General features: G+C 46.4%; 1 protein-coding gene across 2 annotated transcripts; it reads left to right on the top strand.

The window, feature by feature from the left end:
• Positions 1-1,015: 1,015 nt before the first annotated feature.
• Positions 1,016-41,479, top strand: adamts18 (ADAM metallopeptidase with thrombospondin type 1 motif, 18). 2 transcript variants are annotated; one of them, XM_048969602.1, is made up of 23 exons: positions 1,016-1,306; positions 1,426-1,489; positions 2,006-2,325; positions 13,988-14,219; positions 14,920-15,119; positions 15,376-15,459; positions 15,964-16,123; positions 16,681-16,786; positions 17,442-17,579; positions 18,164-18,317; positions 20,152-20,247; positions 20,620-20,768; positions 24,784-24,956; positions 26,954-27,084; positions 28,076-28,199; positions 28,377-28,621; positions 32,069-32,189; positions 32,802-32,928; positions 36,400-36,604; positions 37,858-38,052; positions 39,141-39,371; positions 39,503-39,656; positions 40,270-41,479. In XM_048969602.1, exons 1-23 carry the CDS (start codon positions 1,148-1,150, stop codon positions 40,386-40,388), a joined length of 3,687 nt encoding a protein of 1,228 aa, XP_048825559.1. In that variant the 5' UTR covers positions 1,016-1,147; the 3' UTR covers positions 40,389-41,479. The 2 variants fall into 2 exon arrangements, with proteins under 2 accessions (XP_048825559.1, XP_048825560.1); XM_048969603.1 differs by lacking the exons at positions 1,016-1,306; positions 1,426-1,489 and having other exon boundaries at positions 2,223-2,325; positions 13,988-14,223.
• The last annotated feature ends 19,469 nt before the right edge of the window (positions 41,480-60,948 follow it).

The following is a 60,948-nucleotide window of genomic DNA, read 5'->3' as shown; positions in this document are numbered from 1 at the left end:
GTACAGCGGCGTTTGGTTTTTGAGACGTGATTTACTGCTCAATAATACACACATTAGTGTTTGTGTTTTGCTGCCTGATTGAGTGTAATGATTTAGCTCAATGTTTTGGCCTTGAGATTCTCTCTGTGTGTGGATCAGGCTTTAATGCTTCCAGAGTGAGATGTCATTTCAGGGGTGTTATTATTTGCAAACATAAACACTGAATCTAATCTGGAAAAAAGAAAAAAGAGAGTCTGAAAGTTTGTTATGTAAATCAACATCTTTGATTTCCACATGCTGCCCTGTCATATGACATGACTGGCAGACAGATGAGCTGGGGGGCCGGTGACTCAGAAATTGGGGGGTGATCTTGATTAGGTTAGGTTTGCTCCTGGGTAATGCTTACAGGATCGCAGTTTAACTTTATGTCAGGACTGCAGAAATGAGTCACTTCTGCTCTAAGGGTGTAGAGTCTGCTTTTCCCCATCCTTACGTGCCTTTCTTTCAGGAAGTCAGGTATCAGCCTTTCTCATCAAGCTATCTCTGTGCCCTTTTATGGATCACCATCCTGTCCAGGGTGTCTCTTGCCCCGTTCCCAGTGCTGCCAGTCCCCCCACCCCAAAGACCCTGTACTGGATAAGCAGATCGAGGATGGTTGAATGGATGGATGGATGCATGCATAGATGAATGGATGTTCCAAGACAAATTGGAAAATCATGTCTTTCCACTGTTCAAAATTCACTTGACCAAAACATTGAACTTTTCTTGGAACAGGCAAATCTTAATAGTCCCTGCTCTGCTTTAACTAAAAGCGCATGCATGCGTTTGCATTTCAAGCTAAGCCAGGCACGCGCACGCAATATATGAATATATGAATGTAACCGGAATAAAGCGGAGCTTCCCAAGGCGTCAGGCGCTCTCCGCTTTGATCCCCCTGACAGCGCTGCGCGGGGCTGAGCGCTGATTGGCCGATACCCCCCTCCCGTCGGGACCCACAGCCGCCGTCGCCGCACGGTGTCTCACACGGGCACGGTGGCCGAGCCGACTCAGCAGTTCAGCCTACCTGTCCCGGCATGCGCGTAACCGAGATGGGATCGATGGACTTCACGTAAGAGGACGGGCAGGGGATACAGCGCACAGCCGCGCTTGACAATGTTATTGCGATCCGATGCGGCTTATTTCTGCGCTTTTCATCGCGGCAACACGGAGGAGCTTCACGCATGTCAGCATGGATGGTCTTTCTTTCTTGATATGGACTTTTTCCGTCCCCTTGTTCAGCCACAGTTCAGTGAAGTTATCCACGCTGTGGTTTGGGAATATTATGAAGGCAGGTGACAAATGTGTTTTTCCCCCTCCTTTCTTACCTTTGTTTATGGTTGTGCATGTGCTTTTTTACTTACATCAAAGTCTTATTCGACTTTACCTGCGTTTTGTTAAACTTGGCAGGTCTGCTTCTCCCTGTCTTCTGTCACCGGGACGCTTATGAGTGACACCAGCGGGCTCAGTCATGGTCAGTGCTTCCACGTTATTTTACAGGAAAAAGTTTGCGTTCGGTGATGCGCGGGTGCCAGGCTTTTTTTTTTTTTTTTTTTGCAAAAAGCGTGATGCAAGCCATTGTGGACGATGCAGTTGCTTCTGTAGTGTGAGGTATAATTAGTGATTGTGTTCGTGTGTCATACTTATAATGTACGCACAACCCGGGGTGAAAAGTGGTGCGCTACACATCTGTGTACTGTAAACAACTCATCTTATTAATTTGACAGATAGATTGCACCCATATGTGCACCAGAGTGAGGCTGACTGTACAAGATAATTCTACTGCAGTCCATGCTGTACTCCATTCAAGCGTTGTTATACCAACTTAATGAAAATGTACGAGTATTTTGTGTAGGATTTCTAAAGAAGGACATAAATAATAGGACTTTTGAGTGTTATTTTGCTGCTGGCGATTTAGGATCTCTGTGTTGTAGTGGGAGCCCCTTCATCGCCCCCTCTGACCTGTATGCATTGTCTGATTCTTCACCAGATTACGTGTTTGTGACTCCGGTTGAGGTCGACTCCTTGGGCGGCTACATCTCTCACGATGTTGTGGCTCGCAGCCGGCGGCGCCGGTCGCTGGAGCCGGACTCAGGTCCACTTCACTATAGGCTGTCGGCCTTCGGGCGGGACCTGCACTTGGACCTTAGGCCGTCTGCGGTGCTGGCGGATGGTTTTGCTGTTCACACAGTCGGCCAGGGGGGCGTCATGACCGGCCGGGCAGCTCTGAACATTCGCGGCTGCTTCTATCAGGGATTTATACGTAACCACTCCGCATCCTCCATAGCCGTGTCCACCTGCACGGGCCTGGTAAGACCCCTCCTCCCACCCTATCTTTTCTCTCACACCCCCCCCCCCCCCCCCATTCTTGTTTGTGCTTCTGCCTCCCAGTTCACCACGACATCTGAACAGGGGGGATAGTAGAATTGTGGGGTGGGGGAGTATATAAAGGATCATAATTGATACAGTTGGGCCGACCTTATCGTTAGCAAACTGAATTGGTGACTGACACGAGAGGGGTCAATCAGCTTCCTGCTGTGGCCCTGCCTCTGCTTGTGGACTCTGAGAAACTCAGACATTCTGGGGAACCCCAATACAGGCTCCATGTGTGGAGCTGGGAAACCCCACTACAGGCTCCATGTGTGGAGCTGGGAAACCCCACTACAGGCTCCATGTGTGGAGCTGGGAAACCCCACTACAGGCTCCATGTGTGGAGCTGGGAATTCTCCATGGGGTCTGAATAACGTTCCTGATAATTTGGCTCCCGAGTCCTTACACATTACTGGATAACGGATCACAGTCCGCAGGGATCATCCGGCATCACTTGGCGTTCCTGGTACTGCACTATCAAACCATTTGTTGTCACGCAGACGCACGTGCGGCATTTATGTGACGCCATGCACTGTGGCTGGGGCTAATTTACCTGTGATGGGTCCCGCCATGTGGGCGAACGTCGACTTTAGCCTGTAAGTAGTCCCATGCAGGTTGCGTTAGCACTACGTCACAAAAAACCACACTCCCATGTGAATGGGGCTCTTCCTGAGCATCAAGATGGATGTGAAATCATAAAAGTGCGCCGTGGTGTGGTGGCGCCTCTGTGGGAACGGTACTGTTCAACAGGAAGCGGTCCACTTGAAAGGGTTTTGGGTTTTAGCCCCTTGGTCATGTGATCCTGCTGGACGTCATGGTCTGATAAAAACGTAGCTCTGTCTCTCTTTTTGTGCATCATTTGTTCCTCGTTTGCCCCACTTTGCCGCCCCACTCTTCGCCTGTAATTAAACCCAGGGCAAGGTTTCCTGCTGCTTGGCTGGTGCTGCTGATCTCCACATTGTCTCTTTCATGACTGGTAGCTCCTCCACAACAGAACAGCAGTGGTCCGCCCTCCCAAACCACGCTGGCACACAATGCTGTTTGAGCAGCACTCGCATCTGAATAGGTTGGAAGGACACTTTGATCTACCCACCCCCTCCCCGTTATTTGCTTTTTTTTTTTTGAAGGATGACCCCCTCCCCCCCCAGGCATCAGTGATAATTGCCTGCTGCCCATTTCATTTGCACATGCCTAGATTTCCAAACGAAAGCAGAGCTTCCACTGAAATGTCTCCTTCTTACATTTGTGTGTGCATCCGTGTAGCAGAGAGGAGTCCAACCCCAGATTGCTGTTCCCGAGCAGCTTTGGGTTAAGTACAAATGAGGGCTCATCTATCCCCCCCCCCCCCCCCTGACCCATTTGCCTGGAAACACAGGGGATAACTGGCAGTCTCTTTTGGCTGGAGGAATGTGAATTCGCAGTTCGAAGTGTCGAGAGTTCGTGTTCAGAGACTGACGAGTGCGTTCACAGCGCCCCCCCGCCACCCCCCCCGTGAGACTGAGAGACATCCCAGGGGCTGCCTGCTCCACACTTCCTTTTGATGCTGGAAGATAAGTCCCGAGAGGAATCCCATGCGTTAGGTAGAAGAAATGTTCCTTTGCTTCATGAGAAACATGAATGCTGACCATGGTGGGAAAAAACATCTGTCTTACTGCCATAAAGGAAGGTGTGTTTTTGGTGAGAGGGAATGTGAGGCTTAGCAGGTTAGGATGCTGTGCTTGTGATTGGAAGGTTGCTGGTTCAAATCCTTGACTCAGCAAAGTGATGTCACCTTTGGGTCCTTCAGCATGGCCCTTAATCCACAATAACTCCAAGGAATGTCTGACCCTGCTTTCTCCCTAAAAGGTTTGTCACTTTGGATAAAAGAGTCTGCAAAATAAAGGAAATGGAAATAAGAGAGTATTTTGGTGGGGTTACACTGTCAGCCATCATTGTTGGCACTCCAAGAGAGGAGGTATTGGAGGTATTGGGTGTCGGTTTATTTCTTGGGGGCTGTGGGTGGGGTGATGACCATCTAGTGGTCTTCCCTCAGGTGTTTATGGAGGTGTCCACATGGGACAGAGCGTGTTTAGGTTGTGCCCATGGTTGGATGGCTGCTGGCAAAAATGTGTTTCATTGGATGAAGAACATCTAAATGTGATCCTGTTGTGATCCTCAGTAGGCCCCTTCGTAGAGACCGGCACGTCAGCTTGTGAAGATCGCGAACATGAGCACTTTCCATCACCTCGCCACCCTCAGCTTGCTCCCACAGCACTGCGGTTGAGCCTCTGGGGTCTGTTTGCCATTGACGCTTGGTGGGCATCCCTGTATGCGCCTGCCCCCCGCTTGCCTTTTGTCTAGATGCAGTCCGCAAACCCTGGTTCCAATTAAAGGTCTCTTTAATGTTTATATGAATATCCTCTGTTGAATCAGAGAGATACCATGTGAGATGTGCTCTATAAGGACTCTGTGCACTTAGCCAGGTTATAAAACCCCCCAAAACTAGATTGAGCATTTCCTTCACTGAATGATGTGGACTAATTATGAGCGTTATAAAAGTGTTAAGGGTTCATGGCTCCAGTTAGTCATCTTGAGCAGAAATCGTAAACATTGTACATGGTGTTCTCTTATTTACCATATTAAAAAAAGTATCCTTTTGGAATGTAGAAACTTCAATAGCTTACCATTTAATGGGTGGTGTGTGACTCAGCAAATTAGGATGCTGTTCCTATGGACAGAAGGTCGTTGGTTCATATTCCATGGTCGGCAGTGTGATGGCGCTGTTGAGCCCCATGGGCCAGGTCCTTAACCCGCAGTTGCTCTATGGACTGTCTGATGCTACATTCTCAAATTTATGTTTATTTGGGTAAAACTGTCTGCTAAATAAATAAATGTAATTCAATTGAGATTTATGGTTAAGAATTGAATTGCGCATTCGGCAGTCTGGACCTTCAGCAGGCAGGTAGAGAATTTGTCCTGAAATCCTCCCTGCTCTCCTGGATAGGAGCTAACAGTCTGCTAATGGCTTTTGTCTCAGTGCTGCCTGCGTGGGATGTGTTTATTCAGCCCGAGGGGGCTGTTTGTTACTGCCGCCGCTCCCCCCACCCCCCCTCCCAATGTATGGTACCCTACCGGGGGACAGTTGCGATTCCCATTTACCCAGGATTGATGAGCTCAAACCTTTTGCCAGGAGTTCACCCTTTTTGATCACCAGCAATTATCCCAGCATTTGAAAGGAAAAACAAGCCATTCTTTCCTCTGGGGTATTTATAACCCATCGCCAGTAAACTCATCTCTCTGGCTCAGATGACACAGGGAAGGTCGTTATTTTGTCCTTTGGGATAATGAGGCATTTCTCAGCACTCAGAATTCTACCAAAACGTTGGAGTGCATTTCTACTATTTATACTGTGTGATTCTCTCTTCAAAGAAGACCTAAAAATATGTAGGTGAGAGCTTATAGATTTGCTGCTCTTTGAGTGTTTGGCTCTGAGGAAATGAGGATGTCTCTCCATCCAGGTTGCTTACAGCCATGATGCTGTCCATCTGAGGGGTACATGAGGGTTGTGGGCATTTTTCTGTATATCAAAAGAAGCTCTATTTTACTGAAGTGTTGGGGGGAAAAGGGACTTTTTAGCTTCAATCAATACAGAGCGGGGCAAGGCTATCGAGGAAAACCAACTTCCAGACGCCGCTCTGGGAGTTCAGTCCCAGCACTTGCGTGTCACAAGCATCTGGCCTCCCACTTAAGACCCTCGAACCCTGATCTGGTATCTCTGGGACTCCATTGGCAGCAGGATACGGCGTGAGAGCTACCTGCTGGCAACTGGTACAGCTCTGTGTCAGTGTCAACGCTGACAAACAGAAACCAGAATTGGTCTCCTTGGCCTTGTCGCGGTAACAAAATCCCACTCCCCTGTCCCATAATTCACAGCTCGCCGCATCCGCGACAGCTTTACTGGTTACGTTGCGTGCATAGCTGGTGGTTCCTCTCAGGGGCACGCACCCTGACAGTGATATAGTGCTTGGTGTGAGAATCTAACGAAAGCTTCGGGTGGTTTTGCATTCGTGTCCCGCCGGCGGTGTTGCGGTCGTGGTCTCACCCCAGCTCTAGTGATGGAGCTGAGCTCCGATTCCACCCCGTAGAGATGCGGGTGGATGCCAAGGCTTGAGAACGTGGCCTAGTTCCATTTACCCATATTCTGCTGCAGAAATACAGGAATTCACAGATCTTATACATCATTACTCAGATCCGCAACTCTAAGCCAATTAGTAATGACCTTTGGACCATGTACATTTCAGTACAATTAATCTTATATGTTTGAATAGCTATCCATGGGCTAAATATATTCTTTAAAATATCTTGGCATTTTCAAACAGTTTTGAAATTTACTTAATACTTCTCTTTAGCACGTACGTACTGAAGTATTTTCTGTCCTGCAGAAATATCCTGCAGTTCCTAATTTGAAAAATATTAGTCAAATAAACTCTTCATTATTTAGTATCTGTACTTTTATCACTGTATCAAATTAAGAAGCATGATTTGTGATACTGGATGCAGTTGGGTAACACCTTCCACCATCAAGAAATCATGTATGAAAAATGTCTAGTTGACATTTGCATGGAGGAATCACCAGGCGTTGTTTGCTTGCTGACCACAGAGGGCGATATAGAACATAGGTCCTCATGAGTGACCCCATGATGGCAGGTGCTGTTCCATTAACAGCTTGGAAAGCCAGCGCCAAGGACCTGAGCAACACTGGGGAGCTGAAGGAGTGAGACGAGGAGGGATGTAAGACGAGAACGTTCCGGCTGAATGAATAGCAAACGTGCTGCTGCATATCGAATCAGCCACACGTTTCACAGCACATGCTGGCAGCCCTTTCACAACTGCGCTACGGTGATCTAGGGCCTGGGTAAGGAGTTCCATATTCTGATAAAGAAGGTCTGATCTTCCTGGTCTTATGCAAAGTATACCTACAAGATTGAGAGCTACATTCAACATGGTCATCTATCCTCACACAGAAGTCTGGTACATTTTAAGATGAGTGCAGGACTGAGCATACTCTCTTCAGCTTCACACCCTACGATCCAAGAAGTTTGGACCAACTCACCATTTTCTGTTTGCGAATCTGGAAAGCAGTTACTTCTGTTATTTCTGAAAAATGGGCACTAGTAAGACTAATGCACTGCAGTTATTTTCCAATCTAAGCAATTTTATAATACTGGTCCCACAACGGATGAGTGATAGTATTTGATGTTTTACATTTGCCACTGATGGCAATGAAATGATTCAGTAGTATGGATATTTTCCACAACTCCCTCTATCCCTGCCCCAAAATATCCCCAATTCCTGCATCGGAGAATGTCTCCAAGTGCTGGAAATAGTTTACTTCCTGTGCTCTTCGGCTATGGGGCATTTATCTACCAGGGTGTTCCACCATCCCACCTACGGCAGGAAAGTCAACTACTGACTCTTTTTATGGTTATGCCTATACCATTAACAGACAAGGGCCCTAAAACTCTGTTAGAATTTACAGGCTTACCTCCCTGACGTGGTTATATCATGGTCCAATATACCATTTTCTCAGTGATTGTGTTTGATTCTGCTGTATTTTAGGGTTTACTGTGCTAAGGTATCTCAAGAGAATAAGTGACAGGATAAAAAATAAGCAAGGCTTTAGTGAGTATTAACGAAACCAATAGTTTGCAGCAGTATTAAAAGAATGAAATGGACTTATGTAGCGATGAATAAGTCATTATGTAGAAGTGAGATGCAGAAGCAGTAGCAGGATTAGACAGCGTAGGTGTTCATCGCACACACCTGATCCGCCCCAGGCGCGTTGCGGCGAGTCCCCCAAATTACTTCCTCTCCAAGCATATCCACGCTTCTTTGCAGATCAGGCCGTAGTATTAAATGCGCAGTCGCACGGGCCCCCCCTCGAGGCATGGCGGACATGCAGATGTGATTTGGCACTTAGAAATAACCAGCCTTAAGGTTTTTCACAGCTCGTAACTGGTCAGTAAGTCGGAATGTAACACAGTCGGCTGTTTTCAAAGGCAATCGGTTTACACAGCTAAGAATGAAAGGTGTTCTTTACGGGCTGAGCCCCTGACAATTTCTCATGCTTACTGTAGCTGTACACTTTGGTGGAACTTGAAAATGTTCAGCAGGTCACAGAGAAACACAGAAACAGTGAGTTTTGTTTTTCAACATATGGAAGATGGCGTAAAACTGAGTGAAGAATTGGCTGATATTGAACATTCGAGATTCAGGAGTTTATTACCATATGCACAGTAAACAGTCCACCACACTGCAATTAAAGTCTGAGTCTGCAATGTCTGTCTGGCTGGCAGTGAACCAAATGAAACACAAAACACAAATACAAATGAAGGTGCTTACAGTAAGACAGTAAATATGCAATAAACAATATGCAAAGTTAGGTTATTTTAAAAACCTTAGCAAAATGCTGCACGGAACATAATGCTGCTCTCCTTCTTTAATCACAGGTAAGAAGAACACACACTGTAACCTTCATGTGACTGAATTAAGAGCCTTGCATTGGAACGCCCGTGATACTTAGTTGGCTCTAAAATTAAAATGCATCGTCCTTCTGACTCATAACTACATAACATGATATTTTAGAGCATATGGATGAACGGGGGGCGGGGGGGGGGGGGGGCGGGGGGGGGGGCGGGGGGTGGGGGGGGGGGGTGAAAGAGCCAGTCGCCTTATGAACTCTGTAATTCGCACGACCCTTACAAGTGTAAATTTTAAAAGGATAACTATGGGTTTGGCACGTAGGTGTAAAGTTGTAAGACTTTCCTCAAAAGGTAGTGATGGGACTAGGGTTTTAATTCCTTGTGGTCTGTCCTTGTGAAATTCCTTGACATACAAGTCTTCTTTTTGGAACCAGTCCATAAAGAGGTGAATGTTGAATGCTTCTGTTTATTACATGCATTTAATACCTGTGGGAAGTGTCTGGCACAAAACTTTAAAGAAAGCAAACAAATATATAAATCTTACTACAATCTTACTTAAGCCGCTGTGCATTTTTGTTAGGCTAATGGTGGAACCGCCGCGAGTGGAATCGTCAGACATCCCATAATATGTCATCACACTTGATAAACCGATCTGTTGCAGAGTGCTTAATGAGAAAACTCATTGACGTCGCAGGGACGAAGCGCTCTTTTGTGTGGTTTGCGGCGCCTGATTACTTGATTACACGATACACATTATGTTTTTAGGATACTTGCCGGATTGGATTTTTCTTCTCCTTTTTGTTGCTCTCGTCACTTTTGGCTGAAGTCTGTGCCTCTGAGACACATAGATGGAGCCTTGTCATGACAGATGGGACCCATTTCCTGCCGGTACCATAGGTGTAGGCGCATAGATCAGCTAGGAGCTGGGAGAATGTCAGATATTTACGGTAAAACGTGGTTTGTCTGTCAGGCAAATGAAAGGCATGTGAGATAACCAAATGTGGTCATGGGGGGTAGCCAATAGGATGTGCTAATGGTGGAGTTCCTCTAGGTTGTCTAACCGACATTCGGAAGCAGGGTGGGGGGGGGGTGCCGGGGGGGGGGGGGGGGGGGGCATGGAAGTGTGGTTTTGGGCTGATGCTAATGAGATCCTTAGCTAGCAGGGTGGGTGAGTTACCCAGCAGAGATGCAGTGGTATCCTGCAGGTTTTTTGTGTTTCTTGGCTGCGTTCTCTACCGCTCATGTCACGTAAAAAAGCGTGAATGGTTTCCCCCCTGCCTGATTTATTTGTACCGGAGAATTTGATCCAGGGTGTGATGCTTGTGACAATGTCGGATAGGTGATGTAATGTTGAAGATCCCTTGCCAGGGACGAGGGAACAACCTGTCTTTGGTGATTTTGTTTTAAGGTAAAATCAGGACAGAGAAGGCTGAGACAAATGAGGTGGAAAGAGTTGGTTGAAGTTGTAAACATTACAAAACAATTGATTTACGAGCAATTAAAAGCAACTCAGTCAGCTTGCCCTTGTGAGTTTCAAACGTGTTCTGGGATGAATTTCATCGTAAAAATGCTTAGCCGCGGAATTAGACAAGCTAAGCTTTCGTCTGTAATTTTATTATGATAATGATAGGTTATGTAAAATTTTTTTAAGCAAAAAGCAAATTCCTTGTGATCTGCCTCGAAAGAAATGTTTTGAGTAAGCTGAGATGAGTATTTATCCATCAAAATATTACTCCTTTCTTGGTCAACAGGCAGTTCAAAGACCCTTAGATAAACCTGCTCTTTACACTGGGGACTGATGAAATGATTGATAAGGTCTTGCAGACGAGAAGGCACAGTACATAGGTTAGCTCATAAAGTCAGTAATTGACATGTTCAGCATGTGGTACCTCACTTTGTGATGGCTCTTTGGAACCTCTTTCTGGAAGCATTGAGGGGCTTGATGGCCTGGTAATTGTGACTCCACAGCGGCTCAGTAGGGGTGGATATCAGTGTATATTGAGGGTATGAGTTGCTGGGGAGATGTTGTGGACACAGTCTCTACAATTCATCAGGAGCATCGTTACAGAGAGCCTGCACTGAGAGCAGGGCTGTGATATGGTAGTTATGTGGAATGGAAGGTAGTATCAATATTATATTTACATATTTAGCAAAGATGTTTATCCAACATAACATACGTTTTTGAGAGAAAGCACAGTTAGACAGTCCCTAGAGCTATGGGGGTTAAGGGTTTGGATTCAACATTGAAACTGCTCTGCCAAGTCTGGGAATGGAACTAGTGACCTTCCAATTACAAACACAGCATCCTAACCTGCTGAGCCACACACCAGCCCCAAAAGGAATAAAAGGTGAAATAGGAAACTGGAAGAGTTTGTTGAGTTGCGTAGAAGGCATCAAGGAATAATTATCAGGAATACCAGGCTGTGGTGAATTAAGATGTGAGTTGGAAGGAGCCAGCAGTGTTGGTCGCTGATCAGCTGGGGAGTTGGAGTAAGTGTGAAAAGGGTCAAAGGGTATGCTCTGCAGCTTTCCCTCGCTTTGATGGACTGGGGGGGCTCGGGGTGCCAGTCGGGTTGCTGTTTTCACAGCAGGCTATCCAGCTTGGCTCTTTGTCCTCACACTTGTTTGCTTTGTCACCCGGGAGAGTGAGCAACGACGACAGAGGTAGGGGTAGACGCGGTGTGGTGCAAGCTGCCCCCGGGGGGGAGAAACCACATAGACAGGGACTAATGAATGACTGCATGCACAGATATTCGGGCTGGGGGGTGTGGATTGGGGTGAATTCAACCCTTGGGAATCTGGAAACATCAGCACACTTTGAGTCGGACTAGATATGACTGCAAGCGGGTTTTGGATACTGGCAGACCAGGGAAGGGAAGGAAATAGCACAAAAAACATTTGAAATCTGATTGGTTGATGGGAATAATTTCATACTGTCAGCAAGATAACGTTTGGACGCTGCAAGTTGTTTTCTAAAACGAGGCTGTCCATTTGACAAATTGAAGGAAGCCAAACATCTGTAGCAATTTCATTCCTTGCTCAGCCATTGTCTTTCTTTTGTGCCGCAACAGCTGTGCTGCTTGTCAATCGGTGGGCGGCTGAAAATACACAAAAATTAGCACCCGTGTATTTAGCTGCCATTGTTCTCGTGGACGACGACTAAGTGATGGATGTGAGCAGGTCTCAGGCTTCCAGTTTCTGTCGGTCACTTGACGGGAGCTGTTTGCTTTTATGAGGATCGGTCCAAAAGCAACAGCTCCGATTCTGGTGGCCTGGGGGGGGAGTGCGGACCGTCACTGTCTCGTTAAACTTGGATCACTCACGCGAGACATTACCAGATATAAAAATATTGAAATACAACGAACATGGTCTGTCCCGGCCTGGACATTTATCACGCAATGTGACAGATACGGTGGTGAGGCCAAGCTAAACACACCCTTGTCACTTGCTAACTGCGCTAACTTGACGCGTTTCACAGACAAACCGAAACGCCCCTACATTGCTTCCAGATCTCCAGCTGCCCTGCCAGACTTCTTTCTAAGCATTTTGAAAAAAATTCAGTCAGCTTGTACTTAATTAGCGTTTCCCAATGACTGGAAGCCTTTGTTGCACAGCGGCAGCGTTATGCAGTATTTACAGCTGCGTTTGTGCCCTGGTGTTACTCTACCTTAGCTCGTAGTTACAATAAAATATTGCTTGGTTGTGTTATTTTAAAGTTAAATTTTTATCAGTTATATAAAAAAGAATATCGCATGACATCTGCCGAATTTCCAGGACTTGAGGAAATACCGGATAGGATAGAATGGAGTCGCACATCGGAGACAAGTGCATCCGATTGATGGGGCTGATGCTTGTGCCAAAAGTGTGAGGAAGCTGGTAGACCTTTGGGTGGGTATCTGAAGGTTCAGGCTGTGGGAAGACTAGGTATTTGTGGGTGGGGGACTGTCTGTATGTGTGTTTCCTGAACAGCTGTCCTGGAGTAATTGAGGAAAGGATAGAGCTCTTCAGTCAGGGCTCGATGCGAATCATATCGATGGGCTACAGGTGGGTGGCGGTTGACTCGAATGGCACGTCTCATTGCCAAATAGATGTGGAAAGGCTCCGGGACCCTTAATGTCACTTGCCTGCCATCGGCTGCAAGCATTCCACCCAACTTAACTCATCATATCATCATATTAGTCATAAATATAGATTTGGCCAGGGAAGGCCTGGCGTGTCGTCAAGACAGCTTACCAAACCAACTGGTTTCTCTTAGTCAGCTTGCTGAGACTTCCTGCTGATGGTGTTCCCCCCAAAGGTCCCCCCAGATGCCAAAACCCTTTGCTAGGGTGCAGTGCTAAGTGGATTCATATGCGGCTATGTGCCGTTTACTATCAGATCACTGCCGGCCTTTTTCACCAGATTACCTGATAGCCAAGCTGCAGCAGCAAATAATTAATTACCCTCCAGAAATGTGTTTTTACTGGAATGAGTGTATCAGCTTCCCTGTTTTTTTGTAACTTTTCTCAGTCTGTCTGGGACTCCAGAAGGTGGCCCGTTTAATTAAAGCCTACTGCCTCGGATTGGGTTGTCTTAAATGAGTTTTCTCTCTGTATGCTTTTATTTGCCCTTTCAGAGAAACTTCTCCTGTCATCTTAAGCCTTGCCTGTAGTATATAATTAAGAACACAGAAATATCATAATTATGAGTTAAAAACACGCGACGTTCATGATTCCATCCCATCTTTGTGATTGTTGCTGGATAGCCAAATTGCTTTGTGATTGTGCTGTGATGCTGATGGACTTGGGTTCCTGCCTTGGGTTTAGCGAAACGTTTCTTTAGGAGAGTTATGGGGTTATGAGGCTGTTCCTGTGGCTGGACGGTCACTGAGTCCCGTAGTTGTCATGGTGATTTCATCATTTGCCCTTTGAGCAAGGTCCGTAACCCGAATTGCGCCTGGGACTGGCTTGCTCTTCTCCCTCAGTTGTACATTGCTTTGTATAAAAGCAACTGCTAAATAATCTGCTACCATGCTTGCCGTTGTGTGATAATTTTTCGTCATATTTCTGGAATTTACCATAACTGCTAATTAGTTAATACTAATGTTTCTCAGCTTAGCCATTCAATAGGACTAACTCTGTTTGTTTCTGTATCTTTGCCAGTCAGGGTTGATCCGGACATCGGATGAGGAATTCTTCATTGCCCCTCTGCCCCAGCATCTGGCGGCAGAACACAACTACAGCGTCCCCAGAGGGCACCACCCACATGTGCTCTACAAGCGCTCCGCAGAACACCGCATTCATGCGAGGTCCCCCCTGCAGCCTGACCACGGGCTCCCGTGGGGGCGGGACGGACAGTCCAGGAGGCAGCATTTCTGTGGACGACGCAAGAAATGTATGTAAGGGAACTTCCTTCCTTTTCTGGTGTGACCTCTGACCTCGTGTAATTTGTACAATATTTAGCAAAACTTACTACTAATACTGGGTAGCTCGCCTAGACATCAAACCAAACAGGAAATAGATGTCAGCGGAGTGGGAGGGGATAGGAATTGTGGTGAAACTGGAATTAAGGGGATGTCAGAAAATCTGAGATTAAAAATACGTTTTCTTTTTAATCAGGGAAATAATTGGAGGATCTCTTCTTCATGTTTTTTTCTGCCCTGTAATCTAAAGGACCAGAAATGGCCACATTTTTTTGCTGTGGATACTTACAGTCTGTTTTGCAGAGATGATACAGTGGCTCTTAAGAGGTGTTTTGAGTTTACGGTCTGTTCTATCATGCTTTATCATGTTGGGTCACAGTGAGCATGGGCCCTGCAGGATGTACGCTTGCGGAATGTGTGTGTACGTCTTTGTTAAGCTTTATGAAGCTCCAATGACCTTGTTGCATCAGTCGGATTATCCGGCATTTGGCAATGAATGTGTGGAAAGTGTTCTTTAACTGAATATACGAGAGCATATCCTGATCTCTCAACACCTTGCAGCGTGTTCCTGTCTAGGATGGGCCCGGAAAAGAATATCCCTGATCCGTTTCTCTTTTCCAAAGCATCTCTCTCATTTTTCTTTCCCCGTGCCCTATCCCCCACGGACCACAGATGCCCCTAAGCCCCCCGCTGAGGGTCAGCTTGCCGCGGATGATGAGTTCGGAGGGCAAGGCAGGTCCAAACGGTCGCCCATCCCCCCCAGCAAGGCAGGAGCGCTGAATGTGGAAACGCTGGTGGTGGCCGACCGGAAGATGGTGGAGAAGCATGGCAGGGAGAATGTCACCACCTACGTCCTGACCGTCATGAACATGGTGATGCGGTGTGGGGGGGGGGGGGGGGTTCACCGGGAACAGTGGGGGAGGGGCGGGTGGAGGCATCACAGAGATGAAAGATACTTTCCGTTGCCTTAAAAATTAGGGTGTTTCACACAGCATAAGGTGCCACTCTGGGGAATCAGTGCTGATCCTCTATAACAGACTCCTTTATATACAAGCTAATATTAATAAAGATGACATTTTGCTGAGTAATTCTGTCTGATGTGATGTAATTGTTGGCTTTTTTCCATAGGTCTCAAGCCTTTTCAAAGATGGCACAATTGGCACTGATATCAACATTGTTGTTGTCAGCCTAATCCTTCTTGAGGAAGATCCAGTAAGTGCAATAAGCCATGTGCTAGTGAATGAAATGTGATAGATGGATGGATGAATTAAAAATATGATGGATAACAGAGTATGTTTGCTGGAAGATAAAATGGATTCAATTTTTTTCAGTTCATATATGGCTGCTTCAGTTGTTGACTGTACCCAAGCTAATGCTAATGCTGCACTTGGCACAACTGCACCCCTGCTAATGCTACATCTGGCATGACTACACTCATGCTAATGCTAATGCTGTGTTTCACATGACTGCACCCATGCTAATGCTAATGCCGCCCGTGGTGTGACTACACCCAAGCTAATGCCAATACTGCACTTGGCGTGACTGTACCTACGCTAATGCTAATTATGCCTTAGCATGACTATGCCCAAGCTAATGCTAATGCTACACCGGGGCACGATTGCACCCATACCAATGCTAATGCTGCCCTTGTTGTGAAAGCACCGACACACTTGGCGTAAGTGCTGTCCTGTTCTCTCCCTATACATTTTGCTGCAGCTGGGCCTGTCCATAAACCACCATGCAGACCAGTCCCTCAATAGCTTCTGCCAGTGGCAGTCGGGCCTGATAGGGAACAATGGGAAGAGGCATGACCATGCTGTACTCCTCACTGGACTGGACATTTGCTCCTGGAAAAATGAGCCTTGTGACACCCTGGGTGAGGTGCCTATGGGGACTGGACTGGGCTGGGGTCCAAGACAGAGATCTTGTTCAGGTCCCTGTCCAACCACAATGCAGAAAGTTAACGGTGATTTTCAGCATTAGACACAATTTGTTTTTACTCCATGCATGCTGCTAGATGTTCTAATTTAGCATTAAATTCAGCATTGCAGGCCTCTGATACTCATATTGTAGGTTATGTACTTCTCATCTGTGCTCAGAATTGCATGCAGTGATAATGTTGGACAACAGGTGGCATCGCGGTTAAAGACTTCCATCATGCTGTTGTATTTTAGTGGAATTACACTAGTACAGTGTTTCTCAACCCAGTCCTCAGGATCCCTTAGACAGTCCACATTTTTGCTCCATCCCAGTTCCCTGTACACCTGTACCAGGTATTTGATGTTCTTGGTATGTTTGTTTCAGGTGTACATAAGTGTGGTCTGAGGGTGCCTAAGGACTGGACCGCTGTGCGTGTTTGTGTGTGTGCTTACTGTATATATTTGTTGCATTTCAGTGATACATTTTCCTGTGTTCCCTCCTTTCTTCGTGCAGGATTTGCCCCCATAAGTGGGATGTGCTCTAGGCATCGGAGCTGCACCATAAACGAAGACACTGGGTTAGGCCTGGCCTTCACAATAGCTCATGAATCCGGCCATAAGTATGTGTGAAGGCATCGGCGCGTAATGTTTGTCTGCGTGCGGAGTCTCTTAGCGTGTTTGTGCGGCGTTTTTGCCTGGCAAGGGCACAGTGAACTTTATGTGTAGCATTTTGATTATTTTATGGAGGCAAAATAGGCCGAGCGATTTCTGCCATGGCCCCCTGTGACATTATGTTTTTTATGTCACAGGCAAAATTAATGGAAAAATGAATTAATTGAAACCATAGATGAAGTTCTAGATGGTACATGTTGCTTCATGTAATCCTAGACAGTGTTAAAACAAGAAAGTTGCATTTTGTTTTTGCGTTACCAATGAGATGAAGGGGCATTGCTATTTTACACTTGAGATTCTGTTCCGAAGATTATGATCTACGAGTATATATAAATACATACATAGAGATTTAGTAAGCAGACTGGAGGTAGCTAGGTCTGAAATTAGTCACATGCCGAACTGTCAGAACTTGTATAATGTTCAGTAACTTTGCTCAGCTTGAGGTGACGCTTCATGGCATCAGGCTGCAGTTTTGAAGGTTGTGTCCGAGTCAGAGATCAGATATCGGGGCCAGTGAGGGGCATTGTGTTCGGCATGCGGGAGCGATGACCTCAACGAGACTCCACCCTCTCCGATTTCCCCGCTCTGGTGTCTGTCCTCAAGTTTCGGGATGATTCACGACGGCGAGGGGAACCCCTGCAGGAAGGCGGAGGGGAATATCATGTCTCCGACACTGGCTGGGAATAACGGCGTCTTCTCCTGGTCTGCGTGCAGCCGTCAGTACCTCCGGCGCTTCCTGAGGTACTCACGGCCCCTGACACCTGCACAATGCACCATCGCAGCATTTGCCGCTACAAACACACCCACCCGTATCATCCGTCTAATTTACCTGGTGTCATTATTCTTCGGGTCCTTCTGTCAACGACGATATCCTGGAGTTTCCGACATGGGCGCCATCCGTCCGCCCTCTCGCCCATTCGGTCCCCCCAGTTCCCACCCAGAATCACCTGTGTGGCAGAGTCTAGCGCCACTAGGAGCACCAACGAGACTCAACTTACAGGCGTCTGACAGCCTCACCAAAACTGTAGATACCCATGTTATAGATGACTCCTGTTTTGGTCCTGATGGTTCTGTTATGGCGGCGGTGGGGGGGGGGGGGGGGGGGGTAAATATACTCAGGAATCATACACAATGCATTATAATTGAGCGATTATGTCTGTGGGGTAATGCTTCCCATCGTGAGCCTGTCTGAGATACTTCCTCCCAGGAAGCGGTTTTTATTTATCCGGTTTTTTCGTTCGCCTGGAAGACGCAGGGATCCCTGGATTCTGCAGGGTATTTGGGGCTCATAGCTCCGCGGTGACGGGTGGCCTGTTTTCCCACAGTACGCCTCAGGCCTCCTGCTTGGCGGACGAGCCGAAGCAGATCGGCCTGTACAAGTACCCAGAGCGGCTCCCCGGACAGCTTTACGATGCCGACACTCAGTGTAAATGGCAGTTTGGCTCCCGGGCAAAGCTGTGTAATCTGGACTTTGTGAAGGTAACCGACTGCATAATTGATTTTGATTCCAGGCAGCAGATGTGACAGGGCTGCGTGGAGACGGTAGTGGTTGGGGGGGTGAGGGGTTCATTTTTAATTTCTTGTCTTTGAAGCTCATTCGTTGGTTGTTTCGCAAGTTAACCTAGACTTTAAATAATGTAATAAACATCTCTTATTTAGATCTCATCACCTATTTATGACTCTGTGGACTACAAATGCATAAGCGATTGAGTTTTATTGGAGTATTTATTTGCTTGTATAGCGTTCTTTTCCCTACTGAGGCTACATACATACAGTCAGGTCACCCATCAGAGAGGGGGGCCCATAAAAGTTTAAGACACCAGTCTGGTTTCTGCCGAGCACTGTATATATGGGCGGGGCCACTGCCCCCAACTGAATGCTGATTGGCTCCCCAAACAGCCACCTCCCCTGTCATTCAAAACGTATCATTGGCTAATGAAAAGGGTCAGGCCCCCTGTATGAATTATGGCCCCGCTTATGCCCCCTACCTTACAAAGATCCTGGAATGGCCCCTGTTTCTGCGCCACCTGTCTGGCGACGGGTTAATCCCACATGAATAGCAGCGGGCTCAAGTCGTCACGGTCGCCCCCCAGGAACCCACATTCCTGATGTAGGTCGGGCCCTTGGCACGATGCATGGAGTGGCTCCCCTTTGTCTGCTAGATCCTCTGTTGGGCTTTTGCGAGCCTGGCTTTGGCCCGAGTGCGGCCTCTGCTTAATTAGAGGGATTTGGGCCGTCGGTGTGCCAGAATGTCCTGCCGGGGTCCCTAATTAGCGAGCTTTCTGTATACGGGCCCCGGTGCCGGGCGGCCTGCAGCTCCTGGATGTGGATTAGCATGCCGATAGCACCCCAGACAGCCTGCCAGAGAAGACTGGGCAGGGGGCCAACGTGGCAGACATCCACGGCGTACCTACAAGCTCCGCCTCCCCGGTCATTCCAGTCGATTTTGTTCCAGCAATTAAACATACCACGTTAACATTTTATTACATTCCCTTGGGTATTAAGGAAAGACCCATGTGACGAATTACAGTGTTTTCTCATCTCTTCCATATTCATAAAGCTTACCGGAATGCCATGCACCAGCAGCGGAGACTATGGCGAATGTTGAGATTTTGTTTTAAAGGTGAACTTGTAGCTTCCTGTTTTACGTGACACCACCTGTCTCACGGGCTGTAAACATGTACACCTTCCATGACGGGGGAGGTCAATGAGATGCAGGCTTGGGCAGATAGTGAAGGGGGCAGCGAGTAACATACGGGATCAGGAATAAAACATGCTGCTTGGTTTGTGTGAAGAGCCCACACTTGGAGATTCCTTTGCCATAATACTTACTTAGCACACGATTTTATCCAAAGCGATGTACATTTTTTTTAAGAAAGTAAGTCCAGTCCCTGGAATAATTCGTGTTAAAGACATTTCTCACAGGTTTGGCAGTGATATCATTCTGCTAACCTTGGGATTCAAACTAACGACCTTCCAATCAAAGGCACTGCATCCTAACCTGCTGAGCCACACATCACCATTTAAAAAAGGAATTTGCAGACATTTGAATTTCCTTACCGAAACTACCCAACTGGATGGGGGGGGAAATTGGAAACTATGGAAGCAGCATTGAATAATCAAATACGATGGACATTTATTTGGAAATGTAAATGATAGACTTGAAATATTTTCTGTGATCGGTTTTGTCTGTCGCCTCAGAAGGACGCCCAGTGCAGGCTGTCGGTTCCGCAATCTGGGGAGGGTCCCTAGGAGCGCAGATCAGGGTCTGGGCCTGATGCTCATTTTAAGAGGCTGTCCCTTTCCCATGCAGGACATCTGCAAATCACTGTGGTGCCACAGGGCGGGGCACAGATGCGAGACGAAATTCATGCCAGCTGCGGAGGGTACGAGCTGCGGGCCGGACATGGTGAGGATAACCTTTTCCCCCCACGGCTTTTCCCTTTATTTCCTCCCCTCGTTTGGTAGATGAGCAGCTGTTAGACCGCCCCCCCCCCCCCCCCGCCACCCTCACTTCCACAGTACAGGGCTTTGGGTTCATTGTGTAAGACAGCGGAGTTTTATTGTGCTGTACATTCTGAAAGGAGAGAATACGGGGTGGGGGGGTCGCTGTGTGCTGGTGTGTGCAGGTGGGCGTGGCTCGCGGCAGTAGGGTGTGGGTGTCCCAGGTGTGCTGGGCTTGGCGCGGGCCCAAATCACCACCTGGGGAGGGAGATGGGGGTACCCCACTCTTGCTGTGACTGACTCTGTCTTCTTCCCACTCTCTGCATGTGCGGACCAGTGGTGCCGGAGGGGGCAGTGTGTCAAATTCGGTGACGGGGGGCCCAGAGCCATCCACGGACAGTGGTCCACGTGGTCCATGTGGTCCGACTGCTCCCGGAGCTGCGGAGGAGGCGTGATGCACCGGGAACGCCACTGCAACAGCCCCAGGTACGTGGCTGCGTGCATCGTTCTTGTAGCCTGGGCTCAGTCACAGATCTGTCGTGATTTTTTAAAACTGACATGATACTATAGAAATGTAAACCATATCAGTGACTATTCCGTTAAACAAAGTTAATTAAGTGAATAATAGTAATAATAGCAACAAATGTATTATCTGCTCTTGAATGGCGGTATCTGTCTGGTCTTCCGAAGCTTTCGCCTAGGCTGAATATCAGGCCGCATATTGCAGAGTTCAAGTGAGTAAATTGGGTCACGAGGGAATGTCCCTCAGCATGATACCAAACAGCATCTTTTATCACGTTCGCACGTTGACATTCACGAGGAGGTCAGGTGTGGGCATGCACGGCTCAGGGTAAAAACAGATCGCGGTTTGTATTCAGATACTTTGAGTTACACCCCAGCACTGCATATGCCAGTCTCTGAACATCTCACAGTATACAGTATCAGACGTGGTGGAATTTTGCTGGGGGAGCAGCGATCGCTAAGAGAGGATTGTTTAATTAAGAGGACAAAGAATTAGGTCTAGCAGCAACAGACCAGCTGTCTCTCTGCAGGATGGACTGCAGATAAAGGCCATCGAGTTACGTTAATATTCCATTGCTCAGATTCTCTGTGCTTCACAGAGTATCACATCTATTGACAGCCTCCTCTTAATCTGAGCTCTATCTTAAAACTGCTCCTATGGGGATTATTTTGTCTTTCACCAATGCAAGTGAGTTCCTCAAAAAACAGTGGATAGGTGAGGTTTGGGGCCCAAGTTCTTGGCTGTTCGTCGTTGGAATGACGACCGGAAACCAGACACAATTACAGACCTATGATTTGTATTCATGAAGATTTAATCAGAATCACTGTGTCAAATTATCTTTTCTTAGTTCCTCAAATACTGAAGTCCACTTGTTTAGGAATATTGCTTAAATATATGGCTTCATTTCTCGCATGCAAAGTCCAGGGTGGAGATAGGCGAGAGAACATCTGGTGTCAAATAGGAAATGAAATGGTAAGGAATCTGATTGGAGAATGGCTATGAGAGACACAGGTGCTTCTGTGTAAAGGCTGCAGGTCATGTTTTGGGGATTGTCTAGGCCTCCATTTAGGTCTAGGAGGGAAGAAGGAATGCTTCTCTGGCAGGAGGCCACATCTACAGGGCTTCGTCTAGGCTTCCGTCTGGGTGTCAGAGGGAAAAAAGAATGCCTTTTTGGCGGGGAGCTCGCACTGGATCTTAGGAGAATCTGGAAGAGTTTCAGGGACTAGCCCTTCTAATGGTCCATGGAATAGACCTTCCATTGGCCCTGGGACTAGACCTCTAATGGCCTGAGGAGTAGACCTTCTGATAGCTGAGGACTAGACCTTCTAATGGCCTGAAGAGTAGACCTTTTAATGGCTGGGGTCTAGACCTTCTAATGGCCTGAAGAGTAGACCTTTTCATGGCTGGGGTCTAGACCTTCTAATGGCCTGAAGAGTAGACCTTTTCATGGCTGGGGTCTAGATCTTCTAATGGCCTGAAGAGTAGACCTTTTCATGGCTGGGGTCTAGACCTTCTAATGGCCTGAAGAGTAGACCTCCTAATGGCTGAGGGCAGAACCTTCTCATGACCTGGTTCAGGAACGGTAGCTGTATGGACAGCATTGTCTGGGAAACCAATTCACACAAGGCTGCCCTGTTCCTGCCTCACATTTCTGCTTTGCATTATTTTAATTTTCCAAAGTAGGGAATTAAAACCAAACAAAAGGACACTGCATATAAATATGTATAATACATTATAACGTGCCTATAAACACGTAATAAAATCTATCATTTGTAGCAGTCCACCCTGCCAAAATATGAAGTTAGTGACTCAGTTATATTACTCACATCTCCCAAATGTTAAAAGAAGGTTTATATTGGACATATGGGATGGAGATAGATATCGCTACTCCATCCCCCAGAGGTTGGAACTCTGGGGCAGATGTTTGGCATTCTGTGTGGAGGGATTTTGGGGAGTCTAAGCTCTCCTAAAGGAACCAACGACTACATTCTTGTTAATGTATGTAAAACTGTCTGTGTAAACAGATGCTTACACAAAAGTCATAATATACCCACACATACAGCTGGACATTTTTAGCATAGAAATTCTTGTCACGTACCTGCTCTAGGGTACAGCCCTGGAGCATGTTTTGGGCAACGTTCTGTCACAGTTCAGTCCCTTAACTCAGATTCTTCTGGGCACTTTCTCAACCGATTGACTTTTAGTGATTCTTTTGGGAATGATTTGATCAATGTTCTCTGGTTAATTCCTGAAGATGCATTTGCCACGTTGGTTGTATTGCATTGGTTCTGTCACTAGAAATTCTTCCAAGTTGCCAAAATGAAATATGAGCTCTGTACATGTGGTGGCGAGAACATAGAGAAATGATTAAATTCACAATATTTTGCTGGATATAACGTGATATGTGGTAGTGTGGAGATGGACCCAGAATAGGGGTATTTGGGATTTGAGATAAAAGGTGGTTTAGGTAGAGAAGAGGCAGGATGACTCTCAATTTTTACTTCTGTGGGGACTTGGGATCTTTTGCAGATGGTACTTGTTTGTTTCCTGCCCTTCTGACTTCACAGCACGCAGGGATTAATCGAACACCATGGCTTTAACGGCCTGCCTCTTATTGCACTCCCGTGCATGCAGGAGCGACTGATCCTGCTGCCCGGCGATGCTGCATCGCATTTCGCTTGCCTCCCAGTCCTAAACGCTCTACCATATGGACTGATTTGTCTCCGAGTGCGAGCTGTAATTGGATCAGGCTGTGATCCCATGTCCGGATCTCACCGCGATGTGGCTAGCGGGACGTCGCAGACGAGTTCTTTGGAGACGATCCGAAAGTGATGTATAGTGATTCACGTTCCTTTCAGCTGTAGATTGATGTTATTACTAATTGGTACTTTTACAGAGGTGCTGATCAGTTGCAGATATGTGGTGACTAGATTCTCCCTAATGCCAATAGCATGTGTTCTTATTTGATCAAGTGTACTATCCATCATATCCAGGGTGTACCCCAGTCTCCCCTCCCCCTCCCCCACCATGACTCTGACCAGGGTAACCAGTTAGAAGACTGATGGACGGATGCATAGCGTCATACTGACTGCTAACAAGTAGTGCACAACAAAAGCTGACCATGGTCCATGAGGCTGAACTTGTTGTTGTTAACATGCTGTTTTGAGTCAACATACTTGAAACCCACCCAGAAAGTTCTCTTTTAACTGGATTGCATGCCTTATGAAATTCAGTGGGACTTCCTTTATAGGTTACAATAGTGTTTCTCAACCCAGTTATTTGTGCAGGACCCACAAACAGTCCATGTTTTTGCTCCCCCTCCCCCAGACAGTCCATGTTTTTGCTCCTTCTCAGCTCCTTTCTTGCTATTCCAATTACAAATTAAGTCCTACAACTCAGATCCCTGTATTATTATTTGCTGCAGGACCCCCAGAAAGTCCATGTTTTTGCTACTCCCCCCAGACAGTCCATGTTTAATTGCTTAATGTGTAATTGGATTAACTTAGTTGTAGCCTTGTGTGTTTGTGTGTGTGGATTATATTTATATTACTTTGTGGGGACCATTTTCTGGTCCCCACAAAGATCTGTTAAAGCAATCAAAAACGTAAAAATGCCAAAAGTGTCATATTTTGTTTGGTTACTTATGGTTAAGGTTAGGGCTGGGCAGGGGTTCGGGTCATCATGTTGGGAGTTTTCTCCATAGAAATGAAGAGTCCTCACAAAGATATAATTACAAACCTGTGTGTGTTTGTGCTGGTTTTTATGACAAACTGAGCCAACAGACAGAGCTCCTTGCAGATTTGCAGATGAAGCAGCCCATACTTCTCATCTCCACTCTTCAGAGCACCTGTTATCTTCAGGAAGAGCCTTTTGTGTTGGGTGTGACCTGATTTGCCCATATGACCCCCGTCTCCCCCCCCCACCCACCATCCTCCCCTGGTTTTGTTTAACTCAATTGGATACATCCTCCCTCCTCAGGCCGCAGTACGACGGGAAGTTCTGTATGGGCGTCGGGCGTCTCCACCAGCTGTGCAACACTAGGCCGTGCCCGCCCAGTGGGGTCAGCTTCCGTGCTCAGCAGTGCACCGAGTACAACAGCAAGCCCTTCCGCGGATGGTTCTACAAGTGGAAGCCCTACACGAAGGTGGAAGGTGGGCGAGCTGCCTGGGTCACTCATTCAGAGTGGTGTACGATGCGTCAACCGTTCACGCTCACATGGTATTTTTTAGAAGTTACGAAACGTACCCTCCTTTATTAACTGATAGGTCCTCAATGGGCAGAAGCGGGATGGTTGTTACTATTTGGTTGTTACTCAGAAAGTTAAATTGGGACCTCCCCACCCCCCAGTCAGATATTTCAAAAACTAAACAAGCGTCTAGCGAGTAAAGTCAGAAGATCATACCTAGCTAGCTGGTTAACAGGACACACTGCTTCAGCATCTCCTTAATATGGAGTAAGTTTATTTAATATTTAGTGTAGTAACTGTTGGTGGCCATGCACATGCATGGTTTGACTGGTGGTGAATACTGTCACTGTCAGGATTTCTCTAGATGGTTGGTTTTTGGCAAAACACATCGCTGTGAGTCCTCGCCATAGCTTCGCTCGGGAGGGGGGAGTAGTGCCGTGGATCTGAAACCGAGGGGATCATGTACCTGGATGCTCCTTTCGGAGGCGGAGGTGATCTTACCAGTGGGGCCCCCAGGGCACTTTTATGCTGCTGTTGACCTATCCGGACGGGGGCTAGAATACTGTGACCTTGAGAAGTCCCCAAGAACGCAGCAAACGACGTAGGCGGGACAGCACGACGATGACGACAGGGGCCACCATCGAAGGGGCGGGATGTACTCGCAAATGAGAGCGGGACCCCGTCTGCTCGCGCTGCAGGCTTTGGCACTGTTTCATACGCAGCGTCTGGGAGTAGAAAAACACACAGACACGCACCCCAAACACTCGTGCCACTGTAAGACCAGATCTGTGACTGTAATTCAATCTCCTGCCTCTAGAGATCAAACCAGATGGTTCATCTGCTGTTGAGCTAACGGTCCATGTTCTGTGATTCCGTGGAGCCACGTTTAACGTAGCACTTCAGCACTTTTTCGTAACATTTATTCCGTTGTCATTTGGGGAATCAAAATAGTGGTTTCACCCGATGGTGCTCTGTGTCATCAAATGCAAATGTTCATAAAAAACAAATGAAAGGATGTTAGGGGTATCGTGTTACTCTTAAGAGTGTTATCCAATGAACTGTCCAGTTTAGTTTATTTCTTTAATTATGAGGGCACCGGTACCTGCTTTTCCTGGCTAGGCATTGAATTATAAGTTGTCATTTTTTTGATGAATTGTTGATATTAGCATTTCCAAGCAGCCCCACTCGAATTACAATACAGTATAAAAGAAAATTCCAGAAAGTAAAAAAAAAAAATGGGAGTACATGGAAATCCGGACATTTAGGATATACCCCTCCCCACAGCACTCTACCCCACCCCCAGCCATGTGTCTGTGAGCAGCTGCAGGTGCCAGATCCAGGCAGCTGATTTCTCTCAGCGCTTAAGAGCAGAGCCTGCGTCTCCGCCTCTCCCCGGCTGCTGTCAGAACCAAGCCGCAATCGCACACGCTCGTTTTAACATGTCAGAGCTGCAGGTGGCATCACATGTTTTTCTTTTTTTTTAATTCATCCAAGGCCTTTAATTCATTGCTAAAATCCAGTGCTTTCATTCCTGTGCTTTTCTTCTGCACTGTTGTGATTTGTACTCGCTTCACTGACGGTGTTACTCTGAGTGCCTTTCAAGTCTATTTAGCCAAGACAGAAACAGAAAGCAGAGCAGCTTTTTTATTATATGTATAAGGTTTCAGGAGTCATGAAGGCTGATGTTATGCTCTTGTTAAAGTCATTAGTTCCAGTTCAGTAGTAAAAGTGGATCTGTGGAGCTTTGTGCACGGCATTATGGGGCAGATAATACCTCAGTTGCCACCCTGATAGGTACAGCTGTACCTTCCCTATATGTTGCAGCAACAGAGACTGTGTTAGATGTTGCAGGTTGAGTGCAGGTCTTTCCTGGCTGCGGTGGTTGAGTACAGCTGCAGATAGATTCCTGCCTTTCTATCTTTCTGACTCTTGACTGGTCATTTTCTTGTCATGCCCACCCAGTGGAAGATATCTGCAAGCTCTACTGCATTGCTGAGGACTTTGACTTCTTCTTTGCCATGTCCAATAAGGTGAAGGATGGGACCTCGTGCTCTGAGCACAGCGGGGGTGTTTGCATCGACGGCATGTGCGAGGTACTGCAGTCAATGATGCTTTGTAACGATACAAAGCATTACATAAATTCAGCGATTTACAGTGTTTTGTGTTTTGATACACTGTATAGTGGTACCTCTGTATACGTCCTTAATCCATTCCAGATCCTTGGACTTATACCAAACAGGACGTATACCAAACAAATTTTTTCCATAAGAAATAAAAGGAAAATTATCAATCTGTTCCCATGAAAAAAAAATCATATTGTTATTTGCATATTATACATTGTTGGGGTTATATAAAATAATTTCAACATTGCTTAATACTAAAATACATAAATAGGTACAAAAGCAATTACATGAAATAAATGAAATGAGAGTTATAATGCGGGTTGTTCACTGAATGATAGCAACTGGCGTACTGACGCTCGTGGCCAGTCGTGGCTTTGTCTGGAGAGAGAGGTAAACCAAGGTAGCGCACGGTGTCATGACTCATTTTGACCTATAGAACTTCTAGCACGCAAGTCGTATTCCAAACAAAGGTCGTAAACCAAGCTAAATTTTCCTCATCCAAACAGGACGTGTACCAAGTTGGACTTATTCCAAAGCGGACGTATACCGAGGTACCACTGTAGTGTCAAGTATTTATATAAAAATATAACTATTATGGTACAACATTAATTACAGGCAGCACATTGGGTAGTACCATCACCTTCAGTGTTGTGGGTTCGATTCCTGGCCTTACTGTCTGTGCACTGAGTTTGCATGTCCCCTGTGGATGTACTTGGTTTCCCCTGGGTGCTTCAGGTTCCTCTCTTGATCCAAAAACAAGCAGTTTAGTTGGATAGAGATCTATAAATCGTCCTGAGTGTGTGTGCTATGAAATACTGGAACCCCAGCCAGTGTGGAGGCCTGTGCTTCCAGGGCTGGTCTCTAAGGGTACCAGGTCCCACATTGGGATGGGCGTTCCTGAAAAACTGACAAAGGGTGTGGGTTCAGTGACCAATGACTATTGTGTGTTCTTTGATTGCAGCCCGTTGGATGTGACCAGGTATTGGGTTCAAGGGCGACTTTGGATGCCTGTGGTATTTGTAAGGGGGACAATTCCACCTGCAAGTTCATCCAGGGCCAGTATCTTCAGCAGCACCGAGCAAACGGTATGGGAAGATGCTTCACTGGCTGCCCCAGAGCAGACCGCCACAGAGATATTAGAGTATTTTCCAGAGAAAAGTAATCTATAGTGACATTAAAAGAAGGCGTGACTCAGGAGCAGGACTCACCATTCGCCGTGAAAAGCCATGTGGAACTAACTCTCTATCCTGGTTCTTTTACAGAGTATTATCCCATAATCACCATCCCGGCTGGAGCCCGCAGCATCCATGTGCGTGAAATGGAAACGTCCACCAGCTACCTGGCCGTCCGCAGCCCAAAGGGGAAATACCACCTGACTGGGGACTGGACCGTTGATTGGCCGGGAAAGTTCCGGTTTGCTGGGACGGTGTTTGACTACCAGCGGTCCATTGGCCAGCCGGAGAGCCTGTATGCTCTGGGACCCACGAACGAGACACTTGTCTTCGAAGTAAGGCTTCTCTCTTTCCTTTGCCGTTGTTTCTGGGGCCTTTTCGAGGATCGGCGGTGACAGCGCTTGGATGAGACAGACCACAGGGGCTGTGATGGGAGCTAAGGGGAGGGTAGTGTCTGCCAGATGATGTTTGTTAGGTTTCTGAGGCGATGCCATTGAGGGTCTCACCGCAGGGATCTGCCTATAATTCAAGGCGTCCGGTGTACCAGCCATGGCCTTTAAGGTTCTCAAAAAGAAATGTTATACATGAGGTAACACCATACCTAGCAACAGTTATCGCTATGCTAAATAATGTATATAAATACAGATTTTTTTTTTAAGAGAAGCATGTATATCATATCATACAAAGCTGGGTGTCTATTAGTGTAACAACCATGAACACAGGCAAACGAAACCAAATATTTCCTCACAAAATCAAAATATGCATTAGAAACTCATAGCACATCTTACTGTCGAAATCCTGACACCATTACTCTGTCACCCCACAGCAGAAAGTTAGAGCCAGGCCTGCGTCTTCTTAACATGGCTAAAGAGCTCCCCCTGCTGATGTGGAGGACTAAAAACTGACATGAAAACATAACATGCTTACAGCCATATATACACAAAGAGAAATCTGCAGGCTCGTGGACCAAGAGGAAACCAGCTACTACATGCTAGGAGTGGCACCCTGTCTGTGTGGATGGAGCATGAGCACAGCTTCAAGCAGGCCCCATGCATTAGCGTGGGCATTAGCATCAGCATTCAGCACATGCTAAATTGGATCCCTGCAAAAGGGTTGCCAGTCCTGCATAGCTTTTACCATTCCTACTGTTGTACAATGAGGAAAAGAATAGTGGGCAAATCTCGAGTTTAATGCCATTTTTGGTTAGGTGAATGTATCTGGGGTGATGAGTTTGATCCAAGAATTGGTTTTGAACATCGTAACATGTTCATACAGCCGTGGAAAAAATGAAGAGACCACAGCACAATTTTTAGCTTCACTCATTCCTCAGTGTATGGGTGTGCGACTCTGAATAATATATATTTTCTGCAACCTGGTTCTCGTTAATGAAGGGCTCCTTCCTTGCTTTATGGGACTTCAATCCTGCTTCTAGGAGCCAGATAAACAAGGGTAGCGCACCTCACACCTGTACTTAATGTTTCCCATTGTTTTTGAAATTCACTTGATGTTACCCTACAATTCATGAGAAACTGTCGGATAAGTTAACGGTCAACTCTGTCATTAGAATGTTGCTTCCGCCCTTTACCTGGCTGGTTTCGGGTCGTTCACAGTGTCTCCTGCTTCACCTTATTCTTGTGTCCTGCTGTCTTAGAAATTTTGAACCCGGAAGCAGCCTGCCGTGCAATGTAGCCGTCTGCCAGCAGAACTAAGATTAAACCAGGGTTTAAAAATGCAGATTTGTTTAAAAATAGACAGTGGTCTCTTAATTTTTTCCACAGCTGTATGTCAGACACAATAGGGTATTGGTAATTGGTGGAGGTTTTCATCAACTCTGGTGATTCCTTTATTGTAAAAGAAAAAAAAACACATTTTGCCCTTCAGCTTGAATCTGTGATTCTACTGGAACAGTTTTGTGCGTAATTAGGAATAACAGAACAGGTTTTAACGAGCTGTACAGGTTTTATTGGGAATAGGAGCAGAAGAAATGCAGAAAAACAGGCCTTTGTTTGCGTTCCCGTGTCTGATGTGACATAGCGTAGGAATTTATCCCAATTTGCAGGCGTCCTAAAGCAGGGTCTGGCTGCTCTGTGAAGATTTATCCTCCTCGTTTCCGTAAGCATAATCAAGGGCAGAAAAAAACAGCCATTTGCAGAAGGTTGGGCTGGGTGCATCTGGCCCACGGTGTGGGTGCTCTGAATGCAGGGTCCGTTCCAGCCTGTAACAGAGGAGGGTGTTTCTGGGGGCTGTAAATCTCTCAAAGCCTCCACAGTCAGGTGGCCAGACGGCTCCAGGTAGTCACCGGACACCGGCGGGTCAAGCGTCTGGGAGGATGGGGCTTCTGGGTACCAGCTGTGAATTTGGATGAGATTAAAGGCTCATGGCTGGATCTCATTTAATACAGTTGGGCCGATGGATCTAAGGCGCTGTCAGGAGGTCCGTGTAAATGTTTGCGAAATCCATACGTCAACAGTTCTGACATGATTTGAAATTCGGTTTGATGCTCAAAAATGCCTGCAGGTCCGCGTTTGGATTTCATTTCCTGCTCTCGGATGTGTTTTGGTCCGCAGCGGGTTCCTGTTCGAACCCGCGCTCATTTTTCTTCTCGTTGATCCCGCACACATGCTTATGAAGGGGTATTTCAGGGAATCAGTTACACAGAGTGTGAAACAAGTGCAGAGGCAGGTTATTGACACAAAGGTTGGCAGTTATTGCCAAGTCTTTCAACTAACCTTTAACTAGCTGTTATTTTAGCCCCAAGCTAACTTGTGATCATGCCGGACTATTTTGCTGTATCTGCAGTCACTTCAGAAGGGAGAGTCTGCTCAGGAACTGACCCTTGGACCTATAATGACAGCAGGCTGTAGATTCGCTGTAACCAGCTAGGAGACGAGTGCTTCCTCCGCTCTATCTGGGCTTTTACTTTGCTTTTGCGTTTTGCCTCCTCATCCTCCCAGACGGAAATCCACATAGTTATTAACGTGTTTTGTGCGGCTTGGCCAATCCAAGCGTGTTGGCAGGTACCACAAAAATACCGAAGACCTACGAGGGATTTTTCCTAATCCAAGAGTATTCCAATTCCAAGCGATATTCCAGGTTCAAGTGATATTGATGTGTGTGGGGGGCTGGGGGGGGGGGGGGGGGGGGTGGGGTCCATGGCTGACTGTCAGCATAATTGAATATGGGGTTCCAGCAAGGGCCCTGTGGAGCTGTGGCTGGCTGAAACACACACACACACACACACACACACACACACAGACATACACGCACACAGATACACACAGACTTTTGTTTTGGTCTTCCCATTCATTTCTAACCCTAACCCCCTAATCCCAACAATGACAACTGTAACCCCTACCCAGCCCTAACATTAACCATTTTTAGTGTTTTAATTGCAGTCACTGATTTTTATTTAAAAAATTCCCCTTTGACGGACCAAACAGCTCTCTTTCTTAAGCTGTCACACCACACCCTTGAAAGGCCCATAACGCCAGGTCTGCTGGGCGAATGGCTGACCCTGTGCTCATACTCAGAGGTTCACTCTCACGTGTGTGTCATAAAAATGAAAGCATCATGGGAAATATGAAAAGATGTTCCTGTATATCAGTACAAATGGCAAATAAAGCTTCATTCCATTTCCACTTCAACCACTGGAAATTCTCAGCTTCCTGCTGTGGGCCACTGGCGTCCCGTGATCTTGGTATGTCAGATGTCGGGACCAACCGGCTTCTCTAGGGGGCGACCCCGACCAGCCTCACCCTTTTGATCTGCCCCCCCACAATCAGATCCTCCTTCAGGGGACAAATCCTGGGGTGACGTGGGAGTACACCCTCCCCAAGGACGAGAAGAAGCCAAGCCACACCTGGGGGGTGGTGCGGTCTGAGTGCTCGGCCTCATGTGCGGGAGGTGCGTAAGGGGGTGTCGCGTGGGTGGGTGCGGGGGGGGAGGGGGGTTACCTTGGGACTGAGGTCAGGGACTTTTGTGAGGGACTGAAAAGTTCTCATTATGACTTACACCCCCTGTCCTTTTGCCATGGTGCCCAGATTTCAATTAGTCGTCTTGTTGCTTAATACTGTTAATTTGTTTCTGGCATCTACCATCCCTTGTGGGGTCACTGTAACTTACGAGTTTCTACATTCACATTATTACCTTCAGAAACTGGGAAAGCACTCCGTTTTTACAGCCTGTCGTTAAAGATTAGTGCTCATCGCTGGCCAAGAATTGGCTCTAACGCCACATCCCATTCTGGTCTCAGTCAGACAGACGAATGTCACTCTATCTTGTCATACCATGAAAAATTCTCATTTAATCCCCTGGTACATAATTTATGATTTTACAACTCAGGTCCTGCTGTATTGTCAGCCATGACTGTAAATTACCCTTATGAGCTCACTAAACTGCTCTCATATCTGACTGCGTCTTCTCTGTCTAAGTGTGAGTTTAACTTCCAGCGTATGACTCACAGATGAAAGTGTAGCTCAAGGCAGGTTACTCTGTCCCCCTCACCCCCACCCTCAGGTCGGATATCAACAAAGGCCGTCTGTCTGCAAGATCAGCACACGCAGGTCAGCGCCTCCCTCTGCGACCCGCGGACAAAGCCGGTGATAACGTCTCCACTCTGCAACACACAGCCCTGCCCTGCACAGTGAGTCGTGCTTGTCGGCAGAATATGTTGATTTGAGGTCCGGAAACAGGCAGCAAGACGGCCGGGCGTCTGTCCACGCCGGCTGCATGTTTGGGTCTGCGTGTGACTGCGAGTGCCACTAGCCTCAGGGAGATGCTCCTGGGCGGCTGCATGTTTGAGTCTGCATTTGACTGCGAGTGCCACTAGCCTCGGGGAGATGCTCCTGGGCAGCTGCATGTTTGGGTCTGCGTGTGACTGCGAGTGCCACTAGCCTCGGGGAGATGCTCCTGGGCAGCTGCATGTTTGGGTCTGCGTGTGACTGCGAGTGCCACTAGCCTGGGGGAGATGCTCCTGGGCGGCTGTTGCATTTATGCCCCATTCAGCGCCTCATCTGCGTGTTTCTGCGGCTACTTTGCTGTGGCCAGGAAGCCCCCAGGGCCTCCACCGCAGGGCCCCCTCCCCATACACAACTACAGACTTCAATGCAAAGTTCTGCAAACCCAACAGGATTAGCATACCCCTCCAACAGGGTGGCATCTGATGTGTGCTTGTGTATTTGTGTGTGTGTGTGTGTGTGGGGGGGGCGGGGGGGGTGGCTGGGAATGTGCCAGTGGACTTTCAATCCCAGAATCCCACTAACCTGCTCCCAGGATGGACACCGTATTGCTTTGAAGATGCTCGGGAGGGGGGTCTGAAAGTAAAATGCTTCTTTGGAACCTGTAACATACCGGCTTATTGGCACTACATGCACTGGAAAAGCAGACCTGCCATTGATGGTCTGTACTGGACAGGAAGGGTAATAGGTTGAGGAGTAGGTCATGTGATCGATGACCTCATGTCAAGTTTGTTCGGCTGGCGGCTGAGCCTCAGAAATGCCCCCCGGGATCCTGCTGTGACTGATTACGGCTCAGACTCGAATGGATAGCTGTGAGCTTCATGTCCCAGGCTCCCAACCGTAGCTGGACAAATAGCTTTCCGTGCCTTTGGCATCCCTTCATTCTGTCTGCCAGCTTTACTACGGTTGCTAAACAAATGCCATGTGAGATAACTACATATTAAAACAAATCAATATATGCCGAGATGCTATACTCGCATCTAACACTTGTCAATGGGTGAGATTCGGACTCGGAATGATCCCGGTTTTAGCCATTTGCTAGCGAAGTTTCTAACATGCCCTCACACAGGTTGCTTGGAATGGCTCTTCTATGTCGAGCATCCGTGTCTCAAGGTAGATTACAGGCTGAGCATTTAAAGGCTTTTCCCCCGGGCTTAAAAGGTTGTGATTATGATGCCGATTGCCCCACTGCCGTTTTTCAACGCCGAGTCTTTCAACCTCTCCGCTGCCACGACGAGCAGTCAGTCAGGGGTCGTGACCCTGCCTCTCGCTCCTTGGCAGTAAAAACCAAGTCCAGCGATATCAGTTACATTTCAAACATTCTGCTGCTTTTCCAGTAGGAATTTCCCGCCGCATAATTAACATGAGGTTTTATCTGTGCTTATACATCGACCTGCGCTGTCGCTAATCCTTAAATACACACTTAGGGCTCATAAAATGTATTGGTAGTTTGCTTGAAGAATAGCTGTTTTTTGTGTGAATTTTAAAGCATTTTAATAATTGAGCTATTTACAAACAGAAGGAACAGAAATGTAAAAATGTAATTTAAAAATTAAAAAACACTTTTATTAATAAAAAGGGGGGATGATTCTTTGTTTCTCTAAGCACTGAATGCTGTCATTAATGCCACTGGCCTGCCCGTATTTTAGTGCCATACACAAATTACACAAAATGAGAGGGAATCCTAATGCGACCTGATTGGTGGATCTGACCAGGATTCCACTGTACTGGCGCCTTCAAACAGCACCCCCAGTTTTGGCTAAGGTTGTCCATGACTCCAGAATGTCACCCAAAGGATGCATGTTAGCAAGGATGCATACTTGGCCTGTGAGTACTTGTTCTCTTTTAAAGAAAAGGCTGGAAAATCCCTTTTAAACTGGATGCAGCTGCTGGGATGCTAACCGTAGCAGAGGCTAAACAAAGCCAGAACTCTGGGTGTGTAGCGTACAGTCAGGGGGTGGGTGGAGGAGGGGGGAGGTGCGGCTGTTGTTCCGTTTGATTTCAGCAACATATGCAGGAGGTTATAGAAGGATATAAGCAACACGGGCAATTAGCGGTGTCTTTAGAAAGACAATTTATACATCTTAAGAGCTGCTGTCAGGGGATAAACTATTAAACAATGAAGATGTCAGTGATTGCAATAATTAAGTTATTCAAGTGTACAATTTAAGTTCAATTTCATCCTAAGAAAGTGGCAACAAATACTGCTCCAGCTGTAATCTGACAGAGTACACGTTTTACTCACTGCTTGAAATTTAGTCCTTAAACAATCCAGTGTTGCAGATTTTAGCAAGCCCGCTGTAACGGATCGTGCCAGCAACATTCTTCCTTTGGGTTTCCGCTGGTCCTGCTCTTTGATTCTGCCCACTGTACGCCACTTTGTAGTTCAGGTTTCGTCTGTAAAATTGCAGTTTAGCCTTTCTTCAGCATTTCATCGAGAGGTCTAATGGGAGGCATGGCGATTTAGCGCAATTCCCGGAGTGAGCGTGATAACAGGTTGTGGCGGCTGACGGTTGTGGGATCTCCCTTCCTTGCCATCATCAGCTCCCCCCATTTTTTACAATAATACCTCACGACCGAGAAAATTATTGTCTTTTTTTTCCGAAATGGCTTTAACTGGCCTGCCGAAAAGGACTTGGAGACTGGGATCAACTGGAAGCCGAATGGCAGGCTAGAGAACTGAAAGTGATGTTTTGGCAGGTTCGTTCATTGTGGCTGACTGACTAGGCGGGAGCTGAATGGAGGTTTGTGGGGTCACGTCTGTGGAAGGCGAGTGCAGGAACTGCCATTATCACCTTTTTTTTGCATTTTTTTTATGTCTGCTTCTCAAGTCCACGGTCGGCTGCCTGAACATGGTCCTGAAAACACTGGTAAACCACAACTCAGTCCATGACTGTAATTACTGCATGTGCATTTTATATATATATATGTTCCTGCTGAGCTTATATCAGGCGATGGACGTAGACGCTAGCGGGGCAGTTCCGGCTGTTGTGGGCAGCTCCATGTCCTGTGGGATAGCAGCAAAGAGGGCGGACAGCGTGTGGGAACCCAAAAATAACGAGCAGCCTGTGGTTCTCCAGCGAGCCTGCTCTCTCCGGCGGCTGACAGACTGCTGACAGGCCTTAAGAGCTGAGAATGAGAGGGTGTGCTCCACAAGGGTACCCAGGAGGGATAGTGGGGGTGAGGGTCCGCTTTGGCCCTGGATGTATGTTGTAAGGTGGGGGTTTGTGTGCAGGTGGCCCAAATACCTTGGTTATCGTGGTCTCCATGCCGGTGTCGTCTGGCGGTCCTGTTTGGATGCAAAGGCCCACTTTGCATTCCGTTATCGCCGTGGTGTTGCAGCGACCTCTAGAGGCCTGACTGTCTCCTCTTTGCAGCTGGACCACCGGGAAGTGGGGGCCGTGCAGCCAGTCCTGCGGGGGCGGCCAGCAGACAAGGTCTGTCCGCTGCCTCCGCAAAGTGACCTACCAGCGCGAGGAGGGGGCACCGCACTCCATTTGCCCCGTCTCGGCCCCCGTCGAAGTGCAGACCTGCAATGCGGTGCCGTGCCCCCCCCAGTGGGACTCGGGGCCGTGGTCACGGGTGAGCCCACCTCTCTGTAGCTGTTCTCACACTAAACGGTATCCAGTCGCACTCTTACCAACAGGCACAAATGCTCTAAATCATAACCCAGTACCACTGCTCCTGGCTTCAGTACTATGAGCCGAAGGTATTCGTCAGGTTATATTAAAAGAAAATCCCTTAAAGTTCATTAACATGGAGCTTGAAATACATCATTAAAAACACAGAGTTACAAAGCACTGTCATGTTCCAACATATCAACAAATCATTTGTTTTATGTCTGAGATGGGAAGCTACACTACCCTCTAGTGGCATTTTGGTGAATTACAATCTAATTATGCATTTATGCTTATTGGCAAAAAATACTGTCTAAATGTCTGTTAGTGCAGAACCTTGCAGCAATAGTGAGACAGTCCACAGGGGAACGTGGCATGCATGTGCACGTACAGAAGGGGGCAAAGCGTCCAAGCACTGTCAGCACATGTCAGTGACGAGCCGCGCGGTTCCGCACCCTGGTGGCACCGGATTAGTCTGCGATTCACCGGCTCTGCGGGTCCGCGCTTCCCAGCTGCCCTCAGCCGCGACGGTGCGATCTGTCTTCATCAGTGGGTGACAGGGATCTCCACGTGGGCGCTGCCGAAAAGGGCATCCGTCAGCGGGTCCCGGGAGTGCGCTGAGGGGCTGGGGAGAGTGTGACATTTGGAGGAGCGCGGCCGCAAGGACCCTGGGGGGGTGGTGTGAGGCGGCACACATCTGTTATTCACGTAATAAAAGCCCCCCTCCTCATTTGAAGTATTCAGCACATGATGGAGTGGTGAGGAAGCAGTGTGTGCCCCATTCTGACCCCATGATGGACTGATGGAAAGCCCCTGGGCTTTAGTGTCAGCTGGGGGGGGGGATTTACATGTACTTAGCAGATGCTTTTATTTAAACAGACATATAGATTTTTGAGAAAGCTGCATCAGATGGTTGGGGGTTAAGGGCCCAACACTCAAGGGCCCAGCAGTGAAATGATTCTACTGACCCCAGGATTTGAACCGGTGACCTTCTGATCACAGACACAGTGTCCAGACCCACTGAACCACACACTGCTATTGCTTGAATAACAGGCCTCTGTTACGAAGCTTTGGCTGCTTGTGTGCGGCAGGATTGTGGGATTGCATGGTAATATCTGCAGTTCAGCCGGGGCTGAGTCCTGTATATCTCTGTTGTTCACCTGGGGGGTCGTTGCCGTGGAAACGTTCCAATCCCAAGCCACGTGATGTCACTTCCAGTGCTCCAAGACATGTGGCCGAGGACTGCGGAGGCGCACTGTGTCCTGCCGGGCTGGGGATCGAGATAGCAGCACCGCCGTGGTGCCGGATGACCGGTGTGACGTTGGACACAAGCCCAAGGAGCAGGAGACCTGCGTGGTGCGACGGTGCCCCAAGAACGAGCGGCTGCAGTGGGTGGTCACACCCTGGGGTGAGGTAAGGATATGCAGGTTTGGGGCGGGTTAGGAGGGCACACACACCCTTACACACAAATATACACAGACATATAAAATACACTGCCCGGTCAAAAAAAAAGTCCCCATTTGAATTTATATCAGCAAATACTTAATTGCCAATGACTGGATTATTATTACAGCCCAGCAACTTTATGCAGCAATACAGTGAAGTCAGCTGAGTACCTGAATCTATTGGCCAGGTTACACTGGATGGATTCAATGGATTTTTCTCTTCCCTGTTGGCATGGGCATATTCCAGGGCAAGAATGCTAAGATTCATTGGGTTTGAATTGTCAAAGAGTGGTTCAGGGAGCATGAGGAATAATTTTCGCCACAGAGTTGTGACCTTAACCTCACTGAAGGTCTTTGGGACGTGCTGAAGGAGGCTTTATGGAGGTACGACTCACTTTTCAGTTCAGGATCTCGGTGAGAAATGAATGCAAATCTGGATGAAAACGAAAGGTGAGATGTTGCATAAGCCTGAGGAAACAATGGCATGACAAACATGCGGCATAATCAAAGCTAAAGGCGGCCCAATGAAAAATTCAAATGCTGACGTTTTTTTTTCAGCCAGGCAGTGTATCTACCAAACAGGGAATTCCATCCCTAGTAGCTAATCCCGTCCCCACTTTGCAACAGCACCCACTGAAGGTGGAGTCAGAACCAGGAATACCGTCGATCCCACCCAGGGAACAGCTCCTTCAGCTGGTCCAGAAAGCACCAAAAACAGTCGAACAGGAATAAAAGCTGCCGACTGAAAACAACCAGTTGTGTTAACGCTGATGTGAAAACCATGGCGAGCCACCCTCTGTGTGCGGGTCCCGGGGGCGCAGATTAATGAATATGAGCAGCAAAGGTGCCTCACTCACCACTTAAGAACGAACCAAGAGTTTTATAAATGTATAACCATGTGTGAGGTTCATGTTCCTGGGAAAATGTGCAAGAATGTTTCAGCACCAAAGCCGTTGTCGTGTTCCCCAAGTGCGTGGTTTTCAAACAGGGGGTCAGTTTCCGCTGCAATAATGTCCTTTCTCTGTACTTTTTTCTGGGCCTGGTGGCGGGGGGCAGTGTTCCACGTCCTGTGGGATGGGGTCTCAGAAACGGGAGCTTCGGTGCGCTGAGAAGGACCCCCAGGGGGAGTATGCGGAGTTCCCCGTGAGAAGGTGCCGGAACGTGCCCAAACCAGTCCTGGAGCTTGAGCAGTCCTGTAGCAGAAGGGCATGCCCAAAATTTGGAGGAGCTCCCGACCAGAGTTCGAATGCCGTGCCGTTGGGATGGTTCGCCTCCCCCTGGCAACAGGTTAGGTTTGACACAGCAAAACTGGGGTAGCAACTTTTCCTCAATTGGCCTGCAAGGCATTCTGGGTAACATGTCACTGGATTTAACCTGCAAATGACCTGACCTACGGTCCTCCCCGGTTGTGCTGCCAGTGTACGGTATCCTGTGGAGGGGGGGTACAGATCCGCAGCGTCCAATGTCTGCAGCATAACCAGCTGGCCTTGGGGTGCCCATCCCACCAGAGACCCTCCCCATCCCGAGCCTGCAACACTCACTTCTGTCCTGCCCCTGGCCCTGCCCACAGAGGTAAGACCTCACCCTTCACCTGCCGCCACGCTACTGATCAGCTCTTAACAGAAATAGTAGAACGCCTGTCTCCTTGTCCTATTTTATGTGAGTGTAGGCTTTGAAATTAATGGACTTCACGTTGTATCCGTAGATTTAGCAAATGATCAAGAAGACCTCGAGTTGTTAAAAAGAGATATATTGTCTGAATTTGTTTTCAAAAAGAAATCAACAGATTATTATTTGGTTTTATCCTAAATGAAACACTGTACTATGTTGATGTTCTTTGATATAGATGAAACACTGTACTATGTTGATGTTCTTTGATATAGATGAAACACTGTACTATGTTGACGTTCTTTGACATAGATGAAACATTGTACTATGTTGATGTTCTTTGATATAGATGAAACACTGTACTATGTTGATGTTCTTTGATATAGATGAAACACTGTACTCTGTTTCCATTCTTTGATATAGATGAAACACTGTACTATGTTGATGTTCTTTGATATAGATGAAACACTGTACTATGCTGATATAGGAATTGAGGAAATGTGTGATAATTGGGATAATCTGCACAGTGAACTGGTGCGTATGAACCAGGATGACTTGATGTTTCATTGTTCTCCAGGTGAGCAGCCCTGTGTGGATTATTTCAGTTGGTGTCACCTGGTTCCCCAGCACGGCGTGTGCAACCATAAGTTCTACGGGCAACAGTGTTGCAAGTCCTGCTCCAACAAGACTCGGTAGCCCAGCCTATACCCGAGCTAGGGCTGATATCATGGATCAGGATGAACAAAACAACAGCCGGAGACTGGTATCTTGAAACTGGGAGCTCGAAACCCAAACTGGTTTTGGGTGGACAACACAAGGGGGAGGCTTACATGTCAGCTCCTTTTCCTGAAGCACGTCCTCGGTTTGTAGGAAGACAGGAAATGGAGACGTACCACACGAGTGACTCTTGATGACATATATTCGTGAAGGCTATGTTGGACAAATCCCCCAAACGTGTTTCCTTGTCAAGTTATATAAACTTATCAGTCATTTTTCATAACTGGAAATGCTGTACAGGGAAGCTTCCTCTCAGATTACCTTCCTTGTATATTTGTGTTTTTTGGTTTTATTGTCATGTTTCGAGATGGTAACCATCCATTTTTAAGCTATTATGGAACTTCTAAAGAACCCCATGTGTTGTTACATTTATATATTTGTATATTTAAAAATGCCGGATTTCAAGATGATGTCAGTGGCCTTTAACTTATTATGGGTTGCCTGTCAATGTAGCGCAGGCGAGTGGCTTCATCAGTGTGGTCTAGGCGTCGTGTGAAGCTGTACCTCACCTTGACAGATTGTACATGCACTTATCCTGTCTGGCTGCCTCACTCCCTCTTATCGCTGGTGCTCATTTTGTCCTGATACGAGGGAGATAATTTCACCTATATGTTCGAGTACAGTTTTTTTTTATCAGTGTATGTATATACAGTTGTATGTTTCATACAAGAACCAGTTGTGTGCTGAGTCTTTGTTAGCCCAAAGTAGCCTGAGCGGTATTTTTTGCATGCTGGTGTCCTAGTTAGCACACAGGCTCACTCTGATAATATCTATATGAAGGGTCACCAACCCTTGAGGGTTTTTAGCAAATACATTTTAATTAGTAGCTGTCCGACAGCCAAAATACCAGGTGAGGTGGATTGCTACCAAAATAATTACTTCAATAAAGCAATTATGGACTTGGTCTCGAAAGACCCTCTAGCTCGCAAAGGACAGAGGTTGGTCACTCCCACATAGAAACACAAATGACCTGCCCTCTCCCCAGCCAATCACGTCTATGGCCTGCAGGTGTTGCCTCTTAGCATTGGTTTAGATTACTTAAAGAACACAGAGGTCTCTCATTGGTGCACTGATGAGAGCAGTATTTAAATTAGTCAAGTTAAATAAATAGGTTCAATTACTGCTAGAATTCCTATAGGAAATTTTTGTACTTATTAAAGCTTTATGTTTTGTTTACTGGAGAGAAACATGGGATAATTCATTTTAAATTCAAAAAGTTTTCTGAAGTGTTTCTCATAAGTTGTTGCTATAGAAACTAAATACTTTTAAAATGAAATCATTTTGGCTCAGTAGTTAGAACAGTGGTCTCATGCGTCCGGGATTGTGCGTGTGATTCTGTGCCCTGCCAGGACCTGACGTCCTGCCCAAGGATTCCCCTACCTTGTACCTTGTACATCCTGGGGTAAATTTCAGGCTTCCTGTGACCTGGATATTTTTTAATGTTGTACAAGGAAATACTATGTGTGAATATGAGTGGAGGAGCTGGTGTGCATTGTGGGACAGGAATCTTTCATGGGTTAAACCTCACCTACCTTGTGAGGTAGCTGGGAAATGTCGCCCCTCCACCTGTCAGGTGTGGTTCCTCCCCCACGTCGCTGCTGCAGATCTTCCACTGCGTTCCGTTTTGCATTGCGCCTAACGCACGTGCGTCACCCTGGACCTGCGAAGTGTGACGGAGTGGACATCGAGTGACATGCCATTTATTTCACTGTTCCCTGTCTTCACCGGCTGAAACAAACCAAATCTGATTGAGGAAATGTCATCCGGCCCCTCTATGCTCCGTCTCACTTCTGGGTAATCGCTTCAATTACATTCCTTTGTCCCCTCCCCCTCTCCAAAAGGCTATTTACAGGTGTGGTAAAAACCTGCCTGCACCTCTGGGGACTTCAAAATGGCTCTGAAATTTTAACCAAAAAAGTAAAAGACTAAAATACCCCTTTTCAGGTGAAATTGGGTAGGCTATCCATGTGCAAAGATAAATACTCTTAACAGCTTTTGGTTTCAGCTCTTTTGACCATTCAGTTATACTAAAATAAATAAAATTAATGTCCACCATTATTGTATTGCTTAGCAAACAATATCCATCCATCCATCCATTTTCCAGGTCAAGAGCCTATGCCGAAAGCAATGGGCACGAGGCAGGGAACAACCCAGGATGGGGGCCCAGCCCATCGCAGGGCACACTCACACACCAGTCACTCTCACATGCATTCCTACTGGCAATTTAGAAAGTCCAATCAGCCTCAGCATGTTTTTGGACTGTGGGGGGAAACCGGAGTACCCGGAGGAAACCCCACGACGACATGGGGAGAACATGCAAACTCCGCACACATGTGACCCAGGTGGGTCCCAGAGGTGTGAGGCAACAGTGCTAACCACTGCACCACCATGCCGCCCCAGCAAACAATATCAGCAGAAATGATTTATAATTCTTCAATAAAAAATATACTTTGTGACAGGAAATAGAGGGTCATAGAAATAACGCACTGCTAATAAAATGTGGGGGCGTGGGGGGGGGGGGGGGGTAATGAAAATAGCTGTTTCTCTTTAACAGCACATTTGCACAGTACACAAGTTGGTAATTTTATTTCATAGAAAAGGGTAATATTAATATCAGATGCATCATTCAATGAGATACTGTTGTTTAATTGTTTAATAAATTGCACTAATTACTAAACTAATGAGGTTAGCTTCACTTCTGTTTTATCTGTAGTAGGATTTTCCCATCCTTGTCCTTGATGGTTATATATATGGCTTCTGAAAATCAGGAAATTAAATATCATAATAGTGTTACAAATTAGTTGAATGTGTCTTTATGATATGAGATAATTAGCCTAATCAGTAGCCTTTATCCACTCTGATACTGATGTTTTTAAATGTATGAAAAAGCTGTATGAATGAGTGCATTAACACATTGCTTCAGACATTGCATTAACATTTACGGGCCGGTTATAGCCTGCTGGTTATTCCCACACTGTCACTGTGAGACCAGCAGGCTGGGCAGCTGTGGGGCTGCTGGTGACACTGATGTGGAAATGATTGGACACGCGATCTCTGCACGGACTGCCACTCCGGGCCGCAAGGGCTGCCTGTCTGCCGTGATGCAGGAGCCCTCGGTGCCCCCGCCAAGCATTAGCATGTCACTAATTACTTACATTGTTAATCACTGCAGTACATTACAACTATCCTTTTCCAGTGACTGGTACTGTAAGCAGCTTGACTGGTTAGGGTGTCGTGTCTGTGACTGGGAAATCACTAGTTCAAATCCTAGCGTTAGCAGAGTGATTTCACCACTGGGCCCCAGTGCAAGGCCCTCAATCCCCCTCCCAGTAGCTCCATGGAATGTCTGCCCGGCTTTCTCTTAAAAAACAAACCATGAAAAAAACTTACTGTATGTAGCTTCAGATTACTGCATCTGATATAACATATAGGGGATTTTTTTTTCCTTTTAAGGGGGTCAGGAATTTATTGATAATAATAATAGCAATAATAATAAAAACAGCATAACCATTATTTAAATAAAACCGTGGTTTTCTGGCATTTTTATATTCATTTTAAATACCTTTTTCCAAGGGAATTCTTTTTTGCGGTTTATTGCTATTTTTATTGCCATGTTTACAGTATGGGTTAAGCTGTTCCTTCAGATACTCCTTCCAGCTTAATATACTATTTACTGTCATTTCATTATAGTTCATATGAATTTCATTCGAGATTTATTTCGTAATTAGTTCAGCCCATTGTCCTCCACAGGGAACAGTACGCCCGGATGTCTCTTTAAATCCAGCAAGACTGATCACGTAGTCAGGACCCCCAATCATATATAATCCCAGCTTACATTAGCGCCAGACAATTATTACTGATAGGCCGAGCAGCGAATAGAAATTAGGCAGGAACATTTTCCGCAGATTTACATCCCGGGGCCATGCGATGACAGCTTCCTCACGGGGTCTGTGATGTTAAGTATCCCACTGAATTTATGGGTCATTACATGTGTGTGAAGCTGTCCTTAAGCGCTTTTTATTTGCGTTTCAGAAGGACTCTGACAGCACGTCCTCCATCAGGGTGGGGCTTTTAAGGGTCTCCTAGGGGCCCGGCCTAGTTTCACTTTTCTAAACTTGCCAACCTGTCAAAGAGGAATCCCCTAAAATAACTGACCGTATAACCGATCAACCGAAATCAATCAATCAATCAATCTATCTATCTATCTATCTATCTATCTATCTATCTATCTATCTATCTATCTATCTATCTTTATTTGTTTCACCTATATGTTCGAGTACAGTTTAAATTTTTTTTTTATATATTTATTATTTTTTTCACTTCATTTCACATTATAACCATCATTACCATCATCATTCATTCATTTATTCATTGAGTGATTGATTGACCTAAATTCTTCACGTTTGATAAATGGAAGCTGGTTTACTTAATTTCCTAGCGTTTACAAGAGGTACATGGGGGAAACTATGACCAACTAAACAGTATTGAGTACTCTTACCTATATGTACATCCAATCATTATTTATACTGTCTATCCAGTTTGGGGTCACAGTGACCCATCGCAATAATGCCACATCAAATGCAGGTGATGCCCCTGAATGATACATCAGCCCATCCTAGGGTACGTATGCTATGGGGATTTTTAGAGACAGAAATTTACTGAGCCACATACTGGCCAGTCTGAAGAATCGTGTAATAACATGAAAGTCAGAGGGCTCGAACACTCAGCTAGCTACTGCGACACTGTACCACTCCTCTTCTAGATGTAGCGTATCACAAATGTGATGCAACATCTTCATACAGATTATCAGGATCAAGCCCAACGTGTACCAATCACCCTCGATACCCAGAACACTGTGTCCGATTGGTCGTCAGATTTCAGCAGCATGTTCCCCACAATCACCAAGCTTGGCACGCCCTCCCCCGCCTTAAAAAAAAAAGAAAGAACCCTAGTGTGTAAAATATTTACCGCGATGCCATTTGAAGGGATTACTTTTGTGGGGGCCTGGTGCTCTGTAGAGCTGCCTAGCTTGAGCGCGAACCCTATTTGTAGCTGTCAGCTGGAGCTGCCCTTCTCTTCCTGTGTTAAGGTGGCAGGTTCCTTGGCACTCTTTGTCTCAGTGTGGATCCCTGCGATTATCATTTCAAAGAGGCAGTCAGCTTGCTGGGTCCACCTCTTCCTGTTTTTCCCCCGTCAGCCTGAGACGTGCCGGTTTCACAGTCAGGAAGGAGACGCTTGGAAGGCGGCAGGACGGCCCTGCGGCATGGCGCCGATCCCCCTGGCTTCTGATTCCTGTGCCTTGCAGGCTTTGTAAAGTCGACTGGCGGCATTAACCTGTCTGAACGCCGGAGCTCCAGAGATTTGGTGCCACATTGTGTGTGCTCCTTGGGGATTTTTGATTTTGTTACTTTCCCTCATAGCCTGTATGCTGCGCCAACAAAGTTCAGCTTTTTTGCTCTCCATCATTTGATAAATGGGACGAGAAACCATACCGTCGTGCATCAAAAAAATGACAAGATGCAGGCAACGGGACTGCAGACTGCGACCCTACAGGTGACCCTGTTGTTCATGTCGTCTTACATCCTAAGTGCTCCCTTGAGACCTGAATGTGACTTGAGAGCACAGTCACCGGTTATCAACGGCGTGATTTACCTGTTTACTGACAGGCTTCCTGACAGCCTTCCGAAACAGCCAATCGGAGTGAGTTTAACCATGGCTACTTTTAACTGAGCGAGACAAACAATCCAAATCCTAAAAAAACTGCAGCAGACACAGGTGAGGGTGGGGGGGCACAGCTGCGTTGTGTATAAAGGATTATTGTTAAAAATCAATTGGCCCTCTGATCTCATCACAGTCATTGCAAAGCCCACATGACACATTTGGATAGAAACAAAGTGAAAGTGATCTGCCTGGCCCTGCAACTTGTGTTTTAGACAGAATGCTTTTTATAATAGGCTGCCCTTTATGAATGAATTCTTTTGTGTCCTGGAACAAAGAGATTGGAGTGGGGGAGGGGGGGTAGATACAGACCTCTTATTTCCCGTTGGGGCCATCGATCAGTTGAAAGTATGATTTATTTCAGGTTCACCAGGCCGCAGACTTTAACTTTGCCAGTAAGGTGACATTGGGTGGGGCTCCGATCGCAAAGCTTAATCTGTAATATACTGAGAATAAATGTAATTAGTTTCTGCAGACAAAAATCCTTTTAAAAAGTTTCAGGATTAAGTTTAACTTTAGGATGAATTCGCAAATTCTTAAAATTGTCTTATTCCTCCACTCTGAATGCTTTTTATTCAGCGTTTTTTTTTCCCTCTGAAATGTTCACCAAGCATTCATTGTGCAATTTGTATTTAAAGTCTATGCATAAAACTTTAAAATCGCTTTCTCCCTCCGGCTGTTCTCATGGGCCATGGATATTATCGACCTGTCTGTTTGTAACTGTGCGCACTCATCTGTCTTCCTTTGAGAAGCTCATTCAGATCATTTTCCCTTGAAATGTGAGCATTGATTACGAGCCTCATCCCTGTGGACACGTGAGTCTCCGCGCGCATTGACCTTGCGGGTGGGGTGGGGGGGGTGGGGGGGGGCGGTCGGTGGCAAGCAGCCCCATCAGGATCCCTTTCTTCACAGACCGCAATGCCGAGATCTTACGACTCCTCAGTTGTCATAATGTATTACCACAAAGACCCTCAGGTATATATATATATACACACACACACACACACACACACACACACACACACACACACACACATATATATATATGGTAGGTACTTCAGACGCTTTCAAATGAATTGATTCACTGCCAGGGTCAAAGTCATTTTTTGTCTCAATTTTTCAGAGGTTATGCACATTTGGTCTATGAAATTCCCACTACAGATTATGTGTATTTCTTCATAATATTAATAAGAATGATAATAAAATTCAAATTAACCGTGTTACCCATTCCCAGTGTCAGTAATGACCTGGATGTTAGTTACCTGTATGATCACTAGAGGGCGATATTGACTACAACTGGCAAAAAGGTTTTACCAAATGGTCTCCGGCTTTGGACAGAGACCAACATGTAAACAGCAGAATACATATGAATTTTTATACCTGATATTTTAAAGTGGGATATTATATGTGTATTTCTTAAAAATACCAGTAAAAGAAATTATATTAATTCTGATATTTGCTACTCTAGACATGATCTAGGTCTAATAACAATGAACAACTTTTTTATCTAGGGTTATAAAACCATTTCCCGCATTTTGTATATCTAACCTCATGTTAGGTTCCAAAATGTTGTTATAAGAGATTATGAGCAGTAACTCAGTAAGATTATATTCTGTTTTTACAATATATGTGGACAATAAATGTTACCGAGTGTTTTTACAGAGACCTGTACTGCACAGAAGTAGCAGTTAATCCTGTAAATAAAATACCAAAAGTGTGTGGGGGTGAGGAAATAAATTTATTTCCTTTTACTTTTGTTAGATTGACAGTAACGTTATCTCTACTGTAAAAGGCTGCTTAAGAGTATAAATCAAAATTATTCGTTTTCCCAAAGGGCAAAACTGAGCTCCACACAACCAAAGGGGAAGGTAAACACATGAGAAAAGTACCTCCCGAGGTCAGAATTATCATCATTTTGGCCAGCAAAGCAAAGACAACAGAAAAAGGAGCATTTAGGAGGTGATATGCTCCCCCAAAGCAGTGCGTTCAGGGTATCGGTCCGGAAGGTTCCAAATTCAGATTAATCAAAAGGAGACCGAGGTCTGTGGTGTGTGGGTTTTCACACGTGACACACTTGATGGTGTTGCTACAAGCACTGCGCATGGAGCCACACAGGTGCACAGACGCCATTATTGCGCACGGCCGTTGACAAAGTCTTGTACAACATGTGTTTGCTCGTTAGATTGACTCGGTTTGGGATTAATCTGAACAAACACCAGCAGCATGACAAACACCTCACGACTCTCCCAATTGGAGCTGTTTTTGCCTTCTTATTTTTCCCGCCGTCATCTTCAATCATGGCAGATCGGTCCGCGTGACACATGACAGGCGTGCCGAGCTTAGGTACGCGTCTCAAGACTATCCCGCATCTTAAGTGTTGACGGCGTCACTCCCATCGTCTGGGTATGCATGTTTTTTTTTTTTCTCCTCTTCTCCTTTCAGGACCCCCAAAGCTGTCAGAGTTATCATGGATATGGGAGGGTGGCGGCAGCGGTCCTGACAGCGCACCGTGGAACCGCTTCTTCAAGGCGCGCGCCTCCGGTAAAGCGGATATCAAAGTGCAGGGGCGTCTCGACGGCGCTACCTGCTATTATTGCGAGACGGGAAAACAACTGTCACGGCACTGAGGAGGCAGGCCTGTCAGGCCTGGTGGGGCCAGCTACCTGGCAAGAAGAACCTTAAACACAAAGAGAATGGAGCCAATGCTACTAATATCCTGCGAATGTACTCATCTGAAGTATAACGTGGATTTCATCGTTGATAACGAAACAAATGAATTTAGTGATTAGTTGTCATTGTTGACACAGCACGACAACGAGATGTGTTCTCTGCATTTAACCCATATGTGACAATGTGACATAGCAGGGAGCAGCTGATTCAGCGGAGCAGGGCTTGGGGGCGGTACCTCGCTCAGGGTACTTCAGGGGTGCCTTGCTGGGCGGGGTTTCAAACCTGCAATCTTTCAATTACAAGTGCACTTCCCTAACCATTAAGTCACCACTGCCCACCGGAGACAGGTATATCCGCATTTAGCGTAGGATGCAATCCAGCAGTCTATTGACCTATAAAATAGCCCGCCACCACCATTACTAGATATCATGTCTTTCTTTTAACTGGGCAGGTAATCGTCCTATAGTAGGGTTGTCAGGAGCTGGGTTTAAGAGATCACTAGCCCAACATGGATTAGCGGGCCCTTATGAATGAGAGGTGGATGCTCGCCACTGGGAGCCATGGGATATTACAACTGTTTTCCATAAACTTGGACCCCGCCTGACATGCGGCTATGAGCCATGTCAAAATAAAATACATGTTTGTGAGACATGCTGTCTCATTAAACATTAGTGATACTTCCCCTATATAACACCAATAAACAAACTTAACACGAATAGTGAGTGGTGTTAGAAGCTCAACGAGAGACAGTATCCCCATGTATTTCTCATCTAAGCAAAGGCAACAGTGTTTATATCTGAAGAGTTAAGAAAAAAAAGCAACCGTAACCTTACGTTTCTTCATCTTTCATTTTCATTTCTTGTTTTATGACATTAGAGATGGAGAGTTTATTATTATTATTATTACGTTCGCCGCATATCGATTTGTCTGCATCCGAGAGTTATCACGTCGATCCGCCACCATCATTTATAGCTACCATCAGTGTGAAGGCAAGGGGCCTTAGAGGATATTCAGTGAGGGATGTCGATTTGCTGTTAGTGAACAAAGTGCGCAAAATAAGTTCGGTATCCATCGCTGTTACGGCGGGATTACAGTCCATCACCTGGCTTTAATTCATGTCAGAGGCCCCCCCTCAGACCGAGGAAGTGCCTCCTCTACCATTGGGGGAGTTTGGGTGCCACTTGAGAGTAACGGTATACGTCTCGTTAATCTTTTGGCTTTACCTCCTTTCTTGTGGGGTGCTTTGCATTTTGTTATGTCAGGAGTTTAACTCAGTCCATCAATACCAGACTAATGTTCTTTACTGATCTTCACCGTGTGTGTGTTTTTTTTGTAGTGTGTCATTCCATTGCAATCTCTTCCTACTGCAAAGACTTCAGAAATTGTAAAGGCAGCAAAAAAATGCCCTTAACAATGTCTCCCTTAACATCGTGACCTGAAGGGGCGTGGGGCTGTTTCCGATGCTTAGATCAGCCGTTAAACCCAGAGAGCCGGATTCACCACCTCGCGGGACTGAATATCATCACAGGATTTTTGGGGCTTGGGGATTGACAGTGGGCTTAAGTTCTGTAAAAGAAGCAGCATCTACACCCTTCCGACTAATGGTTAGCCATGACAGCTGCAGTAAACTCCAGAACTAAGTTGCTATGTTTTTTTACTTCCACATAACAGTTTTAGTAAATTTTATGGACTGAAAATTCGTCAAGACCCCAAAGAATCCACTGGATACAAAGGCAGCATATGTAGACCAGTCTGTGATGGAAGAGAATTTTGTGCATATCGTATTTCTGCAATCAGGAAGGGAGGATACTTAACTATGTGGGATTTCCTTGCTCTTCCCATTGCATTACACCATCTGATACAACGTAAATGGGAATTGTGCTGGTGACCAGCTCACGCCGGCCAAAGGGAAAGGCAAGGTGGCATATTTAACGTCAAAGCTGATGACTGATTCCCTCTGCTGGTGGGAGGCTGCTACTGAAGCTTGTTTACCCACGTTATGTAAGTCTACCGCTGGAACTAGGAAACAATATCCTTCTCGCCAGAATACACTTCTTACTGAGAGCCAAGGGAGACTTGTGGTTGGTAGAAATTCCCTCACTGATAAGCGTTTCCCCTACCAGCACTTTGTGTTAGATTAGCTCTCAGGACTTTCCCTTTGTTCTGATGAACAGAAGCATTTGTGTTGTAGTTAATGTTTAATGAAGTAAATTCAATTGACAAATCTTTTCTTGTGTTTAGCTCTACTAAGGGCAAACATTATTCCGTTCCACAACTTCCTCATTGTTCTGAAAACATGTAGTCTTTCTTATAAAATCTTTCCTAATGTACCCATTTTCAATGAACTGCATCAATTGATATTTTTTTTTTCCAGTACCGACAGTTGCTGAAGCAAAATGAAACATAAATACAAAAAAAGGGTTTCAGAGTAATTTTGCTTATTTTACATCATTCTTTTCAAACTTCCATCGTGAACAGTTGACACAACAGACATCAATCTGCACGGCTTGTGAAAAAAAACATTATGTCAGCATCTGCATCATTCTGAACAATGTCAGCTTGACGTGAATCGGAGCAGTCTGGCCGACAGCATCGGCAGCTGATGAGAGGTAGCCGGGTGTGTCCTGCTTCGACTTTATCCACCGCCAGTGGTCACATGCCATCTAATTGGCAGGTTTCTCTGCCACATGTGGTCTTCCCGGGATAGAAACCCCCATGCACGAGTCTCTCCTGAAAGCACGGTACTCCAAGAAAGCTCTCCAGCTTAAAAATCAGTGGGGTGGGCTGCAAAGAAAACTGCTCGCCCCCCCTCCCCCCCCCCCCACTTCTACCTCCGCTCCCTCACAACCTTTGGAAAATATCAAAAGACAGTTTGAGTTTGGAGACAGCAAGGCAGGACCCACTGGGAGGCAGTGCTGGGGCCTGCCAGATCGGTATCACCCCAAGGGTGGGGGGGCTTTACCCCCGCTTACCTTTATGGATTCATGTGATACTCAGCAGTACACTTCATATAGCATCCTTCCTCTCTACTGCAGCCCCCCCCCCCCACTGCCCAAGAAGGTGGAATGACAATAAAACTGGAGAAAATGGATTGCATTGCTAGGAGGCCTGTAGGATTATCTCCATATGCAGCTGCCTGGATTATAATCAGTGTGCTGTTCAAACAATTAGCGCAGCGCTGATGCGGCAGCACCTCTCAGGCCGAACGGCAGCGGGGTCTAGCCGTCATTGCCGGAGACAGGCTGCCGGGAGAGTGGCAGAGTGCGGCCCCTGCTCGTCAAGCACCCGTCACCCGTTCCATCATTCAACAGAATAGGCTGTCACAGCTCCATCCTCCGGGGGGAGTCCTGCCCTTCAATGGAGAAGTCTACCACTCTGTTCCCCATAGAGAGGATCTTGTGTAGGTAAAACACACTGAGGAATGTGCACCCGCTCTAGAGAATCCTGTAGGGAATGGAGGAGAGGGCAGACAGCGCTTGTGTCAAAATAAGCCTCCGGGGCATAGTGGATCAAGTGGAGACTGCAGGTCTCCAAGAAATGGCGTGCATCTGTGGGGAGGGGGGCAAGTTTGTTATACCACTGTGGCGGGTCCATCTCATTCTCCTTAAAGGAACCACCTGCATTCCATAGGAAACAGTGATAGTTATGCTTCACTAATATCATGCCTCCTTATTTACCCTTATCTATGTCTGTTCTTGAAAGGCGAATCACAAAGCGATGGTGAAAAAGTGTGTCTGAGGTTCTCAGGAGATGACAGTCCTGATCATTAGCTCAGCCAAGTTAAAAATAAGTCACACTTCTGTTTTATTGAATGTAACTGGTACCATACGCCTAGCTCAGAATTCCTAACGTTATACTGAATTCAGAATCCCTAAAGGTATTTATACTTTTAAGTTCCAATCTACAAATGAATGGAAAATATTTCATGGAAGGAATTTCCTTCTGTTGATGGATGTAGAAATTGCCGATCCATAATCCAGGACTGAAACGAATGATATTTTACCTCAAAGGCACTGTAATGCAGGGGGCATTTGGAGTAGATAATGTCAGTGTTCTATACCCCAGAGACAACAAGATCTCCAGCACTATCGATACGCTTTATAAATATAGGTTCAGTGTCCAACTGGGAGAAATCTTCAGATCCCAGAGGGTCAGTCCATAAAAACGGACCCTTGGGGTCACTTTAAGCCCCGCCTGGTCCGGATTCAGACAGACTTGAGAACTGCCCCGCCGTTTCCCCCAGACTGGCTGACCTTTCCTCTGAGCTTCTCCCGCAGTTATAGAGCCGCAGCTGGGACTGTGAGGAGGCGCACTGCATTGTGGGACCCCATCGATCCAGACCCCATGAGCTACGCGGCCATACATCAAACCCTTTATTAAAACGAAAGAGCGGGTGCAGCACATCAACAGTTCTGTTACACCATGTAACAGAAGAAGGATGAAACATGAATGATCATCTTCATAATTATGTCTCCTCTTCGACTGCTATTGATTTCTCTCTGTCATCCTCTGGTTTGTTTTGGACCCTTAATGGTGGTTTCGAGAGCTGTGATGGAAAAGTACTAGCTGCCCTTTACGATCCAAAACCTGCACCTGAATCCCTGCTGGTGAGCTTTTAAAAACAATTGAATCGATTGAAGTTAAATTTGTAGCTATCTGCATTACAAATACTAATTTGTAGTCATCTGCGGATAATAGCAAAGATTCATACAAACTGGAAATGTAAAACTTCATCAAATAGTTACGGAGTTACTGATTTGTTTATAAATTATTGAAATGTATTTGTAGTCTGTTTGCTACTTTTATTTTATTATGTTCACTTACTTGCGTTCTAATTGTGTATGGAGGGCAGTAAATGCATTATTACTAGGTAGGTTTATAAATTACAGGATAATTCATGGTGAACACGTATAATAAATTGATTGGTATTACACAGAGATAACTATAGAAAGTGTCATTTACACAAGGGTGTAAGTTTGGTATCAGCACTGGTAGGGACTAGATCAGACCCAAATCCCCCCCCCACCATAAACACGCATGGTATTTCAATAAAATTGATAGGGACATGTCCCTGGTGTCCATATGCAAATCGACACATTGACGTAATACAACAGCTAATTGAAAAACGAAACAATGGTGTGATTTAGGCTGTGAGTTTGCTTCTCAAATGAATGCCAGCAGTAGACAGACAGACAGGCAGCTTGAAAGAGCATCATTCTAGAGTTTTCTGTACCACCTTGAACCACCGAGTAGGTGAGGAAGGAGGTATAGTTTCCAAAAAGTGACTCGCCATTTGTTTTTGGATTTATCATGTACAGCTTTAATGAAATGCGATTAAGCAGCAGGCCTATAAACCATTAAATCCATTAACTGAACAAACTGTTGAGATTTGTAGTAATGGCGTAATAAGCTTTTTAGTGACTGCGCCGAAATATCTTGTTAAATGGGTCATTTATTTGCAATGTGATAATTTTGCATATTGATGAATTATTGTGTTACGTTTATCATGTGTAACCTGATTTCCGCGTTTGACAGTTCAGGGAGGAGCGTCAACTGTGACCTCTCCAGCAACTAACTAGCCCTGGTGGCAATAGAAGCAGTCAGACAGGAGTGCTTGCTGCTTAAGGCTGATTTACAGTTCTCCATTGAGCCTACGCAGTGTTACACTATGCCCTACGCCCCAGCTAGCATTGATACTTGAGTGCAGTCTGCATGGTTGCGGTGTGTAGCTACTCTTCTGGCGAGGTCCGCGTCAGGGTGAGCTCTACCTACCCTCTACGGACCGTAGATTATACATAGATGCATCAGACTTTAGTATTTGTCTTGGATCCAGCCGAATTTCCTTCTCATAGTTAGCATATCTTTGACTAGTTTATTTAGTATTTTTTCTTGACTAATTTGGTTAGTCTGTTTTGGCAGGTGACCCGGGTTCGAGTCTCCGCCTGGGTCACATGTGTGCGGAGTTTGCATGTTCTCCCCGTGTCGTCGTGGGGTTTCCTCCGGGTGCTCCGGTTTCCCCCCACAGTCCAAAAACATGCTGAGGCTAATTGGAGTTGCTGAATTGCCCGTAGGTGTGCATGTGTGAGTGAATGGTGTGTGAGTGTGCCCTGCGATGGGCTGGCCCCCCATCCTGGGTTGTTCCCTGCCTCGTGCCCATTGATTCCGGGATAGGCTCCGGACCCCCCGCGACCCAATAGGATAAGCGGTTTGGAAAATGGATGGATGGATGGATGTTTTGGCAGGTTTCTCTGGTTAGTAGCTCTAATCCCACCCCAGTTGGTCTGTACATCAGGTTACTAACCCCAGTGTCACGTTCTTCCTACGCTCCAAGTTCCATTGGCCCTCTGTACCCTTATCGTACATCTGGGGAAGCAGTTTCTTCTGGGCAGAAAGCCTGGCTTTTTCTGCTGTTCAGAGACCTGACTTGGGATGACTGTTAGCTTGCTTCTGTTCCCATTTACCATCACTTCGTACTGATTAAGCGGACGCTGTAATCCAAAGCGACATACAAGTGTTGATTAGACGGGAGGGTCAGCCAGTCCCTGGAGCAATTGGGATTAAAGTCCATGCTCAAGGGCCAAACATGGACATCACTCTGCTACCCATGGGATTTAAACTAACAACCTTCTGATCACAGGCGCAGACTCCTAACCCTCACCCATCTCCCCACCTACCCACCTCCCCTTTCCTGCCCGTCTTGTCCTATGTTGTAATGATTAGCTAATAACATTCTTTTTGGCTTTTAGGCTTCTGTTATATAAGTAAAATATAGCTTATTTTTTCCTAACTTGACATGGTACAGCTGAGTGTGAGTATATGTAATGAACTGGGAACTTCTAGAAGGGCATAGCATACTCAGTTCTCGCTTTGGCTCCTGTCTGTCCAACTGACATTAAAATCACCAAACGCAATAATGTTCTGGGGGATAATTCGGCGTCGGTTGCCTGCGAAAGACCGACTTTTCATTTCAACCGAAAAAAATTGAAACATTAAATCTGAACAAGCTTTTTTGGCAAGGTTATCTAAGGAGTTGTTTTTTTTTTTAAAAAAACAACATGGCACATTACGTGTAATGCATATCGTACAGTGGAATAATTCGTCGGTGGGGAGCAGGCGGATGCAGGGGGATTGCGCTTGTTCTCGCGGCACCCTGTCCTGTCGCCGGGGATAAGGCGCGGGCCGGCGTCTTAATGCACATGACGCCGCGCGCTGGGCCCAGGTAAACCATGTGCAGGCGGCCGATAAGATTTTGATTGAGGGCGCTGCTGCCACTGCGCCTCTTAAAGGCAGATTTACAGCGACTCCGAGCTGCGAGATAGAGTTGCAAAATGCTCTGGCAGCTCCACCTCCAGCCCCCCGTGCAAGGAACACCTTGATCACTGAGCCTGTAATTCTTTAACATTTTTGGGTTTCCCTTTTGTATGTTGACTATATATAATTTCTCTCTCTCTCTCTCTCTCTCTCTCTCTCTCTCTATCTCTCTCTCTCCCTCTCTCTCTGTTTGTATCTCTCTTTTTCTCTGTCTCTCTGTCTTTCCTTCCCATGCTTGTTGCCAGTGCTCCTCAGAATAATCCTTATTTCAGGATTTTCCTTTAGAGCTTTGATATACGATGCCTGAACCACCACAGACCAGACGTTAATACTCATTAAAGGGTTACAAGCCAAGCAGCTTGTTTATAACTCCACCCTCCATTATACACGCACAATGGTATCAGAACCGTCGTGTTAGAGGTTACTCAGGCCTTTCACGGTGTGACAGGACTCGGCCGCGACAGATCTGGGGGTTGCGGGGGGAGGCTGGCATTGTGGTGGAATTCCGGCTCTCATATTCCTCCCTGTGCCTCCTCTCTGCCCGCGAGACGTTGGCTCCCTTTCTCACACAAGATGGCAGTGTGTTGCCTCTGTAACTCTGCCGGAAAGGACCGGGGGAGGAGGGTATGGTGGCAAATAGCTGAAAAAAAACCTCAAGTCTTTTGTTCCAGTCATTAGATCAGCTTACCAGGGGGTCCAGTCTCACCCATAATAAAGCCTTTTGAGGATGAATTATATGTATAGTATATGTGTATCAATAACCAAAATAAAATAATAAATCAGCCTCTGATGTAAAGTGATGTGATTATGCCAGACTTCTTGGTTATGTAGTACAGGACCGTAGGTGCCTCTCCGGGGTCACAGGCTGAGCAATGCCTTTTTTTCACCCTCCGCTCTTAATTGCTTTGCTGAATAATAATTTGGATAATAAGTATCCTCTCCTGTTGTTTCCGGTGTCAGTCAGGAGCTGATTAAAATGCATAGTCAAAAACTTGCGCAATCTGGGTCCTTAAGCACCGAGTTTACGTACGTGTACATTAACAAGGCTCCAGGAGGATGTATCGCTCGTTATAAAGGACTAATAGAAGTGATCGGCTGAGATTATGCCTCCCAAAGCGTGTTAAGTATGTTTGAAGAAGCGCCCGGACCAGCTGTGACGGAATTATATACTTATGCGAGTAAATTGTGGCTTTTGCGCAGCTGTTTTGCAATAGCAAACATTTACGTTTGATGTAGCGCCATTAGAGTAGAGAGCAGAGCATTATCGCTAGCCAGAGCGTCAGCGAGAGTCCTTGCTCGACACAGCGCAGGCCTTTTCTGGTAGAGTTTCTCTTTGCTGGTATAAATACCCAAGCATTACATTCCTCCCTGATCACTTCATGCTTCCCACTTCAGCCATTGGCCAATAACAGAAATTAGGTGACTAATAGTAGGCTTAAAACTGTAATACAAATCAGGACAGAAGAACCATAATTTACAAAAATCTGAATAATCAGAATTCATTTCTTCGCTCATCCATGCTAGCTTACCTGGTCTTTTGGCACCATGCCCCCTAGAGGAGGCTGTCGGGGGGATATTGTCTAGGACTTATTTATTGCTGTGTGATGCTGTTATAATGAGCATCTACACAGCTGTGTGTCTAACAGGCACAGAAACACTGGTTTTTCTTTTCCCCCCCAAAGAAGATCAAATGAAAGAAGTTGTGTAATGTCACAAGCTGCATTGACAGAATAACTGGGCTTGGCAGAGTGTCAAATATCTATAATATATGATATATAAATAATATAGCAATTAATCACCCAGCGTCCTGCTTCCAAACCTTTCGCAGATGGCTAATAAATTGCAATTAGCTGTCATGCAGTTTGCGCGCAGTTTGCTCGCAGTTTCCTCGCGGTTGCTCAAGTGAAATTATGGATGTTTTGAAACTTGTCCAAGGCGAGAGACAGAAACCTACAGAAAAGCAGTTTACAAAGGAGGGGGGTTTTCATCCTGTGCAGTGATCTGTTTCCCAGCTTCACGGGCCCAGATGCGTGGGGGCCCCCGGCTTGTTTTAATGAGGGGCCATGCTGGGACCCCCCAGTGGGCCTAAACAGCACACAGCGGTGGCGGCGGTCAGGTGACAGCGACGAGCGTGCAGGCAGCAGCGGGAGGCATGACGGTGGGATGGGGCAAGCCGTCGAGCAGGAGGCCGCCGCTGCCCCCACCGGGCCCTGCACGGATAAACACTTTAAACATTAAAGGAGCCCAGCGCCTCCTCACCTCCTCTCCCGTATGGCGGAGCGCACTGACCTAAAATCCAGCACGTCTTGTGCGCATCCCTGCGCAGTCCTGGCGCATCTGTCTGCCCTACTTTCCCCACTGGCCTAGACCATCCTCCCTCCCTGCCGACGTCCTCGTTCTGATCCTGATCCTGCTCCCTTTCGCCGTCTCCTCGCGGTTCTGGCCCATTTTCTACTGCCAGGACTTCCAACCTCCCCAGTATTCCTCCAGCCACCCCCCCATGCCTGGGAATACCCAGGCTGCCCTTTGCTTTGCCAGACCCCCACCTCACCCGCTCATCACTCCTCGTGGAAACTCTCTCTCTCTCTCGCTGCAGTCTAAGCTGATAACACCTGAAGTAATTTAGACATACGTTAAAGTTAGTGGTTTTCTCCCCGGAACACACTGTAAACTCTGTCAGTGGCCACGGGAAAAAATCATCCAAAAGGACTGAAGGAGAGAAGGAACACAGTTTGGGTTTTCTCCTGAAGTCACCATCTGGTGATAAACAAAGAGCACCTTCTTCCCATCAGCGCTGAAAGCACTGCTACTCCGGTACAGAAATGACAGTGGAGAAATAAAAGAAACAGAAGTATTTATCACAAAACCACTGGCAAGGTTTACGACTGAATTACAGCTCAGAGTGTCTCCAGTCCTGTTACCCTCCTCTAAGATGAGGCATTGTCTTTGGTCTGTGTTTCTTTGGTCACTGCAGTCCAGACAGGAAATTTTCGATTTTTGATTGTCTTTCATGTCAGGCGTGGGACAGGTCAGACCAAACTGGATGGGAGATAGCTGACGGCGGCTGGGACAAACTGTAGGAGGCTGTATGCCAAAGGTCAAAGGGGAAGAAGCCTAGCACACGTCAGGTGGCTCTCAGGAGAAAACTGGATCTGACTTTTGCAGTCTGTTGAAAACCTGTCATGTTCTTCCTCTGTGAAACCAGAAAAAACACACTAACACTTAAGTCTACAAAATGCATTACAGAATGTATAAAAATCTCCACAAGCTTCAAGTTTAGTCATACGCTGCACATGTTTGCCAAGAAACAGATAAATAAAAAGCATAATAAGACAACATAAATAAGTGGCAATGATGCCAGTAGCTGTATGTACATAAGGCAGTGCGTGTCAGGACCACTATGTCACGACACTAAAGCTTGGTACACACCAAACCGACGGCAAGAACTAGTGCCAGCCAAAGATGGGCTCCCGTCGATTGTGAAAATTTGCCCTGGAAAACACCAGCATGACTAGAGGGGACAGTTGACATGCAGCCCAATCAGAGGGCTCAGTTTGTGCGACTAGGTTTGACGCCGATTCAACAAGCTAAATCGGAAAAACAATGCCAGCGCACATTCGCATGACAGGAAACCACAGACTCTCGCCGACTGCCCGACAGCTGAAAAGCAGCTTGGATTGGTCCAGGCTTTATACATACAGCACACAAATACTGGAGGGCAGTGTGTGGCTCAGTTGGCTGATCCTCTGTGCCTGTCATCAGAAGGTTGCTGGTTCAAGCCCAGCTTCGGCACATCTGCAGGTCCTTGAGCAAGGCCCTCAACCCCCAGCTTCCTGGGTGCTGCTGTGGGTGGCTGCCCTTTGCAGCCAGCTTATCCTCACCTACAGAGAGCAAGCTGAGGGAGGCATAAAGAGAATTTCCATACCGGGATGAATAACATATCCATTATTATAACTGTTTATTACTTGTACAGAGTATATATTGTTTGCCTGTGTGCAGATTTTTGCCAAGCATGTTTTCAGAAAATATCTCCAAAAAGATATTAATTCCTGGGGGATAAATAATCTGGTTTTCCCCTGAACACCCTGTATATGTGGCTAATAATCTGACTTTCTGAAAGGAAAAGAGTTTTGTGGCAGTTTCATATTACTGGTGTTACATTAAAGATGATGGGTTGACCTTGTAGCTAAAGCTTTGTGCATGAGTGCACATACATGCGTGTTCGCCATGAGCTCGCCTGCCGCTTCCAGCATCCGTGAAACGTCTGTTTACATTTTTTATTTAGTGGACATACATTTTTGAGAAAGCAGGGACAGTCAGTCCCAGAAATTGGGAGCTAAGGGTCTTGCTAAGGGGCAGAGTGCTGAAATCATTCTGCCAACTTTAGGATTTGAACTGGCAACCTTCTGATCCTAACCGGCTGACCAACACACCACCCCCCATGTTTACCATGATTACATTTTAGGGTGGGATGACCCCTGGGGTGGAGTTTGGGGGGGGGGGGCAGTACTCCCACTCTCAGAGAGTTGAAATTGCAATTAAACAGAAAACTTGCCAGAAGAAAAGATAATGGGCTTTGATGCTAGTCAGCCTGCTTCTCCTACATTAGGTTGATTGGGTCATAAGTGTTTTACCTGGTTAGCAAACAGAAGGTATTATGCACAATATAGCGGTTGATTCTTCTAGTTAGTATGTTCTATGCTGGCACTTTACACCTTTGCCAAATGGTTATATTTGCATCAGATACGTAACATGTAGGGCCAGCAGGATGCATTATTTA

This window comes from Brienomyrus brachyistius, chromosome 11 (assembly GCF_023856365.1).
Source record: "Brienomyrus brachyistius isolate T26 chromosome 11, BBRACH_0.4, whole genome shotgun sequence".
Lineage (NCBI taxonomy): Eukaryota > Metazoa > Chordata > Actinopteri > Osteoglossiformes > Mormyridae > Brienomyrus > Brienomyrus brachyistius.
The sequence above is the reverse complement of the archived record's forward strand: the minus strand, read 5'-3'. Positions and strand labels throughout refer to the sequence as shown.

What these genes read in the sequence shown, in the direction of transcription:
- adamts18 (XM_048969602.1), top strand. Translation starts at nt 1,148, where the DNA reads ATGCGGCTTATTTCTGCGCTTTTCATCGCGGCAACACGGAGGAGCTTC. An exon ending in TCAGCAGCACCGAGCAAACG is followed by an intron (nt 28,200 to 28,376) that starts GTATGGGAAGAT and finishes GTTCTTTTACAG; the next exon opens with AGTATTATCCCATAATCACC. An exon ending in CCCTGGCCCTGCCCACAGAG is followed by an intron (nt 39,657 to 40,269) that starts GTAAGACCTCAC and finishes ATTGTTCTCCAG; the next exon opens with GTGAGCAGCCCTGTGTGGAT.